The sequence below is a fragment of the Ranitomeya imitator genome, chromosome 2, assembly GCF_032444005.1.
Source record: "Ranitomeya imitator isolate aRanImi1 chromosome 2, aRanImi1.pri, whole genome shotgun sequence".
Lineage (NCBI taxonomy): Eukaryota > Metazoa > Chordata > Amphibia > Anura > Dendrobatidae > Ranitomeya > Ranitomeya imitator.
The window spans coordinates 296,872,208-296,944,296 of record NC_091283.1 but is presented as its reverse complement, the minus strand read 5'-3'; the positions used below and the strand labels follow the sequence as shown (position 1 = coordinate 296,944,296).

General features: G+C 42.9%; 1 protein-coding gene across 1 annotated transcript; it reads right to left on the bottom strand.

The window, feature by feature from the left end:
• Positions 1–21,490: 21,490 nt before the first annotated feature.
• LOC138663313 (oocyte zinc finger protein XlCOF6-like) lies at positions 21,491–67,298 on the bottom strand. The gene is made up of 6 exons (XM_069749487.1): positions 67,212–67,298; positions 66,903–67,082; positions 66,706–66,829; positions 66,525–66,622; positions 66,236–66,326; positions 21,491–23,810 (listed from the first exon to the last, which is right to left on the bottom strand). Exons 1-6 carry the CDS (start codon positions 67,287–67,289, stop codon positions 22,282–22,284), a joined length of 2,100 nt encoding a protein of 699 aa, XP_069605588.1. The 5' UTR covers positions 67,290–67,298; the 3' UTR covers positions 21,491–22,281.
• Between the last annotated feature and the right edge of the window lie 4,791 nt (positions 67,299–72,089).

Below are 72,089 nucleotides of genomic sequence, written 5' to 3'. Positions count from 1 at the left end.
CTACTCTGTCCTCCTCCTCCTGGACCTGTCGGCTGCTTTTGACACAGTGGACCATTCCCTATTATTACAGACCCTCTCATCCCTTGGCATCACAGACTTGGCCCTTTCCTGGATCTCATCATACCTAACAGACCAGACATTCAGCATCTCCCACTCACACACCACCTCCTCACCTCGCCCCCTATCTGTCAGAGTCCCACAAGGTTCAGTCCTAGGGCTCCTGCTCTTCTCCATTTACACCTTTGGCCTGGGACAGCTCATAGAATCTCATGGCTTTCAGTATCATCTCTATGCTGATGACACAGATCTCTCTGGACCAGATATCACCTCCCTACTAACCAGAATCCCTCAATGTCTGTCCACTGTTTCATCCTTCTTCTCCGCTAGATTTCTGAAACTTAACATGGACAAAACAGAATTTATCATCTTTCCCCTATCTCACGTGACCCCCCCCCAACGAACCTATCCATTACAGTAAATGGCTGCCCACTCTACCCAGTCCCACAAGCTCGCTGCCTCGGGGTAATCCTTGACACTGATCTCTCCTTCGAACCACATATCCAAGCCCTTTCCTCTTCCTGCCGACTTCAACTCAAAAATATTTCAAGTATCCGTTCATTCCTCAACCAAGAATCTGCAAAAACCCTAGTCCATGCCCTCATCATCTCTCGCCTTGACTACTACAACCTCCTGCTCTGTGGCCTCCCCTCGAGCACTCTCGCATCCCTCCAATATATTCTAAACTCTGCTGCCCGACTAATCCACCTGTCCCCCCGCTATTCCCCAGCTTCTCCCCTCTGTCAATCCCTTCCCCATTGCCCAGAGACTCCAGTACAAAACAACCATGACATACAAAGCTATCCACAACCTGTCTCCTCCATACATCTGTGACCTCGTCTCCCGGTACTTTCCTGCACACAACGTCCGATCCTCACAAGATCTTCTCTATTCCCCTCTTATCTCCTCTTCCCACAATCACATACAAAATTTATCTTGCGCATCACCCCTACTCTGGAACTCTCTACCACAACATATCAGACTCTCACCTACCATCGAAACCTTCAAAAAGAGCCTGAAGACCCACCTCTTCCGACAAGCCTATAACCTGCAGTAACCACCGATCGACCAAACCGCTGCATGACCAGCTCTACCCTCGCCTACTGTATTCTCACCCATCCCTTGTAGATTGTGAGCCTTCGCGGGCAGGGTCCTCTCTCCTCCTGTACCAGTTATGACTTTTATTGTTTAAGATGATTGTACTTGTTTTTATTATGTATACCCCTCCTTACATGTAAAGTGCCATGGAATAAATAGCGCTATAACAATAAATAATAATAATAACTTGAGAGGATCTGCAAGGAAGAATGGCTGAGGATCCCCAAATCCAGATGTGAAAAACTTGTTGCATCATTCCCAAGAAGACTCATGGCTGTACTAAATCAAGAGTGCTTCTACTCAATACTGAGCAAACTTTTCTACATTTGTTTTTTTCAGTCAAGATGGGGTACAGAGTGTACATTAATGAGAAAAATTAACTTTTTGAATTTACCAAATGGCTGCAATGAAACAAGAGTGAAAATTTAAAGGGGTCTGAATACTTTCCCTACCCACTGTATGGGAGGAACATTTTATATTAATCATCATTAACCCTTTCTTTTCTCACATAGCATGGTATGGATGCTATGTGGGTGATCTTCTCATAGTGTGGACAGGTGACACATCAATTGTTCCACAGTTTCTTCAGTACATCAACACCAATTATTACAATTTACGGTTCACAGCTGACAAACCAAATATCTCTGATCCCTTTTTAGACCTTATGCTTTCAGGTATACCATCAAGCAATAAGGTTGGAACAACACTTTTTAGCAAAGACATTACAAGCACTGCAATCCTTTCTAGTAGTTGCCACCCTAGACATACAATTGAAGCTTCCGTTTTGGCGAATTCACAATGGCCAGACAAATATACTGTATACTCAATATATAGATATGTTTCTCAACTGCATCAGTTAAATCCTGGAGGGCACCAGTCATACAAAGATGGTTTTATAGACGTGCATCTATTCTACCACACACTATGGCTGAACAATCAGTAGGCAGCTTTTATATCTGGTAATTAGATTGGTCTGATCTCATGAATATGGTACAATAAATTATGATGTAATGAAATCCATATACATGGCTCCTTCATGAACAAATCCCTATGCATGGTATCTATATGGTTCCTATATAATTCATGTATGACTCCAATATTCCTTTGGTTTCATTTCTTTGCACACTGTGATCTTTTTGCTGTCGATCAAAATTATTTATGTAAATGGTGTTTTATTATAAGCTTAATAAAATTAGCGCACTTATTTCATGTGACCGTCTCCCGCCAGACTATGTGACAGCGCTGCTCTTGAGCTTAACCCCGTATTTACACAACATAAATCACAGCCGGACGATCACAATCCCCTTCATACGTGGTATTTTGTGCTTCGTTGTCCTCTGGAAGGATTTTTCTTGATGTCATCATTTAGTTCAATGGACGTGTCTACATTTATGTGATTAATGTGTACCCAGACTGTAAGGAGTTCCTTGTTACTTAGTATGGACATAATACTGGACTATAGATTGTTTTGCTGTGAATGAGTATAATTTGTATAACACTTCATATCCATGTATTTCTTGAGTTTAAAAAAAAAAAAACCTTTGTCACGATATGATGTAATAAGTAGTCTATTTCAGCTTACAAAATGCAGATTAGTCTATGGCAGCTGGAATTTCTGGGGATTCATCAGAATATTGCAGTATTTTTACAGACAATGGTATATGATGGCTTTTTGTATAATGTTCTGTTTATTATACACAGTCCTCCTGTAAATTAGCCTTATTAGCATGATCTACGTGACCTGCGGTAACTCCTGTGCTTCATGCTTCACAATGATTTTCCACCTATCTTGTAATTGGCTTAGAGCTATTTAACAGCTCATTCAGATTATCCTGCCATACCCGATGACTAAAGGCCCCGTCACACATAGCGAGATCGCTAGCGAGATCGCTGCTGAGTCACAAGTTTTGTGACGCAACAGCGATCTCAGTAGCGATCTCGCTATGTGTGACACGTACCAGCGATCAGGCCCCTGCTGTGAGATCGCTGGTCGTGTCGGAATGGCCTGGGCCATTTTTTGATCGTTGAGGTCCCGCTGACATCGCTGAATCGGCGTGTGTGACGCCGATTCAGCGATGTCTTCGCTGGTAACCAGGGTAAACATCGGGTAACTAAGCGCAGGGCCGCGCTTAGTAACCCGATGTTTACCCTGGTTACCATCCTAAAAGTAAAAAAACAAACGCTACGTACTTACCTATCGCTGTCTGTCCTCGGCGCTTTGCTTCTCTGGTCTGGCTGTGAGCGCCGGTCAGCCGGAAAGCAGAGCGGTGACGTCACCGCTCTGCTTTCCGGCCGCTGTGCTCACAGCCAGACCAGAGAAGCAGAGCACCGAGGACAGACAGCGATAGGTAAGTATGTAGCGTTTGTTTTTTTACTTTTAGGATGGTAACCAGGGTAAACATCGGGTTACTAAGCGCGGCCCTGCGCTTAGTTACCCGATGTTTACCCTGGTTACCGGGGACCTCGGGCTCGTTGGTCGCTGGAGAGCGGTCTGTGTGACAGCTCTCCAGCGACCAAACAGCGACGCTGCAGCGATCCGGATCGTTGTCGGTATCGCTGCAGCGTCGCTATGTGTGACGGGGCCTTAAGGGTGCTAGGACACCAGAAACGCGTCAGGTTTTATATATATTTTTTGGTTTCCATGTTTTTAATGAATCTTGAATAAAGCATGAAATAATTTTTACCTATTGTTGGGCGGATGTGCCGATCATTTCCTCTTATCCTTGAATCTTTGGCTGAACTTCACCAGCAGGATCAGCACCTGACACACACATCTCAACTCTCACCACCAGATGACATGGCGTGGTGAGGTCACAATCCCCCTCTATCAGACTATGAATATCTCTACAGCGAGCGCACTCCTCTGCAGTTGGCAGCTGAATACATTGTCCACAGCTCCACCATTTCTCTACATCGGGAACAGCTGAATACATTGTCCACAGCTCCACCATTTCTCTACACCGGGAACAGCTGAATACATTGTCCACAGCTCCACCGTTTCTATACATCGGGAACAGCTGAATACATTGTCCACAGCTCCAGAGGACATGTTCATGTGGCCAAATAAATGACACCTGTTCTGATAGAATTTTTCCCATTGAAGGCACTGCAAAATGATTTACACGGCTTCATCCATTTGCAGTTTACGCAATCGCCACATTTAAAAAAAAAGAAGCAGATTTTCTGATCTAACCAAGTACCTATTAGGGTCGGTCTTCTGAAAAAACTATGCACCAAGTTATCCTTGATGGACTGCCCTTTTCTGTATGTAATCAAGGGCGAAGAGCCAATCACATCTTTTAGGTCAGGATCTGCAGTTAGAATGTCCCAGTGTTTCTTCAAGCCTGACATAACACGTTTACTCTGACAGTCATAGGGACCGATAACCCTTGTGAAGCCATGATCAGATTGATTAGATTTAACACTAATTTGAAGTCACTTATGCCTATCACATGAAAGGGCGTGTGTATATGCAGAATTAACCACATGCAACGGGTACCCCTTGTCATAAAACCTTGCACTCATGTCAGAGGATTGTGTCTGAAAAACCTCCACTTCGGAACAGTTCCTTCTTAACCACATAAATTGCCCTTTTGGAATCCCCGTTTAAGGGGAAGTGGATGATGACTATCCCATCTCAGTAAACTGTTTGTACTAATGGGTTTCCTATAAATTTGATTGTCCAGGCTCCCATTTACATTCTTACGAATGAGAATGTTAAGAAAAGGTAAAGTGTCCACACCTACTTCAGAGGTAAGTTTGAGTCTTATAGGGTTCACATTTAATTCATCAATGAATTTGAAAAATTCAATCTTAGTCCCATGCCATATGACAATAACATCATCGATGAACCTATACCATACTCCTATATGTTGATGTCACCTCATACAGTACCGACCAGAAGTTTGGACACACGGCATTTAAAAAATGTTCTGTATTTTCATGACTATTAAAATTGGAAATTCACACTGAAGGCATCAAAACTATGAATTAACAACTGAAAATATGTCTTATATTCTAGGTTCTTCAAAGTAGCCACCTTTTGCTTTCATGACTGCTTTGCACACTCTTGGCATTCTCTTGATGAATTAAGAGGTAGTCAGAAATGGTTTTCACTTCACAGATGTGCCCTGTCAGGTTTAATAAGTGGGATTTCTTGGCCAGCATGGCTACCACAGCATCTTGCAGCAACATGCTATTCCATCCGGTTTGCGTTTAGTTGGACCATCATTTATTTTTCAACAGGACAATGACCCCAAACAAATAAACACCGTGTGCACTGCTATGTATGTGGTGCAGAGACTAGGTTCCCAAACCATCCGTAATAATCCGTGAATAAGGAGCATAAGAATCCTACAGGGATAGACGTATACTCACAGCCAAGTAACTGTAGAAGGACAGGATAGTGGTCCTGTATTAAGTACCTATACTACAGAGTAGGAAAGCTGTAAAAACATAGAGGGGAGAGGAGAGGTTCATAATTCCCCAAAATAATGTAACATGTGACGCTTGTAGTCAGATATGTAATATTACCTTTTAATAGCAAGTCACTCTGGCAAAGGGGCAGGAGCCTCGAACTAAGTCAGCATAAGAGTGAGAACTATAAGGGATACAGTGTGGACCAGAGAGTGAAATATAGAAAGTGAACTATGTCACAATGGTATAACGCTGCAAAGGAATGTGTACTATACCTTGTAAATATGATGTCCGCAGTATGAGGTAAATGACCTCTAGGATGGCCAAAAGAGGAACAGGGGCTGAAATAAGCATAATCTGCATCAGAGAATGCAGAAAGATACGTATATGTCCATACAGTAATAGGGGCCGTGGGTGGGAGTAAGGAGAAATACCTGCTATTAGACGCCGCCTGTGTGGGGATGCCGTCCCTGGAGACCCTGGAGAATTTATTACTCCCACTACCTCATCATTTCCATACATTTAAACACTATATTGCACAACTGAGGTTTCAAGTTCTAGAACATGTCCTCTTACAACGCAGGGGGGTGATAGGATCCTTATGCTGAAGAAACGTGAAGCCTATTGGATCCACACACTGGATACCTTATCACCCAGAGGTCTCAATAGGGACTACGAACTGTCTGCATTTATATGAGGTTATTACCTTATTATTTTGACACACATGCCGTGTATATGAAGGTGTTATTTTGCATATGTTCTGACTCTGTATTTTGTCTTTTAGAATCGACTGTATTAACGATGAATGATACGTCTTGAGTCACCGTCTGGAGCACCTTCTCTGTGTCACCATCTACCATTGTTGTGCACTTATGAATGATTGACACGGTTATCACCATCTTACTTCTTGATATCGGACTTAGTATGTCACACTCATCTCCACCATAGAACAGATCTGCATGAATGGTCTATTAGGCACGTATCTTTCTCCACACAACGCCTTCTTCTACTCCTAATTCGATTCTACTGCACCAGATTATTCTCCTCCCTTGGCTCCTCCTCTCATCCCACCCTCCGTAGATATATGTACTAGCCCCGACCCTTATATTCTCAGATTACACCACATTATCGGTTTCCCTGCATGACATCTTCTCCCTTGCTCCACACACCAGTGTTCTGAGGTATATACGCTTTAGCGCTTCACTGGTGGAACGCTGTTCCTCACAGTGAAACGCACGGCCATCTTCTTCCGCCCTGCCCGGGTTCCCTGACGTCACTTCCGGTTTCGGCGCTCCTATCAGTATGGTAGCGCAGAGCTTAAAAAGCGCGCCTCACGTCCCACATGTTAGACGAGCGGTGGACTCCGCGTCTCCAGGGACGGCATCCCCACACAGGCGGCGTCTAATAGCAGGTATTTCTCCTTACTCCCACCCACGGCCCCTATTACTGTATGGACATATACGTATCTTTCTGCATTCTCTGATGCAGATTATGCTTATTTCAGCCCCTGTTCCTCTTTTGGCCATCCTAGAGGTCATTTACCTCATACTGCGGACATCATATTTACAAGGTATAGTACACATTCCTTTGCAGCGTTATACCATTGTGACATAGTTCACTTTCTATATTTCACTCTCTGGTCCACACTGTATCCCTTATAGTTCTCACTCTTATGCTGACTTAGTTCGAGGCTCCTGCCCCTTTGCCAGAGTGACTTGCTATTAAAAGGTAATATTACATATCTGACTACAAGCGTCACATGTTACATTATTTTGGGGAATTATGAACCTCTCCTCTCCCCTCTATGTTTTTACAGCTTTCCTACTCTGTAGTATAGGTACTTAATACAGGACCACTATCCTGTCCTTCTACAGTTACTTGGCTGTGAGTATACGTCTATCCCTGTAGGATTCTTATGCTCCTTATTCACATTACACCTTCACTCAACCCATATTCTCTTATGCTATATTAGGTAACCAGCATGATCTGTACACCAACCTTTGACATATCCGATTTATACTCTTAAGGCACAGCACGGTATGTGTGTTCTCTTCATCTAATATAACCTAGAGCCAGCAAGTATGTATAAGCGTGTTTTCACTGCCGCGTGATACGCTTTGTACGTTTATTCAATATATCTCTGGGTATTGCATGACCATGCGGAAATCTGTATATACCTTTGTTTCATTATATATTTATTTCTTCATTTTTTTATATATTTGATTTGTATACTGTATATTTTGTTTTTCGTGTTTCTTATGTATATTATTTTTCATGATTTGTAGTGACTGATGAAAGCTGTTTGAGCTGAAACGTTTCTAGTGCTACCCTGCACAAATAAAAATTAAGTAATCTAAGAGACTTAAGTTGAGTGCGAGACTTTTATACTTATTAATGACCCCAAACACACCTCCAGGCTTTGTAAGGGCTATTTGACCAAGAAGGAGAATGATGGGGAGCTACACCAGATGACCTGGCCTCCACAGTCACCAGACCTGAACCCAATCGAGATGGTTTGGGGTGAGCTGGACTGCAGAGTGAAGGCAAAAGGGCCAGCAAGTGCTAAGCATCTCTGGGAACTCCTTCAATATTGTTGAAAGACCATTTCCGGTGACTACCTCTTGAAGCTCATCAAGAGAATGCCAAGAGTGTGCAAAGCAGTCATCAATGCAAAAGGTGGCTACTTTGAAGAACCAAGAATATAAGGCATATTTTCTGTTGTTTCACACTTTTTTGTTAAGTATATAATTCCATATGTGTTAATTCATAGTTTTGATGCCTTCAGTGTGAATTTACAATTTTCATAGTCATGACACTGACACTTTGAAAACCAACCTCATGTGGAATGTTGCTGTATAGAGGTGCCACATCTATAGAGACCAAATAGGAACTCTCCATAACGTTGGTGCCCTCAAGTTTGATGAGAAGGTCAGAGGTGTCCCTAATATAGGAAGGGAGGGCGAGCACGAAAGGATGGAGGATTCTATCAATGTACACACTACAATTCTGGATTAGGGAATCTGTACCTGATACAATTGGTCTCCCTTTCAGGGGACTCAGCCCCTTATGTACTTAGGGCAATGTATAAAATATAGCCACCAACGGATGTGTAGGTAACAAAAAGGAATACTCATTTTTTGATATCAAAGTATGTTCTAATGCCCTATCCATAATGATCTTAAGTAGATTTTTGTACCCCTCTGTGGGGTCTAATATAAGGACCTCATACATGTCCCCATCTCGCAGAATAGAGTGACACATGTCCACATAATTTGTTTCCTCCAAGATAACACGATTACCCCCCTTATCTGATGATTTCATAATCAATTTGTCATTTTTGAAGAGATTAGAAAAAGGCAAGTTCTTCACTTCGTGATGAATTAGAGTCAGGAATGAAGGGTGCTGATGGAATCTGTAGAAGATCCCTTTCAACAAGACTCAGAAAAATATACACATTACTTGTGTTACCTGATGGCGGCATCTTGGTGCTTTTATTTCTGAGATCAGTGAATGGCCCAATAGTCCCATCCCTCTCATTTTCCTCCAATAAACCAACCAGTGCTCTATAACCCTTCAACTCATTCTCATCCAGACCCAGTTGTGAACACTGTTCTTTGTTATACCGTGAAAATAATTTTTTCCATCTCAGTTTCATACAAAACAAGTTGATATCTTTAAGTGCAACGAAAACAATCAAGCCGATTTGTGGGGACAAGATTAAGGCAGATCCTCAGAACTTCATACTCCCCCCAGTGAGAACATGGGATGAGAGTTTTATAATTTGGCCTTGATTCAATTGGCTTTTGGTCTTCGGTAATAGCCCGTCCGGGCGTTTCTCTCTAAAAAAGATGAAGAGTATGATGAACTGGAACCAGAGGAAGGATCTCTCATGGACTGGTTTATTTCACCACCCCTGTTTGAACTTCCCTCTCCCTCTCTGTTTGTACCGTCTACCTCTGGGTGAGAAGCCCCCGTTTGACCGCTCAGTATCCGAGGTTTCAATATCTGGAGGAAGAAATGTCTGATACACCGGGTGTCTGAAAATTATAGGCCTGATTATCACCAAAGACCTTTAAGATCCCTTTGGAACTGCAATTGCTTTCTTTCCTTTAAAAGTGACTGATATTTCTCAACCGAGTTTTGTAAAAGTCCATCCCGTCCCTGAGAGTACACTCGATCAATTTGTTAAGCCGACTTTTAATTTTTTTTCTCCTCCAATGGCAATTGCATAAACCTTAGGGAGGACTCCACTGATTCCCTTAAGCCACTTGACCAAAAACTCTGGAGAAGCAGTCCTAGGGGAAGGATTTAAATTAGTTCTTAGGCCTCTGGGGCCAATCTTGTTTTTGATGTAATTTTCTAGTGCTCTAATTTCCCCACCAGGATTTTATGTGCTCTTTATAACATACATACAGTATAACTCATTGAATATTGCTTTAACAGACTGAAATCCACCATCCCCACTAGATGAACCGGAAATACAAAAAGCCTGATTAGCATCCTCCAACCATGATTCAGTATTTAACCCCTTACTGACATCGGACGGTATAGTACATCCGATATCAGCTCCCCTGCTTTGATGCAGGGCTCCGCAGTGAGCCCGCATCAAAGCCGGGACATGTCAGCTGTTTTGAACAGCTGACATGTGCCCGCAATAGCGGCGGGTAAAATCGTGATTCACCCGCTGCTATTAACTAGTTAAATGCCGCTGTCAAACGCAGACAGCGGCATTTAACTACTGCATCCGGCCGGGCGGCAGGAAATTACGTCATCGCCGACCCCCGTCACATGATCGGGGGTCGGCGATGCTTCTCCATTGTAACCATAGAGGTCCTTGAGACCTCTATGGTTACTGATCGCCGATAGCTGTGAGCGCCACCCTGTGGTCGGCGCTCACAGCACACCTGATTTTCTACTACATAGCAGCGAACAGCAGATTGCTGCTATGTAGCAGAGGCGATCGTGCAGTGCCTGCTTCTAGCCTCCCATGGAGGCTATTGAAGCATGGCAAAAGTTAAAAAAAAAAAGTTAAAAAAATGTGAAAAAAATAAAAAAAATATAAAAGTTTAAATCACCCCCCTTTCGCCCCAATCAAAATAAATCAATACAAAAAAAATCAAATCTACACATATTTGGTATCGCCACGTTCAGAATCGCCCGATCTATCAATAAAAAAAAGCATTAACTTGATCGCTAAATGGCGTAACAAGAAAAAAATCGAAACGCCAGAATTACGTTTTTTTGGTCACCGCGACATTGCATTAAAATGCAATAACGGGCGATCAAAAGAACGTATCTGCAGTGTGGGATTGCACTTTTTTTGCAATTTCACCGCACTTGGAATTTTTTTCCCGTTTTCTAGTATACGACATGGTAAAACCAATGATGTCGTTCAAAAGTACAACTTGTTCTGCAAAAAATAAGCCCTCACATGGCCAAATTGACGGAAAAATAAAAAAGTTATGGCTCTGGGAAGGAGGGGAGTGAAAAACAAACACGGAAAAACGAAAAATCCCACGGTCATGAAGGGGTTAATGGTCCTGCTCAATTTGAAGAATTACTATAAATATTAGACACGGGGCTGTATTTGACGTGGCTATCATAAAAAACCTCATTATAGACAGATAAAAAGTTAAACCTTTGTTATTAAATCATAAAAGGGCATACACAACATGTATTGAGACGCACCATACAAAAAGTGCATACTAGGTCCACCCTACCAATAGTCCCTAAACCTATCACCTACCTACCAGCAGAGGCTGGCACCCTATAAGGAAATGCGAGAATGGCGCCCCTGCTCACCGGCGGCTGACCCTACTGTCCTGTGTGTCCCTCCACATAATTGACCAATACACAACTAAGACGTCCAAAGGGGACCACACAGTCAAACTGATTGCTGAAGGGACAGCGAAAAAAGGCAGGAAGGTGTATACAAGGTAAGAGATGGTGGCCCGTCGTGCACAGTGATGAAAAAGATTATTTGATGCAGATTGCATAACCCTTCTGTACTTATACCTATACTGTGCCCTGCCTACATACCGGAGGTTGGCACCCTACTGGTCAGCGGATATGGTGCCCCGCTCCATGGCGGCTATCCCTAGGAAGCCCTAATAGACCACTAACCCCAGGGATTGCAAAAGATATACCATATATATTATCTGGATACAGAGGGTTTGTGGGTGCCAACACAATTTATATGATCAAATGCCAATACACAAATGCAATATCAAACAATTCTTTACTGATTTAGATACCTATAGATATAACCAAAGGCTCAATCCTCAAATAGGATATTAGATAGTAACCAAAACCAATGCCCATATATATGAACTGCCCTTGAATACATCCGTAAGATATAGAATAAGGAAGAGTCAAAGGGGTACTTATAAAGTAGATGTCACCAGTTTATTTTCTGTTGGTATTTGGTTTATTCTATATATATATATATATGGGAGTATATAATATTCCAGCCTTCAACGCGCACATCATTATTTTGTACAATTTGTCAATAACATATAGTATCTTGCCGTCTGAGTTATTTTTGATGGTCAACAAAAAATGATTTTCCTGTAATTCATTTCTCACACACTAGATATGATAATGACTTTTCTCTGTGTGGGATTTTTGATATTTAAGAAAGTTGTCCTTTAGTTGGACAACCCCTTCTCATTCCTCATGTTTGGTCCTGTTAAAATAAAAACACTTATATAAACCCTCCATTCTGGCACCGTGTCAGCGGTGTCGGCACTTGCATTCTTGGGTTTCTTTTGAGGTTTTCACATTATGGGAGCCTTGCGCCCATTCAGTGGTGGCGACACTGTCCCCACCTTCAGACAAATCGAGTATCATGAGGCAGTCAGAGAGCAGCCACAGCCCTGGCTTCCTGTAGATGTTCAATACGTCCGAAGGCGGGAACGTGAAACTGCCGCTGATTGGGTGCAGGGCTCGTGTGATGTAACAAACTCACATAAACACCGGGACAGTGAGTCTCGAGACCGCTGAAGAGGAACCGGCACACGAAGTATGAATGTTAGTAGTCTATAATCGGGCGGTTTCGTCAAACTCAATTTGACAGGTGGGCCCGCCCCTATCAGAGTGTATCAAAATGTGTAACCCCTCCCAGCCCGTCAGCCAGCTGTCCCTGTGTGTCTAGCTGACTTCCCCTTTTGATATAGTTTGATATTGTTAATTTGATCCAGTGATTATTATCCCCGTATTTGTTTGACTGATTCTCCCTTTTGATATAGTTTGATAATGTTAATTTGATCCCACGATTATTATCCCAGTATTTGTTTGTTTTTATATTTATTTTTCTGCCGGCAGTCCATAATGCTCAACATATACACACACAGTTTCTCATTTCCAACATCACGTCTACATTATATGATAGTGCAGTGCTTAATAGAATAGTGTGTGATAGAATAATTCTCAATATTATGAAAATGACCGTCATTGTATGAGTTTTAAAAGACTTTATTAAAGTATGTATCAGACACAATACATTGTATGTGGATTACCGCATGATATACAATAACATACAGCATGGGGTGAATGTAATAAAAATACGATCCTTAACCAGGCTATTATTATCATGTTGTTGTGTACCACAATGTATTTTATCCTGGTATATTATGTATGTCTCTATCAAAATGTTAAATGTCACTATCAAAATGCGACTACTTGGTCATTATATGTTGTATTAAGTTTACTCTTATTTGATAACCCGATGACAGGAAAGATGAGCCTGTGTTTCTGCACCATTATTTGATACTGGTATTCTCATTTTATGTGTTTTATAACACACCAGGATCAGTGCATGGGCATATTATGTATATGGACATGTTACAACACCACGCCTGTGTTTCTGCACTATTATTTGATACTGGTATTCTCATTTATATGTGTTTTATAACACAGTTTCTCATTTTCAACATCACGCCTACATTATATGCAATGCTTAATAGTGTGTGATAGTATAATTCTCAATATTATGAAAAAATGACAGTCATTGTATGAGTTTAAAAGACTTTATTAAAGTATGTATCAGACACAATACAGTGTATGTGGATTACAGCATGATATACAATAACATACAGCAGGGGTGAGTGTATAAAAAAACACGAGCCTTAATAATAAAAAATGCTATCCAGCTGTCTGTTACAAGCGCTGCTCAGGGCGCTGACCAGGACACATTTAGAATGAGGCAGCGACAGCATAATTTTTAAGAATGTCCAGGGGCTGTGTTAGGTGTGATATCCAGCTACATGCTCGGGGTGGGTAACAGATAAAATAGCCACAAGCACAGAGACGCCTCATCCTGTACAGATAATGATCAGTGTTAGAATGATGCAGCAATGCGGGCAGCCAACCACAGTCACACTTTGCAATGTTAGTTAAATCTCGCTTTATTATTCCAGGCTGTAACATTTTTATTCTGCAGTAACCAGTTTAGTAAAAATTCAGCATTCTTTTTATATCATTGGTTTATATGGCTCACAATTTCAGCGATCTCTTGATTTTTCAATCAGTCGGTATTCACATATAGTGTAAAATTGGCATGTGTTTTGCAACCTTCATTTTATATGTACAGTGACTATTATCCCAGTATTTGCTTTTATATCCTATTAGGTTTTCATTTTATATTATGTGTATGACCATGTTACAACACCTGCAAGTATGAAGCGGTGTGTTTTTATACGTTTATAAAAAAGCAAAGACACTATATTGTAAAAGTTTAAACGTGTATTTTATTCACAGTGTTCACATGTAGTGCAATGGCTGATTTCCCCTTTTGATATAGTTTGATATTGTTGTATTCACATATAGTGTAAAATTGTGTTTTATAACACAGCAGGCTCATTGTACGATCATGTTATGTATAGCATGTGTTTTTGCAGCATTATTGTGAGATTGCATTCTGTAATCAGCGCCGCGTATTTTATTCACAGTGTTCACATATAGTGCAAAATTGCATTTTATAACACACCAGGCTGTTTATTTTACATCCTATTAGATTTTCATATTATTTGTAGTTGCTTGTGAGGGTGCTTCTGTAAGCTGTATTTTTCCGCCGACAGGCCATAATGCGCAGCATGTGGTCAATGGATCTCTGTGTAGCTGAGATTAGTTGTTTACCCCCACCGACAACAAAAAACAGAGAGAGATTCTCCTGTTATGTGTTATGTTATCTCATCTAACCAGAGTAGCTGTCTATGCCCACCGAACCAGCAAATTTACACTGCCAAAATCGCTAGTAGATCCTGCAACACACCATGCTGTTTATTATATATCCTATTAGATTTTCATATTATATTATTTTATATCCTAGTCGTGTATTTATTTGACACTGGGATTCCCATTTTTACACGTGGTTTATAGCACCAGGCTCATTATATGGGCATATTAATTATTATAAAAAGCAAAGACACAATATTGTAAAAGTTTAAAAGATTTTATTGTTGCAAAATAAACACAGCTCAAAGACATTTCAATAATATAAAAAATTCTTACAGAATACAAAAGTAAAAACATTAAATAGTACAATTAACGTACATCGTTACACTTCCTACAAAATAGATAATATACAGTGTTACAGTCCAGCTACAACAGCACACTTCAGTGGGATTACAGCGTGATGTACAACAGCATTCAGTGGTGCTGAGTTTAATAAGATATAGTATCACTTATTTTACAAGTGTAACCATAATGCTCAACATATACACAGTTTCTCATTTTCAACATCACGCCTACATTATATGATAGTGCAATGCTTAATACTGTGTGATAGTATAATTCTCAATATTATGAAAAATGACAGTCATTGTATGAGTTTAAAAGACTTTATTAAAGTATGTATCAGACACAATACATTGTATGTGGATTACAGCTGCTTTATTATTTTAATTTTTTCAGCCCATACCCACCCAGGTTTAGTCACGTGGATTTAGATTTATTTAAATTCACAGGGTGTATGTACACATGCATGATTTAGTTTAAAAGCATATAGTTCAGCGATAATGTTAGGTGTTGGGCAGGCATTTATCAGTCTTTCATATGTATCACAGAAAGATTTTAGTTTGATCTGTGCGAGTTTGGTTTGGACGTACTGAGCAGACATGGCAGTAAACATTTTGACATGGTCATCATCCCACACAGGACTCCATGTGTAAGATGAATGTTCAGCAACTTTCTGTTTTTTACTTACACGGCGTCGTGATACTGATCGTTTCTTTAGAGGTAATACACTGCCAAAATCGATAGAAGATCCTGCAAGAGCAGTATCTGCAGATTGTACAGTTTGACACACACGTATATTGAACGGATCTATGGGTGACCACATACCCTCGGAGAGCTGTTCAATTTCTCTGTTTTCAGGAGTAACTTGTGGAATGCTGCTTGCGCTATTGGCTTCCTGAGTTATGCAGGGACTAGCGTTCTGCGATGCAAATCTCTCTCTTGAAACTTTCTTATATTTCTGATGCGGAATCTTGGGGCTAGGATTCCTGGTGTGTTTGGGTGCCGCGTAGCTTTCCTCATGATCCACAACACAGATGGGCGAAAGAGGAGTTGTTCTCACAGCCGTATTAGCTCTTTGTGGCTGATTCTGTGCAGATCCGTAATTACGCCAATGCAAAACTTGTGGTTGAAGATCCGGCGTATCTAAAAGAAAAGATACAAGTGTCGGTTAGCCGCGAAACCGATGTAAAATTGGAAAAGCTACACGTCGACGCTTATCTATGATCCTGCGTAATATTTGAAAAGTTAACGGTGACAGTTACCCATGAAATCATTGTAACAATATTTGCATAAATCCAGTTTAGAGCAGACCAGATATATACTTACAAGTATGAAGCGGAAATTACACCTCCGCAGCTCCTGGTTTAACGGCCAGCGCATTGTTCAAACTCGTCGAGATGGGGATATTCTCTTTTTCAAATTGAATTTTCCTGGCAACTAGTTTAGCAGCTGTAAGTAAAATATGACTATTAGTTAACACAGAATTGATTTTCTACACAAAACTGTCGCGCTGAGACGGTTATATTCTCTTTTTCAAAATGAATTTTCTGACAGCTAGTTTAGCAGATGTAAATAAAATATAACTATTACACAAAAGTGAGAATGGCATGTATTTCAAGTGAACCGCTACCTTTTCTATTCTTGAGACACCTGCTTAACGAACTTCCGCGTCTTTTAAAAGCACCGGGTAGCGGTGAAATTGCAGTGTTCTTGACATCTATGATCTCGACGTCTGAATCCAGATTTTCACATGGTTCGGGAACACACCAGTTTTCCGGCATATAGACCGATGGCTGCGTGTCAGTATCTGTATGAGAAATTGCACTTAGTTCGTGTTTACATACAAAGGATTAAAGCAGCTGACATAGTATAATATAGTTTTACGGTATAACCCCTGTTTATGGTGTATCTGTTTAATAATTTAGTATTATATTGGTGGCTAGCGGCATTATTTGTTTTAATAATTTAACCGTATATTTATTATGACATAATTTGTGTAATACAATAGTTAATAGCGGTTATAGCTTTACGGTATAAACATATTTGTGGTGTAAAATTAATATAGCAAGACTTATTCCGTATTACCTATGTTTTGCTTAGTATAAGCATATTTATGCAGTAGGCGTAAATGTAGTTGTTGAGGTGTATAAATCGTGTTTGTCTGTGGTGGTGCTATAAACCACGTGTAAAAATGGGAATCCCAGTGTCAAATAAATACACGACTAGGATATAAAGTAATATAATATGAAAATCTAATAGGATATAAAATAAACAGCATGGTGTGTTGCAGGATCTTCTAGCGATTTTGGCAGTGTATATTTGCTGCTTCGGTGGGCATAGACAGCTACTCTGGTTAGATGAGATAACATAACATTACACATAACAGGAGAATCTCTCTCTGTTTTTTGTTGTCGGTGGGGGTAAACAACTAATCTCAGCTACACAGAGATCCATTGACCACATGCTGCGCATTATGGCCTGTCGGCGGAAAAATACAGCTTACAGAAGCACCCTCACAAGCAACTACAAATAATATGAAAATCTAATAGGATGTAAAATAAACAGCCTGGTGTGTTATAAAATGCAATTTTGCACTATATGTGAACACTGTGAATAAAATATGCGGCGCTGATTACAGAATGCAATCTCACAATAATGCTGCAAAAACACATGCTATACATAATATGATCGTACAATGAGCCTGCTGTGTTATAAAACACAATTTTACACTATATGTGAATACAACAATATCAAACTATATCAAAAGGGGAAATCAGCCATTGCACTATATGTGAACACTGTGAATAAAATACACGTTTAAACTTTTACAATATAGTGTCTTTACTTTTTTATAAACGTATAAAAACACACCACTTCATACTTGCGGGTGTTGTAACATGGTCATACACATAATATAAAATGAAAACCTAATAGGATATAAAAACAAATACTGGGATAATAGTCACTGTACATATAAAATGAATGTTGCAAAACACATGCTATACATAATATGATCGTACAATGAGCCTGCTGTGTTATAAAACACAATTTTACACTATATGTGAATACAACAATATCAAACTATATCAAAAGGGGAACTCAGCCATTGCACTATATGTGAACACTGTGAATAAAATACACATTTAAACTTTTACAATATAGTGTCTTTGCTTTTTTATAAACGTATAAAAACACACCTCTTCATACTTGCGGGTGTTGTAACATAGTCATACACATAACATAAAATGAAAACCTAATAGGATATAAAAACAAATACTGGGATAATAGTCACTGTACATATAAAATGAAGGTTGCAAAACACATGCCAATTTTACACTATATGTGAATACCGACTCTGATAAAAAATCAAGAGATCGCTGAAATTGTGAGCCATATAAACCAATGATATAAAAAGAATGCTGAATTTTTACTAAATAGGTTACTGCAGAATAAAAATGTTACAGCCTGGAATAATAAAGCGAGATTTAACTAACATTGCAAAGTGTGACTGTGGTTGGCTGCCCGCATTGCTGCATCATTCTAACACTGATCATTATCTGTACAGGGTGAGGCGTCTCTGTGCTTGTGGCTATTTTATCTGTTACCCACCCAGAGCATGTAGCTGGATATCACACCTAACACAGCCCCTGGACACTCTGAAAAATTATGCTGTCCCTGCCTCATTCTAAATGTGTCCTGGTCTGCGCCCTCAGCAGCGCTTGTAACAGACAGCTGGATAGCATTTTTTATTATTAAGGCTCGTGGTTTTTTTTACACTCATCCCTGCTGTATGTTATTGTATATCATGCTGTAATCCACATACACTGTATTGTGTCTGATACATACTTTAATAAAGTCTTTTAAACTCATACAATGACTGTCATTTTTTCATAATATTGAGAATTATACTATCACACACTATTAAGCATTGCATATAATGTAGGCGTGATGTTGAAAATGAGAAACTGTGTTATAAAACACATATAAATGAGAATACCAGTATCAAATAATAGTGCAGAAACACAGGTGTGGTGTAACATGTCCATATACATAATATGCCCATGCACTGATCCTGGTGTGTTATAAAACACATAAAATGAGAATACCAGTATCAAATAATGGTGCAGAAACACAGGTTCCTTTTTCCTGTCATCAGGTTATCAAATAAGAGTAAACTTAATACAACATATAATGACCAAGTAGTTGCATTTTGATAGTGACATTTAACATTTTGATAGAGACATACATAATATACCAGGATAAAATACATTGTGGTACACAACAACATGATAATAATAGCCTGGTTAAGGATCGTATTTTTATTACACTCACCCATGCTGTATGTTATTGTATATCAGGCGGTAATCCACATACAATGTATTGTGTCTGATACATACTTTAATAAAGTCTTTTAAAACACATACAATGACTGTCATTTTCATAATATTGAGAATTATTCTATCACACACTATTCTATTAAGCACTGCACTATCATATAATGTAGACGTGATGTTGGAAATGAGAAACTGTGTGTGTATATGTTGAGCATTATGGACTGCCGGCAGAAAAATAAATATAAAAACAAACAAATACTGGGATAATAATCGCGGGATCAAATTAGCATTATCAAACTATATCAAAAGGGAGAATCAGTCAAACAAATACAGGGATAATAATCACTGGATCAAATTAACAATATCAAACTATATCAAAAGGGGAAGTCAGCCAGACACACAGGACAGCTGGCTGACAGGGGCTGGGAAGGGTTACAGATTTTGATACACTCTGATAGGGGCGGACCCACCTGTCAAATTGAGTTTGACGAAACCACCCGATTATACACTACTAATGTTTATATTTTATTAAGGCCAAACATGAGGAATGAGTTCACTGAGAAAAACATTATAATATATAATTACATATAAAATTATCCCTTGATTAGAAGATTCACTGCCAAAAGGATAAAACTAAACTTTATTAATTCCAAATGTAAAACTATACTCATAACTCACCCCCTGAAGGTTAGCCAGGTGAGTAATAGAAAAAAACATATACCTCACGTCTCAGTATATAGGGTGTGGTGATGTATACACACTCACTCTCCAAGCCTCTTATTTCTACGGGTTTCATTGTCCTCACCAAAGACAACTCATCAGGAGACTATTTAATATTGACCTATATTCAAGTGAGACTAGACGAAGAAAACCCTAAAATCATGTATCATGTTATTACAAACAATCAGAAAACTAGCCATATATAATATAGTTTTTAAGGTTGAAGGAAGACTTTAAGGTCATCTAGTTCAACCAATATAGGCAGACCCCAGACTTCAAACTATATACTGTACTTCATCAGTTTATAAGCCACTCCAGTGTCAGGAATAGACAGTATGTGAAAATACAGTATATACCGCTCATGGAGCACTTAAGTGCTTCAGAGATAATTCTCATATTCATACTAAATAATTGCACAGATCTTCCAGACATTACTGTTGCACATATCCCTTGTCTTTATATTGATATTGCACTTGTTCCCTAAGTGACTGTAGCATAGCCATTAGTTAGAAGCTGGTAATGATTTTTGGAGCAGGTAAGTGTTCCCTGAGTGGTATATATTGGGCCGTCTGAAAACTGAGTTTAAGATAGACTAATCTGAGGACTACTGGAGATCAATGCCAAAATTAAATTTTAATATTTGATAGAATGAACAGTCATACAATGTACCAACGTTTCGACCATAAGGCCTTTGTCAAGGTAGTTATCTGTATGACGGTGTAGAGGATTAAACTGATAGTATAGCCGTGTGGATACCGGAGTAGGCCACTATGGTGATGAGATATAGGGGTATCTACACTGCTATACTATCAGTTTAATCCTCTACACTGTCATACAGATAACTACCTTGACAAAGGCCTTATAGTTGAAACGTTGGTACATTGTATGACTGGTCATTCTATCAAATATTAAAATTTAATTTTGGCATTGATCTCCAGTAGTCCTCAGACTAGTCTATCTTATTGCATTATCTTTGAGGACCTTTTTCTATTGACTACGATCCCCTTGATCTATTTTTGTGAAAACTGAGTTTAGTCTGGGACAATTTGTCTGCACTATTGACAGCTGTTACAATACGAAACTAGGGCAGTACCTATAAGAGAAAAAAACACAATAATTATACTGTACCTTCACATACTTTCTATTCTTGACTGACCGCCACTAGAGTGGCTTATAAACTTACAAAGTATATAATTTGAAGTCTAGGATCTGCCTTTATGTGGCTAGTTTTCTGAATGTTTCGGATAACATCATATATAATTTTAGTTTTTTTTTTGTCTAGTCTGGCTTGAATATAGGTCAAAATTAAATAAAGTCTCCTGATGAGTCGCCTTTGGTGAGGACGATGAAACTAGTAGAAATGAGAGGCTTGGAGAGTGAGTGTGTATAAGTCACCTCACTTTATATACTGAAATGTGGTATAAGGAGGCTGGTGGCTGCGTAGCAGATGGGAGGTATGTGTCACAGAGATGGCTGATCTCTGTGATGTAACCCAGAGTATTTTTTTTAGTGCACGTAAGCACTAGGAGGATTGTTTGATGCACCTGGGTCCGGGTTGGGGGTATCTATGAGAGATAGGTGGATCTGGCTACCCACATACCTCACCTCTGGGTGTAGTTACTGCCTACATAATGGAGGCTGTTTGGCACATGATCTGTGTGTTGGAAGGGAGAAGGCCTCCTGTGTGTGTGTGGCTCCAGCCCAAGCCTAAGTATTTTTCATTACCCCAGCCTGTGTGCCCACAGGCCTGTTGGAGCAGAGCCCTGCTAAGGACACTTTGTGTTTTGTTTTGCCTGATCTCAATGCTGTTTACTTTCTGTTTTTGCTTCTGGGATAATGAAGCAATAAACCCACATGAACTTTTAAAGGAACGTGCCTCCTGTTTTCCTCCTGTCAAACCTGAGTGAGTACCCCTACAGTGGGGTACATGTTTTATCTATTAATCACCTTCTGACTAACCTTCAGGGGGTGAATTATGGGTATAGTTTTAAATTTGGAATTAATAAAGAGACAACCCCTTTAAGAGGATCCAATTTTGGTTAAAATGATTCCAACATTCTGAACATAAAAAAGGCTTCTCCCCTATGTGACGTCTGTGATGTTTATTAACAGTTGATTTCCAAGTAAAATATTTCCCACATTAAGAAAATGAAAAAGGCTTTTCCTCGGTGTGACTGCTCTGATGTCTAACAAGATGAGCTTTCCGGTTAAAACATTTCCCACATTCTGAACAGGAAAAAGGCTTCTGCCCTGTGTGAGTTCTCTGATGGCGATCAAGATTTATTTTCCATTTAAAACATTTTTCACATTCTGAACATGAAAAAGGCTTCTCCCCTGTGTGGATTCTCTGGTGCTTAACACAATCTGATTTATTGTTAAAACATTTCCCACATTCTGAACAGGAAAAAGGCTTCTCCCCTGTGTGAGTTCTCAGATGGCGCTCAAGATTTATTTTCCATTTAAAACATTTCCCACATTCTGAACATGAAAAAGGCTTCTCCCCTGTGTGGATTCTCTGATGGTGATCAAGATTTATTTTCCATTTAAAACATTTCCCACATTTTGAACAGGAAAAAGGCTTTTCCCCTGTGTGAGCTCTCTGGTGTCTATCAAGAACCGATTTCTGGTTAAAACATTTCCCACATTCCAAACAGGAAAAAGGCTTCTCCCCTGTGTGAGTTCTCTGATGGCGATGAAGATTTATTTTCCATTTAAAACATTTCCCACATTCTGAACATGAAAAAGGCTTCTCCCCTGTGTGGATTCTCTGGTGCTTAACACAATATGATTTAGTGTTAAAACATTTCCCACATTCTGAACAGGAAAAAGGCTTATCCCCTGTGTGAGTTCTCTGATGGCGATCAAGACTTATTTTCCTTTCAAAACATATCCCACATTCTGAACATGAAAAAGGCTTCTCCCCTGTGTGGATTCTCTGGTGCTTAACACAATCTGATTTATTGTTAAAACATTTCCCACATTCTGAACAGGAAAAAGGCTTCTCCCCTGTGTGAGTTCTTTGATGGCGATCAAGATTTATTTTCCATTTAAAACATTTCCCACATTTTGAACAGGAAAAAGGCTTCTCCCCTGTGTGAGCTCTCTGGTGTCTATCAAGAACCGATTTCTGGTTAAAACATTTCCCACATTCCGAACAGGAAAAAGGCTTCTCTCCTGTGTGAGTTCTCTGGTGGGTAACAAAATGTGATTTATGTGCAAAATATTTCCCACATTCTGAACAGGAAAAAGGCTTCTCCCCTGTGTGAGTTCTCTGATGTTTGATAAGATTTGATTTATCTGTAAAACGTTTCCCACATTCTGAACATGAAAAAGGTTTAACTCCTGTGTGAATTCTCTGGTGAGTAACTAAATGTGATTTGCAATTAAAATATTTTCCACATTCTGAACATGAAAATGACTTCTTTGCTTTAGGAGCAGTTTGTTTTTTATTGTCTCTTTTGTGACTTTGATTTTCCTTAGTAGTTGGTAATGAATCAGAAGATGGGACCTGTTTCATAGGATCAGCTGACATATCTGTGCTGTGAGGGGATGATGGTGTATCTGGAGGAATAGCATTCATTTCAGAAGTATCTTGTAGGATCTCAAGATCATCTGATTTAAAAATTGAAGATGTTAGCTGTCCCTCTGATCTCCTGGTATAGTCATCTGCTAAGAAAAAACAATTATTATTTTTAATAAAATATCTTTAAGGCTCCCGTCACACTATCAGTATTTGGTCAGTATTTTACATCAGTATTTGTAAGCCAAAACCAGGAGTGGGTGATAAATGCAGAAGTGGTGCATATGTTTCTATTATACTTTTCCTCTAATTGTTCCACTCCTGGTTTTGGCTTACAAATACTGATGTAAAATACTGACCAAATACTGCTAGTGTGACGGCAGGCTGAGTTTTATATTTTTGAACATTTCTACTTAAACTGTCCATACAAATGGCAAGCCATGTAAAAAAAACAAGTCCCCACTCAGGTCATCATCTGTCAATGGAAAAAAAGATGTTCCCACACTATTAGGCCGGCGTCACACTAGCAGTATTTGGTCAGTATTTTACATCAGTATTTGTAAGCCAAAACCAGGAGTGGAACAAATAGAGGAAAAGTATAATAGAAACATATGTACAACTTCTGCATTATCACCCACTCCTGGTATTGGCTTACAAATACTGATGTAAAATACTGACCAAATACTGCTAGTGTGACGGCAGCCTTAGTGTCTCAAAGGCTGTTGAAAAGCAAAGGGGTTTCTATAAACCAATCCAGCAAAATCCTCTCTCACTTCTGAGTCTTGCAGTGTGCTCAAACAACATTTAGGATCCCTGTGTTTAGCAATATTATAGTGAGAAGAATCCACTTAATTTACGGTCTGTGTCTCCTGGAGCAAAATCTGGGCACTATGTGTTGGGTAATAAAATAGCAAATGTGTAATTTTCACTCTCCGACATCCACTGCGTGTTAATTTCTGGAAAGTGGCTGTGGAGTCAAAATATTCACTCCTCCTATAGATTATAACTAGTGATGGGCGAGCACTAAAATGCTTGGGAGCTCGTTGCTCGGGTCAAGCAAATTTGAATACTCGGGTACTCGACCCGAGCAACCAGCCCAATGTGAGTCTATGGGAAACTCGAGTATGTTTACCGCGATTTACCCGGGGGTCCTTTTAAAATCTAAAAGCGTATGAAAATGATCGAAACACTGCAGAAATGACACGGGAACATCATGGGGATCATGCCATTTTTACAAGTGCACCAAAAAACATACAAAAACGAAACCAAAGTGGATTTTGTTGGGAAATAGGCTAAGGTACATCCTTTCTAGGGTAATGACTTGTATAAAAGGGAAAATATTTAACCCCAGATCAAAATGTTCATCCACCAATTGGGCTATGTTCACAAGCAGCGTTTTTGATGCTTTTTTCAACTTTAACATTGCTTCCAACCAAAACAAATGCATTCACTGGGAAAATGTCATTGTAACATTTAATAACCCTTGCTGGCCATGTGGTGTGTGACACATAAGGAGACACATCTTTTTTTATTTATGAAGGAGGGACTCAAAGTCACAAAGCCTATTTTTAGAGGGGCATCAGGTGGCATTAATATTCTTAAATGGTCTCCTATACTGTTACTGCCTATGAAGTGAGTGGCTGGGCTGCCAAAAATGATGACGCACCACAATACCCCTTTCACGAGAGGTACAGGAGGTCTTCCTGAAAAAATGTTGCATTGAATGCAAGGCCTGCCCTGCTGTCAAGTCATATGCATCCCAAGAATCCTTTGAACCCAGGTACTGGATGGCCACAGGAAAACCCACTTCACATTCTTCAGTTGGTCCTGCCATACTGTTTCCTTATGCATTGAATGCAAGGGCCGCCTTGACCAAAACTTGTACGCACTTCAATCCCCCCTTGGAAGAAACATGGAGGGCCTCTTAAAAAAAAGTGTCCCATTACAAAGGAGCGGGTCTCCTAGACTCGTAATGCCCATACACTAAGTGCATGGGCTGACAAACATTTCCCTATGGGGGGTACATTTAAAAAAAATATTTTATGGGGATCATAGACACCCTTGCCCAAAAAATGACTGGCTGTAGCAACATAGAACATGTTTACCCTGTTGTTCTAGTGGCAGTGAATGATGAGATGTGGAGGAAGGCCTCATTAAAAGGAGCGGGTCTCCTAGACTTGTAATGCCCATACACTAAAGGTACCGTCACACTTAGCGACGCTGCAGCGATACCGACAACGATCCGGATCGCTGCAGCGTCACTGTTTGGTCGCTGGAGAGCTGTCACACAGACAGCTCTCCAGCGACCAACGATCCCGAGGTCCCCGGTAACCAGGGTAAACATCGGGTAACTAAGCGCAGGGCCGCACTGGTTCCTGCACTGACTGCTGGCCGTAAAGTGAAAGTGAAAGCACAGCACAGCAGTGAGTCACACAGCGGTGACTCACCGCTGTGGCTGTGCTCTGCTTTCACTTTACGGCCAGCAGTCAGTGCAGGAACCAGACGGCAAGGGACAGACAGCTGAATGTAAGTATGTACTGTTTGTTTTTTTACGCTGGTAACCAGGGTAAACATCGGGTTACTAAGCGCGGCCCTGCGCTTAGTTACCCGATGTTTACCCTGGTTACCAGTGAAGACATCGCTGAATCGGTGTCACACACGCCGATTCAGCGATGTCTGCGGGGAGTCCAGCGACGAAATAAAGTTCTGGACTTTCTTCCCCGACCAGCGACAGCACAGCAGGGGCCTGATCGCTGCTGCCTGTCACACTGGACGATATCGCTAGCGAGGACGCTGCAACGTCACGGATCGCTAGCGATATCGTCTAGTGTGACGGTACCTTAAGTGCATGGGCTGCAAACATTTTCCCCTGGGGGGTACATTTTTTTGTTTCAAATTAGTAACAGGCATCATAAAAACACTATTGCACAAACATTTAGTGACTCTTGCATCACAGAATACGTTCACCCTGGTGTTCTATTGGTTGTGGAAGATGAGGATTAGGCCGGGGTCAGACCTAACGTATAAAAATAAGGTCTGTTTTTTACGCAGAAATGTTTCCTGAACAGTGAACCGCATGTCATCCGTTGGCAAGGTGTGGCTGCGTATTTTGCGCATGTATTTCTCCGTATGTCATCCGTATAGCGTTTTTTTCTCGGAACCTTCCAAAATAGACATTTAACGGCTTTGAGGCTTGAAATTATTTAAATCATCATCAGCAACCCTATTTATTGCCTCTACAACAGGTGGCAGCCTCCAATCTGACCATTTTGTTTCTGTGCTTGTGTTGGTGGTTTGTTGGTAACATGTCAGACCTACTTCATTTCACCCCAACTGAGAGTGTCTTATACAACTGGGTTTTGTCACGCCGCTTTAGCCAGCCATACCTAGTGAGAGTGGATCTGTGGAGGAGGAAACAAATGTGGGTCCATCCACTTTTGAGGCAACGCCTCACTAAAGGCCATTTCCACCGTTTATATGCATCTCTGCGGACACATCCCGACAAGTTTTTCCAATATTGTCACATGAGTCTTGCCACCTTTGATATTTTGTTGGAGACAGTGCGCCCTGGGATATCCTTTCAGGACAACAGGATGTGGAAATGTATATCTGCAGAGGAGCGTCTTCTCCTTACTTTACGGTATGTATTCCTTCTCCTCACATACTCTATCTTGATGATGTGTCGCTAATAAATGTGTTATTTAGTTATGCTTAGCAGCTGATGTAAATATATTATTAATATATGTAAAAACTACTAAATTAGTAGTAAGAATATGTTGTTAATGTTAAATTCACATAGCCAGTGTTAATTTAACCTTGTAATTTTTTATTTTTGACTGATTTCAGCTTCCTGACAACAGGCCTTTCGTATGCTGCCCTACATCTTGAATTTTTGATTGGGAGGTCTACCATCTCCGGCATAGACTTGTCTACCTGTGCGGAAATCTGGTCCAAACTTCATCAACTGGTCATGCCTGTGCCCAAGATGGAAGACTGGATGCGGATCGCCTATGGGTTTCAGGAGCATTGTATTGGAGCCCCTGATGGCAAACACATCCATGTGCGTAAGCTGCCGAACTGAGGGTCGCAATTCGATAATTATAAACAATATTTTTCGGTAGTGTTGTTGGCTGTGGTTGACAGTCACTACAGGTTTATAATTGTAGATATTTGGGCCTATGGGAGAACTGGAGACTCTAGAGTCTTCAATTCTTCCATTATGGGTCGGAGACTGCGCAATAACCAGTTGGACCTACCACCACTACGTCAACTTCCAGGCTCCAATCAAGAATCTGTGCCATATATCCTTGTGGCAGATGAGGCCTTCCAGTAAACCAGGCATGTAATGAGGCCATATTCCCGTCGAAACCTGGACCACCAGCGTAGGATATTTAACTTGCTTCTATCACTCGCATGGCGACTAGTAGAGTGCGCCTTTGGCATTCTTTGTGCCAAATGGCGGGTCCTCCAGTCAGCCATTCAGCTGAGTGAAGGCAACATAAATGAGGTAATCAAAGCTTGTGTGGGCCTACATAATTTCACCCGACTTCATGAATGCTCCTCATCTGAAGGTGTGTTGGGCAATGTGGGTAGGACTACACCACATGTCATCCCTCAGCGTCGTCCACTTTCAGGACTGAAAGTCCGTGATATCTTTACTAATTTTTTTGTTACACCTCAGGGTGCTACTCCCTGGCAAGAGCATGCTGTCTCTATAAGTTAAAAAATTTTGTCTATATAAATATCATGTTTTCATTTTAGTTACTGTGTGTATTGATTTTATATATTTAAGAGATTTTTTTAATATAATTTGGTATGTTGTATTGCCCGTATATACTCGAGTATAAGCCGACCCGTGTATAAGCCGACCCCCCTAATTTTGCCACAAAAAACTGGGAAAACTTATTGATTCGAGTATAAATTTAACACCTATGATATATCCTTATGTGGTTAGCCAAATATTAAATAAACACCTAGAGACAAAGGCACCACACATTAATGATATAAAAGATCACTTTATTAATAGAAAAAAGGACCACAACATGGTCATTAAAAAGCCAAAACAGGCAAAAAGTGAAATATAATAAATATATTTATTTTGTGAGCAGTGACTATAGCACTGCCTAGGAGTAATTATAACAATGTCATATTTGCCCTATCGCTATATATAACATGCCTGTTATGTAATGTGAGTTATATTGTCACACTAAGTGCGCATATACATTGGTCTGCAGTTACTACCAGGTTTTTGTCTACCTTTGTTCTGTGTTTGTTATGTCTCACTTTTTGCCTGTTTTGGCTTTTTAATGACCATGTTGTGGTCCTTTTTTCTATTAATAAAGTGATCTTTTATATCATTAATGTGTGGTGCCTTTGTCTCTAGGTGTTTATTGATTCGAGTATAAGCCTAGGGTGGGAAATGCAGCAGCTACCGGTGAATTTCAAAAATAAAAATAGATGCTCCATACCATTCATTATTGCCCCATAGATGCTCCATATAAAGCTGTGCCCCATATAATGTTCTGCACCGTTCATTATGGCCCCATAAATGCTCCATATAAAACTGTGCCATATAGAATGCTCTGCACCGTTCATTATGGCCCCATAGATGCTCCATATAAAACTGTGCCATATAGAATGCTCTGCACCGTTCATTATGGCCCCATAGATGCTCCATAAAGAACTGTGCCATATATAATGCTCTGCACCGTTCATTATGGCCCCATAGATGCTCCATATAAAGCTGTGCCATATATAATCCTCTGCACCGTTCATTAAGGCCCCATAGATGCTCCATATAAAGCTGTGCCATATAGAATGCTCTGCACCGTTCATTATGGCCCCATAGATGCTCCACATAAAGCTGTGCCCCATATAGAATGCTCTGCACCATTGATTATGGCCCCATAGATGCTCCATAGAAAGCTGTCCAATATATAATGCTGCTGCTGCAATAAAAAAAAAATCACATACTCACCTCTCTTGCTCAGGACGCCGGAGCTTTCAATATTTACCTGCTCCTCGTGCGGCTCCATCTTCAGCAGTGACGCTCAGCAGAGGGAGCGCACTGACTACATCACCGCGCCCTCTAACCTGAACGTCACTGCCAGAAAACGCTGGAGACGGAGCCGCACCGGAGCGAGGAGCAGGTAGATATCACGCAGCACTCCCCGTATACTTACCTGCTCCGGCGCGGTCCCTGCAGTCCCTGCTTCTCCCGGCGCTGCATCTTCTTCCTGTATTGAGCGGTCACAGTTACCGCTCATTTTCAGTCATGAATATGCAGCTCCACCTCTATGGGAGGTGGAGCTGCATATTCATGACTGTAATGAGCGGTACCATGTGACCGCTCAATACAGGAAGAAGATGCAGCGACGGGAGAAGCAGGGACTGCAGGGACTGCGCCGGAGCAGGTAAGTATAACTAGATAGCCCCCGCTCCCCTGCCGACCCCTGGGTATGACTCGAGTATAAGCCAAGAGGGGGACTTTCAGCCCCAAAAAATGGGCAGAAAATCTCAGCTTATACTCGAGTATATACGGTAATTATTGTAAGAAGATTCATAAATTGGCTTTTAAAACTTTTCTTTATAATGCCAAAAAAAACTTTTTTAGTAAGCCAAACCATATTTAAGTCATATGGCTTTTGTGGCCATAGAAATTTGGCCGTAGACATTTGTAACACGTACTTAAACATTACAAGTAGTGATGAGCGAGTATACTCGTAACTCGAGAGTTCCCGAGCACGCTCGGGTGTCCTCTGAGTATTTGTAAATGCTCGGAGATTTAGTTTTCATCGCCGCAGCTGAATGATTTACATCTGTTAGCCAGCTTGATTACATGTGGGGATTCCCTAGCAACCAGGCAACCCCCATATGTACTTATGCTGGCTAGTAGCTGTAAATCATTCAGTTGCAGCGATGAAAACTAAATCTCCGAGCACTTACAAATACTCAGAGGACATCTGAGCATGCTTGGGAAATCTCGAGTAACGAGTATACTCGCTCATCACTAATTACAAGCATAAACCAAACTTATTTTGCAACAGCAAAAGACATTAGAAAACCAAAATTAAAGGGAACCTGTCACCCCGAAAATAGTGGGTGAGGTAAGCCCACCGGCATCAGGGGCTTATCTACAGCATTTTGTAATGCTGTAGATAAGCCCCCGATGTTACCTGAAAGAGGAGAAAAAGACGTTAGATTATACTCACCCAGGGGCGGTCCCGCTGCTGGTCTGGTCGGATGGGTGTCTCTGGTCCGCTGCGGCGCCTCCCATCTTCATTCCAAGACGTCCTCTTCTGATCTTCAGCCACGGCTCCGGCGCAGGCGTACTTTGCCTGCCCTGTTGAGGGCAGAACAAAGTACTGCAGTGCGCAGGCGCCGGGCCTCTCTGACCTTTCCGGCGCCTGCGCACTGCAGGCAGAGTATGCATTGCAGAGGACGTCTTGAAATGAAGATGGGAGGCGCCGCAGCGGACCAGAGACACCCATCCAAGCGGACCAGCAGCGGGACCGCCCCTGGGGGAGTATAATCTAATGTCTTTTTCTCCTCTTTCAGGTAACATCGGGGGCTTATCTACAGCATTACAGAATGACGTGGTTTATCCTTTGGTTGGCTGCTCTATTTAACTCCACTTAGATCATTATTCCATGCCAGCTGTCAATGTTTCTGCATTGCTTCAGTTCGCTCCTGGATCTTTAAGGTGACCTGTCTACTCCAGCAGAAGCTAAGTTCCTGAGAGTATCTAATTCGTTCATTGTTTTCTTGTCCAGCTGGATATTATGATTTTGTCTTGCTAGCTGGAAGCTCTGGGATGCAGAGTGGCATCTCGGCACCGTTAGTCGGTGCGGAGGTCTTTTTGCACACTCTGCGTGGTCTTTTGTAGTTTTTTGTGCTGATGGCAAAGCTACCTTTCCTATCCTCTGTCTATTTACTAAGTCTGGCCTCCCTTTGCTGAAACCTGTTTCATTTCTGCGTTTGTGACTTTCATCTTTACTTACAGTCAATATATGTGGGGGGCTGCCTTTTCCTTTGGGGAATTTCTCTGAGGCAAGGTAGGCTTTATTTTCTATCTCTAGGGCTAGCTAGCTCTTAGGCTGTGACGAGGCGCCTAGGGAGCGTCAGGAGCGCTCCACGGCTATTTCAAGTGTGTGTGATAGGATTAGGGATTGCGGTCAGCAGAGCTCCCACATCCCAGAGCTTGTCCTGTGTGAGTTTTAACTATCAGGTCATTCCGGGTGCTCCTAACCACCAGGTCATAACAGGCCCCGTACAGGTGCTCCATACAGTCACTTGCCCCATATGCTGTGGCTGCGATAAAAAAAAAAATCACATACTCCCCTCTCCGTCGCTCAGGACCCCGGCACTTTTACCTGCTCCTCGTTCGGGTGCGGCTCCGTCCTCAGCAATGATGTTCAGCAGAGGGCGCGCACTGACCACGTCACCGTGCCCTCTGACCTGAGCATCACAGCCAAAGGACGCTGATGATAGAGCCGCACCCGAACGAGGAGCGGTAAATATCGTGCAGCGCTCCGCTCCCCCTCCCCATATACTTACCTGCTCCTGGCGCGGTGCAGTCCCTGCTTCTCCCGGCGCTGCATATTCTTCCTGTACTGAGCGGTCACCGTTACTGCTCATTACAGTAATGAATATGCGGCTCCACCCCTATGGGAGGTGGAGCCGCATATTCATTACTGTAATGAGCGGTACCATGTGACCGCTCAGTACAGGAAGAATATGCAGCGCTGGAAGAAGCAGGGACACGCAGGGACCGCACCAGGAGTAGGTGAGTATTTTTAGATAGCCCCCGCTCCCCCTCCCCTGCCGACCCCTGGGTATGACTCTAGTATAAGCCGAGAGGGGGACTTTCAGCCCAAAAAAATGGGCTGAAAACCTTGGCTTATACTCGAGTATATACGGTAACTAGTGGTGAAACCTCTCTGGGGTAGAGTATGGGGCTTGGTGACTTCACAATCTAAACTATCGTAAGGGCCAATATTTATTGTCAGATGAGTTTCAAGAAGAAATATTAGGCACTTAAAGAGAAATGTGTATAATAGTGCAGAGCTGAGATGTCTTAACCCCTTTACCCCCAAGGGTGGCTTGCATGTTAATGACCAGGCCAGTTTTTACAATTTTGACCACTGTCCCTTTATGAGGTTATAACTCTGGAACGCTTTAACGGATCCCAGGAATTCTGACATTGTTTTCTCGGGACATATTGTACTTCATGATAGTGGTAAAAATTCTTTGATAGTACCTGCGTTTGTTTGTGAAAAAATGGAAATTTGGCGAAAATTATGAAAATTTCGCAATTTTCCAACTTTGAATTTTTATGCAATTAAATCACAGAGATATGTCACACAAAATACTTAATAAGTAACATTTCCCACATGCTTACTTTACATCAGCACAATTTTGGAACCAAAATTTTTTTTTGTTAGGGCGTTATAAGGGTTAAAAGTTGACCAGCAATGCCTCGTTTCTACAACACCATTTTTTTTTTAGGGACCACATCTCATTTGAAGTCATTTTGAGGGGTCTATATGATAGAAAATACCCAAGTGTGACACCATTCTAAAAACTGCACCCCTCAAGGTGCTCAAAACCATATTCAAGAAGTTTATTAACCCTTCTGGTGCTTCACAGGAATTTTTGGAATATTTAAATAAAAATGAACATTTAACTTTTTTTCACAAAAAATTTACTTCAGCTCCAATTTGCTTTATTTTACCAAGGGTAACAGGAGAAAATGGACCCCAAAAGTTGTTGTACAATTTGTCCTGAGTACGCTGATACCCCATATGTGGAGGTAAACCACTGTTTGGGCGAATGGGAGAGCTCGGAAGGGAAGGAGCGCCGTTTGACTTTTCAATGCAAAATTGACAGGAATTGAGATGGGACACCATGATGCGTTTGGAGAGCCACTGATGTGCCTAAACATTGAAACCCCCCACAAGTGACACCATTTTGGAAAGTAGACCCCCTAAGGAACTTATCTAGAGGTGTGGTGAGCACTTTGACCCACCAAGTGCTTCACAGAAGTTTATAATGCAGAACCGTAAAAATAAAAAATCATATTTTTTACCCAAAAATTATCTTTTCGCCCCCAATTTTTTATTTTCCCAAGGGTAAGAGAAGAAATTGGACCCCAAAAGTTGTTGTACAATTTGTCCTGAGTACGCTGATACCCCTTATGTGGGGGTAAACCACTGTTTGGGCGCATGGCAGAGCTCGGAAGGGAAGGAGCGCCATTTGACTTTTCAATGCAAAATTGACTGGAATTGAGATGGGACGCCATGTTGCGTTTGGAGAGCCACTGATGTGCCTAAACATTGAAACCCCCCACAAGTGACACCATTTTGGAAAGTAGACCCCTTAAGGAATTTATCTAGGTGTGTTTTGAGCGCTTTGACCCACCAAGGGCCCGCAGTTTTGTATTTTCCCGAGGGAAACAGGAGAAATTGGACCCCAAAATTTGTTGTACAATTTGTCCTGAGTGCGCTGATACCCCATATGTGGGGGGGAACTACTGTTTGGCCGCATGGGAGGGCTCGGAAGGGAAGGAGCGCCATTTGGAATGCAGACTTAGATGGAATGGTCTGCAGGTGTCACATTGCGTTTGCAGAGCCCCTAATGTACCTAAACAGTAGAAACCCCCCCACAAGTGACCCCATATTGGAAACTAGACCCCCTAATGAACTCATCTAGATTGTTATGATCTGGTGGCCTTGGAGCAGCATGAGACGTACTCTGGAGAAGGTGGTCCCTGTACTGACCGCAAACCCTGAACCTAGCAGCGCAACTAGAAGTAGCCGTGGGGGGTACCTAACACTCCCTAGACCCCTCGGCACAGCCTAAGATCTAACTACCCCTAAAGACAGAAACAGGAAACCTATCTTGCCTCAGAGAAAATCCCCAAAGGATAGATAGCCCCTCACAAATATTGACTGTGAGAGGAGAGGGAAATAACATACGCAGAAATGAAATCAGATTTTAGCATAGGAGGCCATACTAGCTAAAAAGAAAGAATAGAACAGAGTACTATGCGGTCAGTATAAAAACACTAGAAAATATCCACCGCAGAAAATACGGATCACCACATCTGACTAAAGACATGGGGGGTATATCTGCATCTCCAGAGAAATAGCTAGGCTGCAAAAAATCCTTAACAGACCAAGCTGGACAAGACAAAAACATGAAAATGCACAGAACTATAAGGTCCACTGCAGGTGGACAGCAAAAACAAAGCCAGGACTTATCTTTGTAGAAAAACACAGCAAACTGGAGAGACCAGCAGGGAAGAGAATCCTTCAAGAACAATCGACAACTGAAACTGACTAAAGGATCCAGCCAAGCTATATACCCCAGTCAGTTTTGCTATTAGTAGATACACCTGTCCATTCCTGCAGTCCAGGCACAACTGCATTACCCTCTACAACCACCGGAGGGAGCCCAAAAGCTGAATTCACAACACTAGATGTGTTGTGAGAACTTTGAGCCCCTAAGTGTTTCACTACAGTTTATAACGCAGAGCCGTGAAAATAAAAAATCTTTTTTTTCCCACTGTTAAAAATTATTATTTCTAAAAAATATTTAATCAAGACTTAACCAGGTGCGTTATTCTTAAAAGAAAAATGTCATGGTATTCTGACGAAAAGTATAGTGGTTTATTGAATTGTCCACAGAAAAAACAAATTGCAGAAAACATAAAAGTAGATTGTCCATGTGTAGATATCAGCGCTTGTCTTGTTACTCATCTTTCCCAAGGTCCTGGATGGTAAAACCGTCTGTCTGTGTGAAGTCTGAAGTCATCATGGCTTCCGCTATCAGCTGTTGCTTCTTCATCTGTTGTCCATGGAAAATGATGTGTAGGAAGGGAGGTGACCGTCCCACGTGACAAAAAGGCCCCCACACCCTCCTAAGAGACGTTTATATATGTCCAACACAGACCACGTGTTCCCTGTATATGGTGATAACTTATACTCTGAGATACATACACAGAAATAGCTTTTGATAGTGTCAGCAATAAGCAATGTGCTCAGTACAGAAGAAGAATAATTCAATTAATATTTAACACCCACAAACATTATTTTTTAGCCCCCAGTTTTGTATTTTCCCAAGGGTAACAGGAGAAATTGGACCCCAAAAGTTGTCCTATTTGTCCTGAGTACGCTGATACCCCATATGTTGGGGTAAACCTCTGTTTGGGCACACGGGAGAGCTCGGAAGGGAAGGAGCACTGTTTTACTTTTTCAACGCAGAATTGGCTGGAATTGAGATCGGACACCATGTCGCGTTTGGAGAGCCCCTGATGTGCCTAAACAGTGGAAACCCCTCAGTTATAACTGAAACCCTAATCCAAACAGTAACCCTAACCACACCTCTAACCCTGACACACCCCTAAACCTAATCCCAACCCTATTCCCAACTGTAAATGTAATCTAAACCCTAACCGTAACTTTAGCTCCAACCCTAACCCTAACTTTAGCCCCAACCCTAACTGTAGCCCCAACCCTAACCCTAACCCTAACCCTAGCCCTAACCCTAGCCCTAACCCTAGCCATAACCCTAACCCTAACCCTAGCCCTAATAGGAAAATGGAAATAAATACATTTTTTAAATTTTTCCCTAACTAAGGGGGTGATGAAGGGGGGTTTGATTTACTTTTATAGTGGGTTTTTTAGCGGATTTTTATGATTGGCAGCCGTCACACACTGAAAGACGCTTTTTATTGCAAAAAATATTTTTTTCGTTACCACATTTTGAGAGCTATAATTTTTCCATATTTTGGTCCACAGAGTCATGTGAGGTCTTGTTTTTTGTGGGACGAGTTGACGTTTTAATTGGTAACATTTTCGGGCACGTGACATTTTTGATCGCTTTTTATTACGATTTTTGTGAGGCAGAATGACCAAAAACCAGCTATTCATGAATTTCTTTTGGGGGAGGCGTTTATATCGTTCCGTGTTTGGTAAAATTGATAAAGCAGTTTTATTCGTCGGGTCAGTACGATTACAGCGATACCTCATTTATATCATTTTTTCATGTTTTGGCGCTTTTATACGATAAAAACTATTTTATAGAAAAAATTATTTTTGCATCGCTTTATTCTCAGGACTATAACTTTTTTATTTTTTCGCTGCTGATGCTGTATGGCGGCTCGTTTTTTGTGGGACAAGATGACGTTTTCAGCGGTACCATGGATATTTATATCTGTCTTTTTGATCGCGTGTTATTCCACTTTTTGTTCGGCGGTATGATAATAAAGTGTTGTTTTTTGCGTCGTTTTTTTTTTTTTTCTTACGGTGTTTACTGAAGGGGTTAACTAGTGGGCCAGTTTTATAGGTGGGGTCGTTACGGACGCAGCGATACTAAATATGTGTACTTTTATTGTTTTTTTTATTATTTAGATAAAGTAATGTATTTATGGGAATAATATTTTTTTTTTCATTATTTAGGAATATATATATTTTTTTTTTTTTACACATTTGGAAAAAAATTTTTTTTACTTTTTTACTTTGTCCCAGGGGGGGACATCACAGATCGATGATCTGACAGTTTGTACAGCACTCTGTCAGATCACCGATCTGACATGCAGCACTGCAGGATTCACAGTGCCTGCTCTGAGCAGGCTCTGTGAAGCCACCTCCCTCCCTGCAGGACCCGGATGCCGCGGCCATCTTGGATCCGGGGCCTGCAGCGAGGAAGGAGGTAGGAGACCCTCGCAGCAACGCGATCACATCGCGTTGCTGCGGGGGTCTCAGGGAAGCCCACAGAGAGCCCCCACCCTGCGCGATGCTTCCCTATACCGCCGGCACATCGCGATCATGTTTGATCACAGTGTGGCGGGGGTTAATGTGCCGGGGGCGGTCCGTGACCGCTCCTGGCACATAGTGCCGGATGTCAGCTGCGATAGGCAGCTGACACCCAGCCGCGATCGGCGGCGCTCCCACCGTGAGCGCTGCCGATCGCATATGACGTACTATCCCGTCGAGGGTCAGATAGGCCCAGGGCACCTCGACGGGATAGTACGTCTAAGGTCAGAAAGGGGTTAAAGGGAACCTGTCAGCAGGATTGTGCACAGTAACCTACAGACAGTGTCAGGTCGGCGCCGTTATACTAATTACAATGACACCTTGGTTGATGAAATCCACCTTGTGGTTGCTGTTTAATCTGTATTTGTAGTTTTCAGTTAATGAGATTCTCATGCTTCGAGGTGGGGCTGTGGGTGGGGCATTGTGGGTCTCTGATTACATATGCATCTGTATTGGCTTATGACTGATCACTGATCCTTCAGTGACCTGCCCCCCATTTTTACATAATGCATATAATAGTGTTGATATTATTGTTGATAACGCCTATAATATTGTGGCTATTGTGAGGCTTAGAAACAAAAAATATATCCAGCAAAATGTCACCGGCGATGGCGGCAATAGTAGCATCTATAAGTAAGAGATAGATGCAACTGGCAGGAGCCGCCGGTGACATTTTGCTGGATGTAAATTTTTGTTTCTAAGCCTCACAATTGACAATATTATAGGCATTATCAACAATAATATCACCACTATTATATGAATTATGTAAAATAAGGGGGCAGATCACTGAAGGATCAGTGACCTGCCATAAGCCAATACAGTTACATATGTAATCAGAGCACAACATAAAGCCCCGCCCGAGCCCCACCTGCATTCCCCCCCCCCACAGCCCTGCCCTAGAGCACGAGAATCTCAATAATCACTTTGTGACCGTTAACGGTAGAAAAACATCGTCCCTAGGATGGCTTTGTGCAGCGCCTAAGATTCTCTACGATTGGTGGTCTCACAGTGCTCAAGATATCTACTATATAATTGTCTAAGGGTCACTTCCGTCTTTCTGTCTGTCTTTCTGTCTGTCTGTCACAGATATTCATTGGTCGCAGCCTCTGTCTGTCATGGAAATCCAAGTCGCTGATTGGTCGCGGCAAAACAGCCACGACCAATCAGCGACCGGCACAGTCCGGCGGAAAAATGGCCGCTCCTTCCTCCCAACAGTCAGTGCACGCTCCATACTCCCCTCCAGTCAGCCCTCACACAGGGTTAAGGCCAGCGTTAATGGACCGCGGTGTAACGCACTCCATTAACGCAGCTATTAACCCTGTGTGACCAATTTTTTACTATTGATGATGCGTATGCAGCATCAATAGTCAAAAGATCTAATGTTAAAAATAATAAAAAAAATTAAAAAATCATTATATACTCACCTTCCACCGCCTTTCCCACTCCTCGCGACGCTCCGGTTACCGCTCCATGCAAGGTATATATATATATATATATATATATATATATATATATATATATATATATATATATATATATATATATATATATATATACATATATATATATATATATATATATATATATATATATATATATATATACATATATATATATATATATATATATATATATATATATATATATATATATATATATATATATATATATATATATATATATATTTTTTTTTTTTTTGTTTTTTTGTTTTTTTGTTTTTTTGTTTAATATTTTTCTATATTGAGATATATAGACAGGGGCTGGCTGGCACTTTTCAGCCTGGGGGGGCAATCACAAGGCAGTGGCCCTCGAGTTGCGGTGGCCCTCATTTTCCCTGCTTACCTCTGGCTATTGCACTGCAGCAGCAGAGATAACAGGCTTTAAAAACAGGCCGGTATATAGATATGGGAACAGAACGGAGCTTACTGCATAGATATGAGAGCAGAATCGAGCTTACTCCAGAGATATGGGAGCAGAACCGAGCTTGCTCCAGAGATATGGGAGTAAAATCGAGCTTACTCCGGAGATATTGGAGCAGAATCGAGCTTACTCCGGAGATATGGGAGCAGAACAGAGCTTACTCCAGAGATATTGGAGCAGAACCGAGTTTACTCCAGAGATATGGGAGCAGAACCGAGCTGACTCTGGAGATGTGGGAGCAGAACGGAGCTTACTACAGAGATATGGGAGCAGATCCCAGCTTACTACAGAGAGGTGGGAGCAGAACAGAGCTTACTACAGAGATATGGGAGCAGAACCGAGCTTACTCTGGAGATATGGGAGCAGAACCGAGCTTACTACTGAGATATGGGAGCAGAACCGAGCTTACTACAGAGATGTGGGAGCAGAACAGAGCTTACTACAGAGATATTGGAGCAGAACCGAGCTTACTCTAGAGATATGGGAGCAGAACCGAGCTTACTACAGAGAGGTGGGAGCAGAACAGAGCTTACTAGAGAGATATTGGAGCAGAACCGAGCTTACTCTGGAGATATGGGCAGAATCGAGCTTACTCTGGAGATATTGGAGCAGAACCGAGCTTACTACAGAGATGTGGGAGCAGAAAAGAGCTTACTACAGAGACAATGGAGCAGAACGGAGTTTACTACAGAGATATGGGAGCAGAATCGAGCTTACTCCAGAGATATGGGAGCAGAACTGAGCTTACTACAGAGATATGGGAGCAGAACGGAGCTTACTACAGAGATATGGGAGCAGAACCGAGCTTACTACAGAGATATGGGAGCAGAACGGAGCTTACTACAGAGATATGGGTGCAGAACCGAGCTTACTACAGAGCAGTGGCATAACTACAAAGTTATGGGCCCCAGTGCGAACTTTCAGATGGCCCCCCCATGCCAAAATATATAGGTGAATTAGAAATGGCGACATGCGCAAACGACATCTGTGCTAGTAATACATGCACCATTACAGAATTAGTTGTAGGCTGGGTTCACAAGTGTGAAGTTTAAGGTCTGTATACAGACCACAACCTCCAGCCTCGCGGAGGGTATCCTGATCCGCACTCACACCCTCGTGTGCCTATGGCAATGCGCTCCTGTAAACCCAGCCTGACAGGAACGACCCCTTATAAATGGAAGTGTGCCCTGTTATGAAAGGCAATTCAGTATCACAATGGACATGGAGGTCAGAGCACATACAGTGATCTGACAATAACCCAAAATAATAGAACGAGCTCTGAGACGTGGGAACTCTGCAGACCGCAATCCCTGATCCTCTCCAAACACAACTAGAGGCAGCTGTGGATTGCACCTAACGCTACCTATGCAACTCGGCACAGCCTGAGAAACTAACTAGCCTGAAGATAGAAAAAATAAGCCTACCTTGCCTCAGAGAAATACCCCAAAGGAAAAGGCAGCCCCCCACATATAATGACTGTGAGTAAGATGAAAAGACAAACGTAGGGATGAAATAGATTCAGCAAAGTGAGGCCCGATATTCTAGACAGAACGAGGATAGGAAAGATAACTTTGCGGTCTACACAAAACCCTAAAGAAAACCACGCAAAGGGGCAAAAAGACCCTCTGTACCGAACTAACGGCACGGAGGTACACCCTTTGCGTCCCAGAGCATCCAGCAAAACAAATAGACAAGCTGGACAGAAAAAATAGCAACAAATAGCAAAGAAGCACTTAGCTATGCAGAGCAGCAGGCCACAGGAATGATCCAGAGAAACACAAGTCCAACACTGGAACATTGACAGGAAGCATGAATCAAAGCATTAGGTGGGGTTAAGTAGAGAAGCACCTAACGACCTCACCAGATCACCTGAGGGAGGAAACTCAGAAGCAGCAGTACCAGTTTCCTCCACAAACGGAAGCTCCCAGAGAGAATCAGCCGAAGTACCACTTGTGACCACAGGAGGGAGCTCTGCCACAGAATTCACAACAGTACCCCCCCCTTGAGGAGGGGTCACCGAACCCTCACCAGAGCCCCCAGGCCGACCAGGATGAGCCACATGAAAGGCACGAACAAGATCGGGAGCATGGACATCAGAGGCAAAAACCCAGGAATTATCCTCCTGAGCATAACCCTTCCATTTAACCAGATACTGGAGTTTCCGTCTTGAAACACGAGAATCCAAAATCTTCTCCACAATATACTCCAATTCCCCCTCCACCAAAACCGGGGCAGGAGGGTCAACAGATGGAACCATAGGTGCCACATATCTCCGCAACAATGACCTATGGAAGACGTTATGTATGAAAAAAGAATCTGGGAGGGTCAGACGAAAAGACACAGGATTAATAACCTCAGAAATCCTATAAGGACCAATGAAACGAGGTTTAAACTTCGGAGAGGAAACCTTCATAGGAATATGACGAGAAGATAACCAAACCAGATCCCCAACACGAAGTCGGGGACCCACACGGCGTCTGCGATTAGCGAAACGTTGAGCCTTCTCCTGGGACAAGGTCAAATTGTCCACTACATGAGTCCAAATCTGCTGCAACCTGTCCACCACAGTATCCACACCAGGACAGTCCGAAGACTCAACCTGTCCTGAAGAGAAACGAGGATGGAACCCAGAATTGCAGAAAAATGGCGAAACCAAGGTAGCCGAGCTGGCCCGATTATTAAGGGCGAACTCAGCCAAAGGCAAAAAGGACACCCAGTCATCCTGATCGGCAGAAACAAAGCATCTCAGATAGGTTTCCAAGGTCTGATTGGTTCGTTCGGTCTGGCCATTAGTCTGAGGATGAAAAGCCGAGGAAAAAGACAAGTCAATGCCCATCCTACCACAAAAGGCTCGCCAAAACCTCGAAACAAACTGGGAACCTCTGTCAGAAACGATATTCTCTGGAATGCCATGCAAACGAACCACATGCTGGAAGAACAATGGCACCAAATCAGAGGAGGAAGGCAACTTGGACAAGGGTACCAGATGGACCATCTTAAGGTACCTTCACACATAACGATATTGTTAACGATATCGTTGCTATTTGTGACGTAGCAACGATATCGTTAATGAAATCGTTATGTGTGACAGCGACCAACGATCAGGCCCCTGCTGGGAGATCGTTGGTCGCTGAATAAAGTCCAGAACTTTATTTCGTCGCTGGACTCCCTGGAGACATCGCTGGATCGGCGTGTGTGACACCGATCCAGCGATGTCTTCACTGGTAACCAGGGTAAACATCGGGTAACTAAGCGCAGGGCCGCGCTTAGTAACCCGATGCTTACCCTGGTTACCATGCTAAAAGTAAAAAAAAACAAACACTACATACTTACCTACAGCCGTCTGTCCTCCAGCGCTGCGCTCTGCTCTCCTCCTGTACTGGCTGTGAGCCGGAAAGCAGAGCGGTGACGTCACCGCTCTGCTTTCCGGCTCCCAGACAGTACAGGAGGAGAGCAGAGAAGCAGAGCGCAGCGCTGGAGGACAGACAGCGGAAGGTAAGTATGTACTGTTTGTTTTTTTTTACTTTTAGCATGGTAACCAGGGTAAACATCGGGTTACTAAGCGCGGCCCTGCGCTTAGTTACCCGATGTTTACCCTGGTTACCGGCATCGTTGGTCGCTGGAGAGCGGTCTGTGTGACAGCTCTCCAGCGACCAAACAGCGACGCTGCAGCGATTCGGATCATTGTCGGTATCGCTGCAGCGTCGCTAAATGTGAAGGGGCCTTTAGAAAAGCGATCACAGACCACCCAAATGACTGACATCTTTTGAGAGACGGGAAGATCTGAAATAAAATCCATAGAGATATGTGTCCAAGGTCTCTTCGGGACCGGCAAGGGCAAAAGCAACCCACTGGCAGGAGAACAGCAGGGCTTAGCCCGAGCACAAATCCCACAGGACTGCACAAAAGAACGCACATCCCGCGACAGAGACGGCCACCAAAAGGATCTAGCCACTAACTCTCTGGTACCAAAGATTCCAGGATGACCAGCCAACACCGAACAATGAACCTCAGAGATCACTTTATTTGTCCACCTATCCGGGACAAACAGTTTCTCCGCTGGACAACGATCAGGTTTATTAGCCTGAAATTTTTGCAGCACCCGCCGCAAATCAGGGGAGATGGCAGACACAATTACTCCTTCCTTGAGGATACCCGCCGGCTCAGATAAACCCGGAGAGTCGGGCACAAAACTCCTAGACAGAGCATCCGCCTTCACATTTTTAGAGCCCGGAAGGTTCGAAATCACAAAGTCAAAACGGGCGAAAAACAGCGACCAACGAGCCTGTCTAGGATTCAAACGCTTAGCAGACTCGAGATAAGTCAGGTTCTTATGATCAGTCAATACCACCACGCGATGCTTAGCTCCTTCAAGCCAATGACGCCACTCCTCGAATGCCCACTTCATGGCCAGCAACTCTCGGTTGCCCACATCATAATTCCGCTCAGCAGGCGAAAACTTCCTGGAACAAAAAGCGCATGGTTTCATCACTGAACAATCAGAACCTCTCTGTGACAAAACAGCCCCTGCTCCAATCTCAGAAGCATCAACCTCGACCTGGAACGGAAGAGAAACATCAGGTTGACACAACACAGGGGCAGAAGAAAAACGAAGCTTCAACTCTTGAAAAGCTTCCACAGCAGCAGAAGACCAATTGACCAAATCAGCACCCTTCTTGGTCAAATCGGTCAATGGTTTGGCAATACTAGAAAAATTGCAGATGAAGCGACGATAAAAATTAGCAAAACCCAGGAACTTTTGCAGACTTTTCAGAGATGTCGGCTGAGTCCAATCATGGATGGCTTGGACCTTAACAGGATCCATCTCGATAGTAGAAGGGGAAAAGATGAACCCCAAAAATGAAACCTTCTGCACACCAAAGAGACACTTTGATCCCTTCACAAACAAAGAGTTAGCACGCAGGACCTGAAAAACCGTTCTGACCTGTTTCACATGAGACTCCCAATCATCCGAGAAGATCAAAATGTCATCCAAGTACACAATCAGGAATTTATCCAGGTACTCTCGGAAGATGTCATGCATAAAGGACTGAAACACTGATGGAGCATTGGCAAGTCCGAATGGCATCACTAGATACTCAAAATGACCCTCGGGCGTATTAAATGCAGTTTTCCATTCATCGCCTCGCCTGATTCGCACCAGATTATACGCACCACGAAGATCAATCTTGGTGAACCAACTAGCCACCTTAATCCGAGCAAACAAATCAGATAACAAAGGCAAGGGGTACTGAAATTTAACAGTGATCTTATTAAGAAGGCGATAATCTATACAAGGTCTCAGCGAACCATCCTTTTTGGCTACAAAAAAGAACCCTGCTCCTAATGGCGACGATGACGGGCGAATATGCCCCTTCTCCAGGGATTCCTTCACATAACTGCGCATAGCGGTGTGCTCAGGCACGGATAAATTAAACAGTCGACCTTTTGGGAATTTACCACCAGGAATCAAATTGATAGCACAATCACAATCCTTATGCGGCGGTAGGGCATCAAACTTGGGCTCATCAAATACATCCCGGTGATCAGACAAGAACTCTGGAACCTCAGAAGGGGTGGATGACGAAATTGACAAAAATGGAACATCACCATGTACCCCCTGACAACCCCAGCTGGACACCGACATGGATTTCCAATCCAATACTGGATTATGGGCTTGTAGCCATGGCAACCCCAACACGACCACATCATGCAGATTATGCAACACCAGAAAGCGAATATCCTCCTGATGTGCTGGAGCCATGCACATGGTCAGCTGGGTCCAGTATTGAGGCTTATTCTTGGCCAAAGGCGTAGCATCAATACCTCTCAATGGAATAGGACACTGCAAGGGCTCCAAGAAAAACCCACAACGCTTAGCATATTCCAAGTCCATCAAATTCAGAGCAGCGCCTGAATCCACAAACGCCATGACAGAATATCATGACAAAGAGCAGATCAAGGTAACGGACAGAAGAAATTTTGACTGTACCGTACCAATGGTGGCAGACCTAGCGAACCGCTTAGTGCGCTTAGGACAATCAGAGATGGCATGAGTGGAATCACCACAGTAGAAACACAGCCCCTTCAGACGTCTGTGTTCTTGCCGTTCAACTCTGGTCAAAGTCCTATCGCACTGCATAGGCTCAGGTTTAAGCTCAGGTAATACCGCCAAATGGTGCACAGATTTACGCTCACGCAAGCGTCGACCGATCTGAATAGCCAAAGACATAGACTCATTCAAACCAGCAGGCATAGGAAATCCCACCATGACATCCTTAAGGGCTTCAGAGAGACCCTTTCTGAACATAGCTGCCAGCGCAGATTCATTCCATTGAGTAAGCACTGACCATTTTCTAAATTTCTGGCAATATACCTCTATCTCATCCTGACCCTGACAAAGAGCCAGCAAATTCTTTTCTGCCTGATCCACTGAATTAGGCTCATCGTACAGCAATCCGAGTGCCAGGAAAAACGCATTGATATTACTCAATGCAGGATCTCCTGGCGCAAGAGAAAATGCCCAGTCCTGAGGGTCGCCGTGCAAAAAAGAAATAATAATCAAAACCTGTTGAACTGGATCACCAGAGGAACGAGGTTTCAAGGCCAGAAATAACTTACAATTATTTTTGAAACTCAGAAACTTAGTTCTATCTCCAAAAAACAAATCAGGAATAGGAATTCTTGGTTCTAACATAGATTTCTGATCAATAGTGTCTTGAATCTTTTGTACTCTTGCCGAGAGCTGATCCACAAATGAAGACAGACTTCTAATGTCCATCGCTACACCTGTGTACTGAACCACCCAAATGTCTAGGGGAAAAAAAAGACAAAACACAAAGCCAAGAAAAAAAAATGGTCTCAGAACTTCTTTTTCCCCTCTATTGAGAATCATTAGCACTTTTGGCTTCCTGTACTGTTATGAAAGGCAATTCAGTATCACAATGGACATGGAGGTCAGAGCACATACAGTGATCTGACAATAACCCAAAATAATAGAACGAGCTCTGAGACGTGGGAACTCTGCAGACCGCAATCCCTGATCCTCTCCAAACACAACTAGAGGCAGCTGTGGATTGCGCCTAACGCTACCTATGCAACTCGGCACAGCCTGAGAAACTAACTAACCTGAAGATAGAAAAAATAAGCCTACCTTGCCTCAGAGAAATACCCCAAAGGAAAAGGCAGCCCCCCACATATAATGACTGTGAGTAAGATGAAAAGACAAATGTAGGGATGAAATAGATTCAGCAAAGTGAGGCCCGATATTCTAGACAGAACGAGGATAGGAAAGATAACTTTGCGGTCTACACAAAACCCTAAAGAAAACCACGCAAAGGGGCAAAAAGACCCTCCGTACCGAACTAACGGCACGGAGGTACACCCTTTGCGTCCCAGAGCTTCCAGCAAAACAAATAGACAAGCTGGACAGAAAAAATAGCAACAAATAGCAAAGAAGCACTTAGCTATGCAGAGCAGCAGGCCACAGGAATGATCCAGAGAAACACAAGTCCAACACTGGAACATTGACAGGAAGCATGAATCAAAGCATTAGGTGGGGTTAAGTAGAGAAGCACCTAACGACCTCACCAGATCACCTGAGGGAGGAAACTCAGAAGCAGCAGTACCAGTTTCCTCCACAAACGGAAGCTCCCAGAGAGAATCAGCCGAAGTACCACTTGTGACCACAGGAGGGAGCTCTGCCACAGAATTCACAACAGTGCCCCTCTAAACCCTGCAATCACCTGGGGGGAAAGTCACATCCTGACAATTAAAACTGCCAATCCCCCAACCATAAGTTGGGCATTTCCAGAGCTGGGAAACTGGAGTTCAATACTATAACACGTCAACTAAGGTTCCCGTCCCGCCTCAAGGAAGTATGGCAGACAGGTGTGATAAGACTATTAGAAAAACTACTGCCACACAAACGGCTGTACATACTGACGGAAGTGTACTGCATGGACGGTCAGAGGCTAGAGAGAAGAAAGCTTGGTCCCACCTAGCTTCTGGCAATGTTTTACCTCAGCTCACATTTGGGCCATACCATTGTAAAACAGGTAGACACATTTACCCACTGACCTTACTGTTCATAAGGAACTGCTGTCTACACCTTAGTTGCCCACTGTATATCGTCAGTGTGGGGATGTGGGCTACAGAACAACACAGGGCGGTGACACTGCTACCTGAACCCTTCAGCTGCCTTACAATATTGCAGGGAGTAAAACCAGTACAAAGTATGGCAGCCTCCCTCCAGAGCTGTCCAGGGCCGGACTGGGACAAAAAAGCAGCCCTGCCACACAAACCCCACCAGCCCACATACTATAACACTCCCCCCACACCCGATCAGTGGATTTTGCTAAACTGTGTTGTGCCCTTCAACACTCCTCTTAAAGGCGTTATTTAAAGAGCCATGTGTGAATGCCGCCGCAGTGTTCATGATCGACCACTTCTTAATAGCGCTGATTCTCGAGATCATGGGGGTCCCAGAGGTTGGACGCCAGCAACTGCAAAGTTCTCGGGAAAGGGGATTACTTGGCATAATTCATTTAAATGGGTTTTCCAATATATATTTTTAATTTTCCCATAGTATTCCTGAAAATAATAAACCAATATTAACCCTCCCAAAGACCAATGTCGCCTCTCCGAGAACAGGACAAGAGGAGTGGTACGGTGCAGTGTATATATACGGGAGAGGAGGAGTGGTACTGTGCAGTGTATATATACGGGAGAGGAGTGGTACTGTGCAGTGTATATATACAGGACAGGAGGAGCGGTACTGTGCAGTGTATATATACAGGAGGAGTGGTACTGTGCAGTGTATATATACAGGACAGGAAGAGTGGTACTGTGCAGTGTATATATACAGGACAGGAGAAGTGGTACTGTGCAGTGTATATATACAGGACAGGAGGAGTGGTACTGTGCAGTGTATATACACAGGACAGGAGGAGCGGTACTGTGCAGTGTATATATACAGGAGTGGTACTGTTCAGTATTTATATACAGGACAGGAGGAGTGGTACTGTGCAATGTATATATACAGGACAGGAGGAGTGGTACTGTGCCTGTGCAGTGTATACAGTGGGGCAAAAAAGTATTTAGTCAGTCAGCAATAGTGCAAGTTCCACCACTTAAAAAGATGAGAGGCGTCTGTAATTTACATCATAGGTAGACCTCAACTATGGGAGACAAACTGAGAAAAAAAAATCCAGAAAATCACATTATCTGTTTTTTTAACATTTTATTTGCATATTATGGTGGAAAATAAGTATTTGGTCAGAAACAAACAATCAAGATTTCTGGCTCCCACAGACCTGTAACTTCTTCTTTAAGAGTCTCCTCTTTCCTCCACTCATTACCTGTAGTAATGGCACCTGTTTAAACTTGTTATCAGTATAAAAAGACACCTGTGCACATCCTCAAACAGTCTGACTCCAAACTCCACTATGGTGAAGACCAATGAGCTGTCAAAGGACACCAGAAACAAAATTGTAGCCCTGCACCAGGCTGGGAAGACTGAATCTGCAATAGCCAACCAGCTTGGAGTGAAGAAATCAACAGTGGGAGGAATAATTAGAAAATGGAAGACATACAAGACCACTGATAATCTCCCTCGATCTGGGGCTCCACGCAAAATCCCACCCCGTGGGGTCAGAATGATCACAAGAACGGTGAGCAAAAATCCCAGAACCACGCGGGGGGACCTAGTGAATGAACTGCAGAGAGCTGGGACCAATGTAAAAAGGCCTACCATAAGTAACACACTAGGCCATCATGGACTCAGATCCTGCAGTGCCAGACGTGTCCCACTGCTTAAGCCAGTACATGTCCGGGCCCGTCTGAAGTTTGCTAGAGAGCATTTGGATGATCCAGAGGAGTTTTGGGAGAATGTCCTATGGTCTGATGAAACCAAACTGGAACTGTTTGGTAGAAACACAACTTGTCGTGTTTGGAGGAAAAAGAATACTGAGTTGCATCCATCAAACACCATACCTACTGTAAAGCATGGTGGTGGAAACATCATGCTTTGGGGCTGTTTCTCTGCAAAGGGGCCAGGACGACTGATCCGGGTACATGAAAGAATGAATGGGGCCATGTGTCATGAGATTTTGAGTGCAAACCTCCTTCCATCAGCAAGGGCATTGAAGATGAAACGTGGCTGGGTCTTTCAACATGACAATGATCCAAAGCAAACCGTCAGGGCAACGAAGGAGTGGCTTCGTAAGAAGCATTTCAAGGTCCTGGAGTGGCCTAGCCAGTCTCCAGATCTCAACCCTATAGAAAACCTTTGGAGGGAGTTGAAAGTCCGTGTTGCCAAGCGAAAAGCCAAAAACATCACTGCTCTAGAGGAGATCTGCATGGAGGAATGGGCCAACATACCAACAACAGTGTGTGGCAACCTTGTGAAGACTTACAGAAAACGTTTGACCTCTGTCATTGCCAACAAAGGATATATTACAAAGTATTGAGATGAAATTTTGTTTCTGACCAAATACTTATTTTCCACCATAATATGCAAATAAAATGTTAAAAAAACAGACAATGTTATTTTCTGGATTTTTTTTTCTCAGTTTGTCTCCCATAGTTGAGGTCTACCTATGATGTAAATTACAGACGCCTCTCATCTTTTTAAGTGGTGGAACTTGCACTATTGCTGACTGACTAAATACTTTTTTGCCCCACTGTATATACAGGACAGGAGGAGCGGTACTGTGCAGTGTATATATACAGGAGGAGTGGTACTGTGCAGTGTGTATATACAGGACAGGAGAAGTGGTACTGTGCAGTGTATATATACAGGAGGAGTGGTACTGTGCAGTGTATATATACAGGACAGGAGGAGTGGTACTGTGCAGTGTATATATATGCAGGACAGGAGGAGTGGTACTGTGCAGTGTATATATACAGGACAGGAGGAGTGAATAAAGTTTATGTTCATGATGCCACCTGTGGTATTCGGTCAGTGGGGACCGACGCTGCTTTAAGTGGTCTTCTGGGGTGATGTTATGGCAGCTAGATGGTATAACTTCCCACAGGTGAAGTATATCCGCAGGGCTCCCGGAGTATGGATGGAAGATGGTGAATGGTGCAGTAAAGAACGAGGACACAGGTTTGCAGTCTCTTTACTTGGTTTACTGAAGACTTCAGCAGCCACAGTCCCAGGGCACAAGATCACAGGGCAGAATCTGCCTGACTTTCCCTCAAAACCACAATATATCTGCATATGCAGAGGAGTCACCTAGGAATAGGATCAAAAGCTCCCTCTTGTGGCCTGGTGTGGGAACATGTTGTGTGCATTGTGATTACCTGATAAGAGTTATCTTTCATCGCTTCCAAGCGTAACATCATTCCTCCTGTGAGGAAAGCAATGCTACTGTGACAACCAGGACCCTGGGGCGCCACATTATATATATACTAGCTGAAGAGCCCAGCGTTGCCTGGGCATAGTAAATATCTGTGCTTAGTTATAGCACCTCACTTCTCTTATTTTCCCATCACGCCTCTCATTTTCCCCCTCACATCTCTCATTTTCTCCCTACCTCTCATTTTCCCCCTCACTCCTCTTATTTTCCCCCTCACTCCTCTCATTCCCCCCTAACACTTGTTATTTCGACCTCACATGTCATTTTCCGATCACTACACTATTTTCCCTCACTCCTCTCATTTTGCACTCACACCTTTTCATTTTCACCTCACACCCCTCATTTTCACCTCACACCTCTCACTTTCCCCTCAGTATATACATGTTTGTCATGTCCCTTATATGTAGTATACACCTGTATGTCATCTCCCCTGTATATAGTATATACCTGTATGTCATCTCCCCTGTATATAGTATATACCTGTAGGTCATCTGCTCCTGTATATAGCATATACCTGTGTCTTCTCCCCTGTATATAGTATATACCTGTGTGTCATCTCCTCCTGTATATAGTATATACCTGTGTGTCATCTCCCCTGTATATAGTATATACCTGTGTGTCATCTCCTCCTGCATTAGACCTTGTTCACACGTTATTTGCTCAGTATTTTTACCTCAGTATTTGTAAGCTAAATTGGCAGCCTGATAAATCCCCAGCCAACAGAATACCCTCCCCCCTGGCAGTATATATTAGCTCACACATACACATAATAGACAGGTCATGTGACTGACAGCTGCCGTATTTCCTATACGGTACAGTTGTTGCTCTTGTAGTTTGTCTGCTTATTAATCAGATTTTTATTTTTGAAGGATAATACCAGACTTGTGTGAGTTTCATGTGTCAAGTTGTGTGTGTTGAGTTGCGTGTGGTGGCATACATGTAGCGACTTTTGTGAGATGAGTTTTGTGTGGAGACATGCGTGTAGCAACTTTTTGTGTCGAGTTGCATGTGACAGGTTAGTGTAGCAAGTTGTGTGCAGCAAGTTTTGCACATGGCGAGTTTTGCGCGTGGCGAGTTTTATGTGTGGTGCGTTTTGAGTATGTGCAAGTTTTGTGTGAGGCAACTTTTGCATGTGTTGCAACTTTTGTTCATGTGGCAATTTTTCCGCGTGTGCAAGTTTTGCGTGTGGCGAGTTTTCCATGAGGTGAGGTTTGCACGTGTGGCTAGTTTTGCGTGAGCCTAGTTTTGCATGTGGCAAGTTTTGCGCGTGGCGAGTTTTGAGCGGCGACTTTTGTGTTTCGACTTTTATGTGGCGAGGTTGGTGTATGTGTGGTGAATTGTGTGCTGAGGGTGATATGTGTTCAAGCACGTGGTAGTGTGTGGCGCATTTTGTGTGTGTGATCATATCCCCGTGTGTGGTGAGTATCCCATGTCGGGGCCCCACCTTAGCAACTGTACAGTATATACTCTTTGGCGCCATCGCTCTCAGTCTTTAAGTCCCCCTTGTTCACATCTGGCAGCTGTCAATTTGCCTCCAACACTTTTCCTTTCACTTTTTCCCCATTATGTAGATAGGGGCAAAATTGTTTGGTGAATTAGAACGCGCGGGGTTAAAATTTCACCTCACAACATAGCCTATGATGCTCTCAGGGTCCAGACGTGTGACTGTGCAAAATTTTGTGGCTGTAGCTGCGACGGTGCAGATGCCAATCCCGGACATACACACACACACACATTCAGCTTATATATTAGATATACCTGTAAGTCATGTCCCCTGTATATAGTATATACCTGTATGTCATCTCCTCCTGTATATAATATATAGCTGTATATCATCTCCCCTGTATATAGTATATACCTGTATGCCATCTCCTCCTAGCTGTCAATTTGCCTCCAACACTTTTCCTTTCACTTTTTCCCCATTACGTAGATAGGGGCAAAATTGTTTGGTGAATTGGAATGCGCGGGGTTAAAATTTTGCCTCACAACATAGCCTATGACACTCTAGGGGTCCTGATGTGTGACTGCAAAATTTTGTGGCTGTAGCGGCGACGGTGCAGATGCCAATCCCGGACATACACACACACATACATACACACACACACACACACACACACACATTCAGCTTTATATATTACACACATACATATACAGTATATATATTTATATACATACATATATCTATCATGTATCTATCTATATATATATATATATATACATACACACACACACACACACATACATAAACACACAAAAAGTACACATTTGTTATAGCGAGCCAACCCATAAAACGGTCACACTTGTTCACTCATTCAGTGCATGAACCTTTGCTTTTTCATCATGCCACCAAACAAAACGAGATCAAAAAGTCATTTCAAAATAAAAATGGTACCACTGAAAAACATCATTTTGTCCCACAAAAAAAGAGGCCACCATAGAGTTCCAACAGCGGAAAAACAAAAAAAGTTATAGCTTTCAGAATAAAGAGATGCAAAAACAATTATTTATTTTCTATAAGGCTATGTGCACACGTTGCGGATTTACTGCGGATCCGCAGTGTTTTTTTCCACGCAGAAACACTGCAGATCCGCAAGTGATTTACAGTACAATGTAAAAAAAATGCTGTGCTAATGGTGTGAAAAATTCAGCACGGAAACCGCTGCGGATTAAAAGAAGGAGCATGTCATTTATTTGTGCGGATCTGCAGCGTTTTTGTACCCATTCCATTATAGAAATCCGCAGGGGTAAAAATGCAGTAAATCCGCACAAAATCCGCATAAAAAAATGCATCAAATCCGCACCTGCATTTTCTGCCAAGAGATGCAGAATCCGCACAGAAAATTCTAGAGGCAAATCCGCAACGTGTGCACATACCCTAAAATAGTTTTTATTGTGAAAAAGTGGCAAAACATTAAAAAAAAAAAAAAAAAAGTGGTATCACTGTAATAATACTGACCCGAAGAATAAAGTTGCCTTATTATTTTTACTACACACGGAACGTCATTAAAATTCCTGAATTCCTGGTGTTTGATCATTCTGTCTCCTAAAAATTAGAATAGAAAGAGATCAAAAATGTCATGTGCACGAAAATGTTACCAATTAAAATGTCAGCTCGATCAACAAAAAACAAGCTGTCACATGACTCTGTCGGCCAAAACATGGAAAAATTCTAGCTCTCAAAATATGGTGATGCAAAAACTTGTTTTTGCAATAAAAAGTGTCTTTTAGTGTGTGAAAGCTGCCAAACATAAAAACCCGATATACATCTGGTATCGCTGTAATCACACTGACACGAAGAAGAAAGTCAGCTAATCACTTATACCGCAGGAAGAGCGGCATACAAAAAAAAAATAAAACCAATTCTTCACATGCTGCTGATTTTTTCATTCTGCCTCCCAAAGATCGTAGTAAGGTTCGGTGCCCATTTATCCTGCGCTCTGCATTGAGTGCTTACACTGGGGGTTTCCATGTAAATCTCTGAAATAGGCGATGCAGACGGAACCTCTTAGGAATCTAACCTAAGGATAATACTGTCTGTAGTGATAGTTAGATAAGGTTCCTGTATGGACAGGGCTTGTAACTCTTCTATGCGCCTAGCGGTGGTAATCGCAACTAAGAAGATGGCTTTGAGGGTCAGGTTCTTAAAGGTCATGGATGAAAGAGGTTCAAATGGATCTCGGGTTAGACTATTCAGGACTTAATTCAAATCTGAAGGGGAATCTGACTACAGAGCCTAGGATGAATTTTAGTTGCAGAGGTCATGAAGCGGTTAACCCAGCGGTGGCCAGCTAAGTCTTGATCAAAGAAAGAGCTAAGAGCTGATACCTGCACTTTCAGTGTTCTGTGTGTAAAGGTACCGTTACACTAAACGACTTACCAACGATCACGACCAGCGATACGAACTGGCCGTGATCGTTGGTAAGTCGTTGTGTGGTCGCTGGGGAGCTGTCACACAGACAGCTCTCTCCAGTGACCAACGATCAGGGGAACGACTTCGGCATCGTTGAAACGGTCTTCAACGATGCCGAAGTCCCCGGGTAACCAGGGTAAACATCGGGTTACTAAGTGCAGGGCCGCACTTACGACCCCAACGACCAACGATCTACCAGCAGGGGCCTGATCGTTGGTCGCTGTCACACATAACGAGATCATTAGCGGGATTGTTGCTACATCACAAAAAGTGTGACGTTGCAACGATATCGTTAACAAAATCGTTATGTGTGAAGGTACCTTTAGTCCTAGCTCCAACCCCTTTTGCAGAAAGTCTAAAATCTGCACTATATTGGGATGGAAGGGATCAGGAGTGTTTGGGAAACACCAGGATGAGAATCGTTTCCAGACCTTGCCATAGATGGCATTAGTTACTGGCGTTCTACTTTTCTGAAGAGTTTGGATTACTTTATCCAAGAGTCCTTTAGCCTTTAAGATTTTGCCTTCAGTAGCCAGGCCGCAAGGTTCAATTTGTCTAGATCCGGATATAGAAGGGGATCCTGGTGAAGGAGGTCGATCTTCTGAGGCAGGAACAAAGGACCCTCCTGAGCCATGTCCAGCCAGGAACCGTACCAGCTTCTCCCTGGCCACATGGGAGTGACTAAGATCGTAGTGACTTGATCTATTCAAATCTTCTGAAGTGTTCTCGCCAGCATCGTTATTGGCAGGAAGGCGTACGCCAGGCTGAAGCTCCAAGGATGGGAGAAGGCATCTATTCCCTGTGCTCCGCTTGCGGGACAGAGGGAAAAGAACATCTTCACTTTTGCATTTTGGCCATTTGCAAACAAGTCTACATCGGGACTTTCCCATCACGAAGTCAGGGACAAGAAGACCGCTTGTCCCGTCACCACTCACTCAGATGCACGTCTTTCCCTGCGGAGGAAGTCTGCCTGAATATTGTCTGATCCTTTTAGATGTACTGCCAATATGGACAATAGACTATGTCATATTTTGTGCCCCCATGGTGTTAGAGGTAGGCCACTGTGGTCATGTTGTCTGAATAGACACGCATGTGGTGATTTTGAATCAGGGCAGATGAGGCTTTTAATGCTCCCTCCACTGCTTTCATCTCTCTCAAATTTGAGGAGCTGGAGCTGATATTTTGGGGCCACATCCCCTAGAAGTAAGATCCTTCTACTACTGCACCCCATCCTCTCTCACTGGCATCCGAAAGGAGTATCTTCAGGGGAAGCTGATCCCCCGCTGAAGGTTTCGGTAGTCCAGTCATCACAACAGGGCCGATTTCACATGACCGGGAAGTGGAATTCTCTTGATCAGTGGACCCTGATGTCTTCTTGAATATAGAAGTACGTGAGATTGTAGGACTCGTGTACGAGCTTGAGCCCAGAATACCGCCTGGATACACGAAGTCAGGGATCCCAGGACGGACATTGAATCCCTTAAGGTAGGTAACTTCTGGTCCCTGAATCTGGAAATTTTTTGGACGAGGTCGAGTTGACGATCCCTGGGTAAGAAAGATGTCATATCCGAATCTAGAAGGATTCCTAGAAACTACTTCCTTGTGGAAGGATAAAGATACGATTTTTCTAAATTTGGGATCCAGCCCAGGGATTTCAGGATTTTCAGGGTCTTTGCCACATCTAGATTCGGATGAGGAATAGATGATGTGACTATAAGAAGGTTGTCTAGATACAGGATAATGCACACTCCCTAGCGTCGGATGAAGATCACTGCCTTCGCCATGATTTTGGTAAACACCCGCGAGCTGATGAGATGCCGAAGGGAAGGACGTTGAACTGGAAATGGCTCACCCGAAGACCGTGGGAAACTGCAAATCTGAGGAACTTTCTGTGGTCCAGATGGATCAGCACATGATAGTATGCATCCCTCAGATCTAGTGTAGCCATTACCCAATTCTGTCCGATGAACGGGATTGCTGACCTGATTGATTCAATTTTGAATCGTCTGTATCTGACCACTTGATTCAAGAGTTTCAGATTTATGATATCCTGATGTTTTCCCGAGGGTTTCCTTATGAAAAACAGATGAGAATAATGGCCTCTACCTATCTCCTGCTGTGGAACTTGAGAGATCACCTCCATCTGAAGGAGATCCTGCAAATCTAACAGCAGGGATTCCTGGAGATGTGGAGACTGCATGAAGGTAATCCTTAGGTAATGAGGGGGAGGACTCTCAAATTCTAACCTCAGTCCGTCCCGTATGGTACGGAGAACCCATTGGTTTGTAGAGATGGATTGCCACTGGGTGAGGAAATGCGAGAGTCGACCCCCAACCTTAGACCAGTCATTGTCTGTCTGGGGTTTGTTGGTGGTGGGGCACCAGAATGTTCTTGCCCTTGCCACCCTTGGGGTAACGCCATCGCCCTGTTTTGCCCTTCCCCTGTTTTGCCCTTCCCCCTGAACTCCCTCTGCAAGAGTTGGTCCCGGTGGGGGGGGGGGGGGCAGAAGAGTCAGCCAGGAACCCCATTGCCTTCTGTAGAAGTACCTTGAGTAAGGTTAACGTCCAACATGCGTAGCCATAGGAATAGAGATCTGGCGACGCATGTTGAGGTAATGTTCATTTTAAGCAGATTGGTGGAGGTGTCCCAGGATTTCCTTAACAAGGTCTCGATTTTCCGATCCATAGGATCTTTGAGCTGGGAAGAATCCTCAAAGGGAAGAGCTGTCTTTTTGTCTACTCTAGACACCTGCACATCCACCTTAGGAATTTCCCATAAGGAACCATCCACGTCCAGGGGGAAATGATTTTTTAGCTCCGAAGGGACACCAACACCTTTTTCAGGGAGGCCCCACTCCTGAAGGATAAGGTTCTGCACATTCTCATGTATAGGAAACCCCTTCTGATGTCTGGGTTTCAGCCACCCCAAACCTCTCGTCTTGTACCGAGTGTCTTACTTCCTCCTCCTCAACCCCCATGGTGCCTCTCACCATACTAATTAGTCCATATCTTTGGAAGAAAAGCAGTATTTCTTATTTTCTGGCTTAGGGGTGGAAGTGGAGCCCTCATTCTCTCAAAAATCCTCCAAATACGAGGTACGGATTTCGCCCGAGTTTGAGTCAGATTCCACAGGTACCATCTTCCTTATCTTAGGAGGAGAGGATTGTGGTACTGGTGCCTGGGAAAAAGTAGCCATTGAGGATTGGACTGTTTTATGAGGGTCTTGATGCTGTCCAGGTGGGAGGGCTGCTCCGTACATAACACCTCATCCGTGCACAGCTGGCAAAGCTTTTTCTTATGTGTGGAAGGGAGCCTCGAGGCGCATATACCACACTTGCGGCTTGGGACCTCTTCTCCCTAACAAGAGAGAGAGAAGGTATACTAAGTAACCCATGGGTTACAAGCACCTGGATAGCAGGGAACCATCACCCACTACTTACAGTAGGAGGGAGAACGCTGGGTTCTTCAGTCACACATAGGGAGGGTTTGTTGCTGTCCATGTCAGTGTGTCCACAGCCACAGGGGAACATAGACAATGAGTCTTACCTGGCGGCATCCTCGGCCAGGATTTTAAGCAAAACTGGCCAAAAATTGTTAAAAATGGAACAAGTCTCCATCAATGCACATCATGATTCTATGTGTGGTTACCACAGATAACATCCAACCTATATATTATAATTGGTCATATGCACATATACCAGTTTTGAGAGATAAAAATATATTTATATCTCTAATAGAAATGTAACGGATCAATGTCCACAATGATAATGGATTCAAGTACTCATCTGAAGTCACAGCCACCCGCCCGCCATTGCCTCAACACATTTCGCCTCTGTGGCTCATCAGGAGGCCTGCTGCTATATAGTGCATCTTGATAGAAGGTGATGTGCACCGAATTATATAAACCTCTGCTTAAATAGCCCGTTATTACCTCTGCCGGATATCACCCCACGCCATGATCTGCACATCTAAGCATGCCTCGCATGCATTTGAATCTGGAGCTAATGGAAGTAAGTAATGTCTTCCGATGAGCAGTCTGCGCATGCCTCACGTGGAATGCACGGAAGCATGTGAAATAACTTCCGGTTCAAAGTGTCCCGGGTCATATCCGTCTGCATAGGAACATTTAGTTAACATCAAGAAAGGGTTTAAAGGGCATCCCCTATCCCGCCATTTTGTAGAAAAACATAATTGTTCATGCGCGAATATTGTTTTCTGTGGAATCCAAACAGTCGGGCAAAATCCTAGAGGTGGGGATTTTTTAAAATTAATGTCTAGGATAGAATCAAAATGGATCTTCACACTCGACAGTCTGGCCCCCAAAGGACTTAACCAGGAAATAGAGCTGTATGCTTTCTAATCTGTAAAACCCAGGGATGTAACTCTCCGCATCCTAAAGTACATGTTTCCTTGGTGGATGTACCCACTAAATGCAGACCTATAATAGTCATTCATGAGGGGGATTAATAAAAGGCCCCGCATCACTGCCTTAATTTTGAGAGGGTAAATGTATTTCACCAGTGTCAAGTAAATTCAATTCTATTTTTATTCATGTTTTTAACTCTTACCAGGCACATTTGACCTGACTTTATTAGATTTATTATGTATATATTTTAGCCTAATTTTCTAATAAAAGGATAGTTTTAATTTAACTAATTTATTTAAGTCATATCTTTCTCTCCCCCCTCTCCCTTTCTACATCTGATATAACTCAGACTCAACAATGCATACCCAGTTTTTAATAATCTGGAGAATTATGGCACAGCACCCAATAATCCGGACAATTATGGCATAAATCGCTGTAACACTGGTGACTCGATATGCAACTAGTCTACATATGTCCTTACTTTAGTACTGCCCGCATTGGTGTACATGTCCTATTTTTCTATAGGTCTTGCTCAGCACATACGCTATATTAAATTCACAATAAGACACTATTCACAGGATTCGCTCTATAGATCCCCTGGACAGGCATTGAAGGGGGCGGGCGAACAGCGCTATATAAGGATGGGCGTTATAGGGAACCCCAGCACTGACAAAGAAGGATGGTATCCTTCGAAACGCGTTGGATTGGTTGGTCCCACATGCGCCCGCCCATTAGCCGTGACATCACATTACCTGCCACGCCCTCTTCACACTCCGCCACTGCTTCGGCGTCGCTTCCGGCTGGGGCACGCTAGAAGCTGGCGGTTCTTTTCAGCTCCGGACGCCCAGCCAGGAGGGCCCTCTAGGGGAAAACGTTCCCGCAGGAAATCACAAACCATACGATCCTGTGCTACGCTACGGAGCCTACTACACCTAACTATTCTTGCAAGAGGAATAGCACATCCTGCCATTCCAGGGTACCATCGTTTTCACAAGTAGTAAGTGCATGATTATATATGCATAATTGTTCTTGCTTCGGAGGACATAGCCTCATTAACTATTCCCGGCTATTCGTACCATACACATTAGTATGGCCTCTAAGCAAGTGTCTGCTCTGCACTTAACCCTCGGAACTGAATTTTCTTTCCCCAGTACAGGTGTCAATTTGGTATTTACCTATACACTCCTTTATAGGAGTAATAATCCTCAGCGCAGGTGACAACTATCTAATTACACATTTGCACTCTATAGACAGGGTGTTACACAGACCCTGCCATCTCACCAGCAGCTGAATCCTTATTTTTATCTTATTTTTATCTCCAGCTCCCTCTTCCCAGTACAATCTTTTAATCTACCCCCCCCCCCCTTTTTTTTTAATCCAGTGAAGTGCTTGCACTTACCTGTTTAGGCCTCAAGTCAAATGCACTCTCATGGTGCAGCGGGTCCAATTAAAGATGGCGACTACACAGGTGCGGTAATAACAAATGAGACAGCCAGCCTACAATCAGGGATTGGCCGCTTGGCACACCAGTGCAAATAAATAATCTGCAGCAGTGTTCACACAGAGTATGCACAACATCTGGGTCATACCCTATTAGTAACGCCCTGTGCTAACTGTAATGCGTCCCGTGTGAACAGAGGCCACAACATACAAAGCCATCAGGGCCCAACTGCACATAATAAAAGAATCAATAACTCTGGTCACCAGCAATGTGTTTTTTCCTTTTACAAATGGTATATCAATAGCCAGGTATTACATTAGTGTCTTGCTGTTTCATTAATATAGGTATAATTTATTCAATATTATGAATTAAAATTGACCTCCCAAAATTCATATAAATATATTATTAAATCCTTACGAGGCAAGGCAGACCATTTACAGAAATGGATCAATGGTACTAATACATAGAAATCTATGCATTGCTAATAGGAGAAAAATAGTAATTGGCTAGTCAATTTCTCAGTATCCAAAAAACAATAGGGTAGTCTAGACAAAACAGGCAAATGACATCTGCTCATTTATTCCTTTGGGCTGCCGGGAGTCAAGTCTAAATATCCATTCACACTCCCTTCTAAGAATGGTCCCATCATGGTCACCTCCTCTGGGGCCCGGTTTTACTACCTCAATAATCTCCTTGATGGACTAACCTCATATGTTGGGCCAAGGGGGTATCCCTATCATTTCTAATATCTCCTAGATGTTCATTCACTCTTTCTAAATTCCCTTTTAGTTTTTCCTACATAGTCTCTTGGGCAGGAGCACGTGGCCTTATAGACAACCCCTGGAGTTTTACAATTTGAGAAGTCTCTCTGATAAAAACACTTTCCTGTGGAGGAACTCTTGATCTCTGATTGAGCCACCAGGCCAGCATATAATAGTTTTTAATATTTCTAGGCTGCAGGGTCCCATTATTGGCAGGTGTGAGTTGGGGGCATTATCAGACATAGGGTGCATCTAGGGAATAACAGGGACGCCGTTGATGAGCAGGGCGCCACAACAAAAATCCCACAATGGTGTCAATCCCCTCTGTAAGGCAGGTATCAACACAGTTCAATATTAGGGAACTGCAGCAAAAAACCCAATAAAGGGTTTTTTGCTTATTGTTTTGAGGTATACACAGTGTGCTTTTTTTTCATCTTTGGTGAGCACATACCACCTCGTGGGTGGTTTTTTAACTTTAATTAAATAAAGGTTACCTTTTTAATAGGGATTTTTCATGATCTCGTTTCAATAAAAGCCTCCACTCAATCCACAAAAAAAAGCAAGTCCTCACTCAGGTCCATCATCTGTTAACGGAAATATAGGGGGCTTCCACGTTACTGCTAGGACAAAGGCTCTGGAAAAGCGTTATGGCTACTCACCCCCCTAAAAGAAATTCTGCGCTCCCAAATTTAAATGCCCCCTCCCTTATGAGCCCCACAGTGTACCTAAGCCACATTTATCATCCACATGTTTGGCATCTCTGTAGTGATTAGAGCCCACCTAATTTATGGCTGCATGTTTCCAGAAGCACGGCCTGGGCATAATGTACTAATAACTGCAGCGTACTGGTCACTACAATGGCAGTTTGCATTTTTCACATAGAAACATCCACTGCTGCCTGTTTCTGGAAAACACCCATGGAGTTAAAATCATCACTACACTTGTAGATAAATTCCTAAAGGGGTATAATTTTCAAACTGGGGTCACTTGAGGGGGATTCTGCATTTCTGGCATTTAGGGGCTCTTTATTTAGAGTCTGGAAACTATTCTATAATAATTTGTTCTCAAAGAGTCAAAAAGCACTCCATCCCTTTAGAGTCTTGCTGTGTGGCTAAGCAGTACTGTACCGCCACATATGGGGTATTGCCAAGTTCAGAATAAATTGTGTAACACATTGTGGCACCATTTTTACCCATTTCCTGGTGTTAAAATGTAAAATCTGGGGCTAAAACAATTTTTTTGTGGTAAAAATGAAATTATTTTTTCTTCACTGCCCAATGGTATCAAATTCTGTGACACACTTGTGGTGTTAATATGATCACTGTACCCCTAGATGAACTCATTCAGAGGTGTAGTTTGTAAAATGGGGTCACTTACGGGGGGGTTCTGCTGTTCTGGCACCTCAGGGGCTCTGCCAATGTAATATGGCCCCCTCAAAACAATGCAGCAAAACCTGCACTGTAATATGCCGCTCCTTCCCTTTCATGCCCTGCCGTGATCCCAGACAGTAGATTTACGCCACACACAGGGTAGAGGAATAGCACAACAAACTTTGGGGTCCATTTTTTCTTGCTACCCTTGTGAAAATAAAAAAGTGGAGGCTAAAATAGTATTTTTGTGGTAAAAATGTTTTTTTCTCTTGACGGGTCAATATTATAAAATTATCTGAAGCGCCTGGAGGTTCAAGGTGCTAACCAGACATCTAGATATATTCCTTGAGGGGTCTAGTTTCCAAAATGGGGTCACTTGTGGGGGGTTTCCACTGTTTAGGCACATCAGGGGCTCTCCAAACACAACATGGCGTCCTCTATCGATTCCAGCCAATTATGCATTCCAAAAGTCAAATGGCGCTCCTTCCCTTCCGAACCCTGCCATGCGCCCAAGCAGTAGTATATGAGGTATAGGCGTGCTCAGGAGAAATTGTACAACAAACTGTATATAGTAACTTCACCTTTTAATCTTATAAAAATGTAAAATAAGGAGCTAAAATAGATTTATTTGGGAAAAATGTGATTTTTTTTTTATTTCCACAGCTCTATGCTATAAACTTCTGTGAAGAACCTGTGGTCTCAATGTGCTCAATACACTCTAGATAAGTTCAAAAATGGTGTCACTTGTGGACAGTTTCCACTGTTTAGGCACATCAGGGGCTCTCCAAGCGCGTCATGGCAACCGCTGATTATTCCAGCATATTTTACATTCAAAAAAATCAAATGGCGCTCCTTCCATTCCGAGCGCTGCCGTGCGCCCAAACAGTAGTATTCCCCCACATATGGGGTATCTGCGTGCTCAGGAGTAATTGCAAAACAAAATGTATAGTCCACTTTCTCCTGTTACCCTTGTGAAAGTAAAAACAATTAGGTCTAAAGGAAAATGTTTGTGAAAGAAAAGTAAATGTTTATTTTTTCTTCCACATTCCATTCATTCCCGTGAAGCACCTGAAGGGTTAATAAACTTCTTGAATGTGGTTTTGAGCACCTTGAGGGTGCAGTTTTTACAATGGTGTCAATTTTTGGTATTTTCTTTCATATAGACCCCTCAAAGTGACTTCAAATGTGCGGTGGTCCCTAAAAAAATGGTTTTGTAAAATTTGTTGAAAAAATGAAAAATCGCTGGTCAACTTTTAATCCTTATAACGTCCTAACAAAAAAATGTTGGTTCCAAAATTGTGGTGATGTAACGTAGACATGTGGGAAATGTTATTTATTAACTATTCATAAAAATTTAAAGTTTGAAAATTGTGAAATTTTGAAATTTTCAAAATTTTTGCCAAATTTCCTTTTTTTTACAAATAAACGCCAAGTCATATCAAAGACATTTTACCACTATCATGAAGTACAATATGTCACGAGAAAACAATGTCAGAATCACTGGGATCCGTTGAAGTGTTCCAGAGTTATAATCTCATAAAGTGATAGTGGTCAGAATTGTAAAAATTGGCCCGGTCACAAAGGCAAAAACAGGCCCGGGCACGAAAGGGTTAACTGAAAACTACAAATAAAGATTAAACAACAACAACCACAAGACGGATTTCATCACCAGGTATCAATGTAATAAGGAGCTGGCCTGACACTGTGTGTAGGTTACTGTGCACAATCCTGATGACAGGTTCACTTTAGACTAAGATCTTCGGCATTTGGAAGAGGCGATGGAGAGCTTTTTTTAAGACTATCAGGGAGTTACCGACTCACATAAGTGATGCAGGACAATCCCACCACAATCAAAGTATCATACAGAATGAACAGGTTAAAAAAAAGGCATAGAATAAAAAAGATACATTCCCAACAACGAATTCATGAGGGGAAAACTCCGACAGTAAACCGGAGTGGGCCATTGGAGCTACTATGAGCCCTGAGCAGAAGAGTAGAGAAAGTATTAGCGCCCCCATTTCAGGAGAGATTGTGCAGTAATCTGAATTCCTTAGGATCGAAAACATAATGTAATTTATAAAACGGAGTGAAGCCATGACACCAGGGCTCGAGGCAACACATCTCCTGCAGGCGTGAATAAATGTATATTACAGCCATCAGCCGCGCACAGATTAGAGATATATCATGGCACAGGTGTAATGTTTTATATGTAGTTTATCACAATCCTCCCTGAAATTAGTTTTAATACAAATTGAACAGTCAGGATAAAGGGAAACTCTGTTGCTATCGTACAGAAATTCACACTTGGCCTCACTGCACATTTAAGGCTATGTTCACACGTGGGCAGGGGGCTGCGGGTTCTCCCGCGGGTTTTCCGGCAGCGGATTTGATAAATCTGCAGGGCAAACCCGCTGCAGTTATCCCTGCAAATTTATCACGGTTTGTTTTGCGGGTTCCACTGCGGGTTTATCCTGCATTGGTTTCACTATTGATGCTGCATATGCAGCATCAATAGTAATGTTAAAAATAATAAAAATAATGATATACTCACCCTCTGACGTCCCGATCTCCTCGGTGCTGCAGGCGGCGGTCCGGTTCCAGAGATGCTGTGCGAGAAGGACCTTCGTGACATCACGGTCATGTGATCGTGACGTCACGGTCATGTGACCGCGACGTCGCCGCAGGTCCTGCTCGCATAGCAAACCTGAGACCGGACGGCCGCGTGCAGCACTGAGAGGTGAGTATAGCATTATTTTTTATTTTAATTCTTTTTTTTTTTTTTACACAAATATGGTTCCCGGGGTCTGGAGGAGAGTCTCCTCTCCTCCACCCCGGGTACCACCCGCACATTATCCGCTTACTTCCCGCATGGTGGGCACAGCCCCATGCGGGAAGTAAGCGGATCAATGCATTCCTATGGCTGCAGAACCGCCGCGATTCTGCACAAAGAAGTGACATGCTGAGGTTTGTAAACCGCTGCGTTCCCGCGCGGTTTTTCCCGCAGCATGTGCACAGCGGTTTGCAGTTGCCATAGGGTTTACATGTTACTGTAAACGCAATGGAAACTGCAGCGGACCCGCAGCTGCAAAATCGCCGCTGTTCCGCGGTAAAAACCGCAAAGTGTGAACATGGCCTAATATTGTCAATCATAAAAGTGAAGTTTGGCCAGAAAGACTGGACCTGTTCTTGTAGGGACCATATGAACACATTCAGCAGCACAGAAGGAAGAGAAGGTAGATTCATCCGATAAGATATCAGGGTTCTAGGAAGCCAACAGCATCATTACCCTCCGCTTTCTCTTACAGACCCATTATAATATTTTTCAAGTGATTTTGTAACTTGTCATGACATTCAACGTACGCTGTCATTTGGCTTTATAGTTTACAGACCTGGGCAGGTTACATTCAGCATTTTCTAATCCCAGAGGGTAGGTGGATCCTCCAGGTTGTAAGAGCTATAGAAAAGGGCTTTCAATGACCAAAGTCATTTGGGTGGAGGAGAATGTTGTGGTCTAGAGGCAAAATGGTGATCATGGTAATACAGCCGGACTACACCACCGATAAAGCAGCCACAGCCGGTGACTGAGAAGAATCTGTGACTTCTCTGCATTTAGTGGTCACTACTCACCTGGGTAGTCATATGTGGGAATCTCCTCTTTACACCGCTCATCACCCCTCACATATGTCTCTGTAGTATTAATATGGGTCAGATCTTCACCCTGAAACAAATATTGTAAAAGTCACAGACAGATGGAGAAGTCACATCTATGATCAGCTCTAATCCTGCCATCTCCACCGTTCACATTACACAAGTATAATTCATATAATACTGGTGGATAAAACAAGACTGAGCACAAGATCTTCACAGCCATCTACACATCATAGAGGAGATTTCATGACACCTTCTCTCCATCTACCTGATGATCCTGAGGAACATTGGGATCTTCTTGTTTACAGTCCTGTGGAAGAAGAAGACGGGGACATCTCTCTTGTGTTGTCCTCTTACTGGATAGATCTGGAGGAAACACATACAGGAACTGAACTCATTCTTTACATACAGATAATTATTGGCCGTGTGTATTTAGTTCTGTCTATTACCTGGTGATGTGAGGGGCTGGGGAACCTCCATCATGACGTCCTTGTACAGATCTTTATGTCCTTCTAAATACTCCCACTCCTCCATGGAGAAATAGACAGCGACATCCTGACACCTTATAGGAACCTGACACATACAATGATACCGTCATCCCCCGATCCCTTCATAGCGTTACTGTATAATGTCCCAGCAGTGTCACCTCTCCAGTCAGCAGCTCAATCATCTTGTAGGTGAGTTCTAGGATCTTCTGATCATTGATTTCCTCATTTATCAGGGGGTGAGGTGGAGGCTCCGTGATTGGGCTCAGGGGTCTTCCCCATCCCTCAGACACAGGGTCCTGACAGCGCTCACTAGAGGTCTTCTTCACTACTGTGTAATCCTGGTTATGGAGAGACACATTAATAAATCTCACTACAGACATTTCCAGAGTCCTCACCTCTCCAGTTCTGTCCATCTGTTATTCCCATAGATAAGAATGATGTAATGTGACGTCATCAGAATCTCTCACCTCTCCAGTAAGCCGGAAGAGGATCTCTAGGGTGAGGTGTAATATCCTCTCCGCCATCTTGTCTCTGTCCATATCCATCCTTGATGGGTAAATTAGGAAAATTCTCTTATGTAGAAGATCTTCACTGAGAGGATCCGATATTGTAGAGACCTGAATGAGAAGAAGATGAGCCGATGTAACATCATAAAAATCCTGTGTAATAATACAATTACTGGAGATAATAAGGGAAACATATGAGAAGATTTATTATTTTACACCTACTAATAAAACCTACTGTATTTTTCGCTTTGTAAGACGCACTTTATTTCCCCCAAATTTGGGGGGGAAATGGGGGTGCGTCTTACAAAGCAGATATACCGCTTACCATTACAGGCTGGGATGAGGGTGTGTCCGCCGCCGCGGTTGTCCGCCATCGCTGCCGCCCACCACCGCGGTTGTCCGCTGCTGCCCAGGGTGATGCTGGAGGCTTCGGTGCTGGGGGGGGGCTCTGGCGACATTTTGTGAAAGGCCAGAGCCCCCAGTTTGTCCATGCTTTCCTCTGTGACAGACTCTGGGAAAATGGCCGCCGGAATCTCAGGAGATGAGATTTCAGCACTGAGATCTCATCTCTCAAGATCTTGGTCCCAAGATCTCCATCTGCGCATGCGCCACCTCCCGGCGGCCATTTTCCCGAAGTCCACCCCCAGGAAAGCATGGACAAACTGCTGGGGGCTCTGGCCTTTCACAAAATGTCGGCAGAGCACCCCACAGCACCGGAGACACCCCCGCAGCACTGGAGACAACCCCACAGCACCAGAGCCCTCGTGCAGCACAGGAGCCCCCCTGTAGACCTCCTCATCCCAGCCTGCAGCAATGCTCCACTCCTGCCTCCAGCAACGACCCTGGGACCCTGATCCAGCGCAGCCACAACCCCTGGTAAGCAATAAGACGCATGGATTATAAGAAGCCCCACCAATTTATTAAAAAAAAGTTTTTTTTTTCCTATTTTTCCCCTCAAAATTTGTGGTGCGTCTTATAATCCGGAGCATCTTACAAAGTGAAAAATACGGTATATATTTAGGCCACAGACAACAAGCAGTTTCTTCCTCGGAGTCGGCAGCTGAATACGTTCCTCATAGACTCATCTTCCATAACGCTAATTCTCGTCTCATTTACCGACACTGGAATCGGCATTAGTAATACTGCAGGAGATATTCATTACATGTGACAGGAGAAATAACTACTTCATGATGAGGACGACATCTTCATCTTCTACTACGGCTCTAGGAACAGATTTGTCCAGAGTCCGTCACTGTCTCCATCACCACCGGCCGTCTATATGAAGGTTTCCCGTCTTCCTGCACTGTAATCTTCTATCACGTTAGATCTCAGGTCTGATTCACACACAGAAGTTTGAGGCTTTTAGAAAAGTTTTTTTGTAAGAAAAACAACTTTATAAATATAATGGAGTTTTTTGGGGGCATTTTTCTGTAGACTTTCACGTTACATGAAAAACCCCAAAACAAAACAGGTGTTAAAATGTTACAAAAATAAAATGAGGACTGGAGGTTCTGGGAAAACATTATACTGTGTCTGTGGGGGATGTTGGTACTGTGGGAACATTACACTGTGGGCAGGAACCAAGAAAAGGTATCAAGAGTGGGGATAAGTGAGGATTTATTATCTAGTGGTTTAGGTGGTAGAATATTGTGTGGGGGAATGGAGGATCTGTGGGAACATTATACTGTGTGGGCCCTGTACTATGAGAGTAATACAGGTTTCCTTGGTTCCCGTCTTTCATAGTTGGGTCGTTTGTATCTATCAGCGGAAAAGGAACAAAACCATTGTGATTCTTATAAGGAGACAGCACAAAACCCCCCTAAATATAACATTTTATAACAACCCCACAATCTGTGACTCTTCAGGGTAAATCGCTCTCTCCCCATTGGATTAGAGCTGATACTATGAAGCTAAAGGGACTAAACAGACTTTCTGTCACCTCCATAAAGGGGCACTTTACTGTGTTTGTCAGAACTGTCCGAGGATTATTAGAGGGGATAGTTTCCCCCCAATTAGAAGGGACACCTGTGGACATTGGGGTCTTTACCTGCTACAGTTCTGGTGTGTTGAGCCTCCACCAGCAGAGCCGCAAAGGACCTGTGATGAGGTCACAGGAGGGGAGGAGTCAGGGGTCACATGATCAGGGGCCTCAGTGTATGCAGGACTCTGCTCCTGCTGTGCTGGTTGTCATGGTGCTGGATGAGGGGAAGTTTATGTGTGGGGTCAGGAGGGGTTTACAGTGTGGATGTAGCAGAGTCCTGTGTGTACGAGGTGTACGGAGCGGAGCCGTGTGTGTACGAGGGGTATGGAGTGGATGGAGTAGAGCCGCGTGTACGAGGTGTATGTAGCAGAGCCGCGTGTGTCCGAGGTGTACGGAGCGGAGCCGTGTATGTACGAGGGGTATGGAGTGGAGCCACGTGTACGAGGTGTATGTAGCGGAGCCACGTGTGTACGGAGCGGAGCCACATGTGTACCGAGTGGAGCCGTGTGTAAGAGGTGTATGTAGCGGAGCCACGTGTGTATGGCGCAGAGCCGTGGGTGTACGAGATGTATGGAGTGGAGTCATGTGTGTGCGGGGTATACAGAGCGGAGACGTGGGTGTTGGAGGTGTAGGGAGAGGAGCCGTGTGTGTGTGGGTTGTATAGAGTGGAGCTGCCTGTGTATGAGGTGTATGTAGTCTGAGCCGTGTGTGTACAAGGTGTATGTAGCAGAGCCGTGTGTGTACGAGGTTTATGGAGCAGAGCCGTGTGTGTACGAGGTGTATGTAGCAGAGCCGTGTGTATACAAGGTATATGTAGCAGAGCCATGTGGTTACGAGGTGTATGTAGCAGAGCCGTGTGTGTACAAGGTGTATGTAGCAGAGCCGTGTGGTTGCGAGGTGTATGTAGTGCAGCCGTGTGTGTACGGAGCTGAGCTTTGTTCCATGTTTTGGTTCATTTTATAAGTAGATTTTGTATAAAGCAATGATTGGATCCATCTGAATATTCCATGTTTTGTTCTCCAATATTTCCTCTCTATTTTTCCCTTCTGTTTATTATCGTCTTGTGTCTTCTTCCTTCTTCCTAATATTATACTCTGCTCCGCACAGGGCGTCTTGCTAAAGACCATGGACTACAAAGCCCAGGAACAGTCTTGGCTCGGACACGTAAATCCAGTTTCCAATAACAAACCACCAACTGGCGGCTCTGGGGCTCAGAGTATGAAGGATTTTAATGTTTTGATAGAACAATCTACTCTTTATACGAACCAAAACCTGGTGGAACAAATCTTTCCTGGAAATGATCTTCCCCAACAATGAATCCTGAGAGGATTGCGGATACGTGTGAGACCTTCTTCTCTTATTGAGGACCAGGAGTTCATCAATAATTGGGAAATATTTCCAATAACAGCTCAAAGAAATTCATGGAACTTTCACTAAGATTTATAGCAAGACCCTATTAAATATTGAACACCAACTGGATGAAGCATTTACAGTGGCATGTAAAAGTTTGGGCACCCCTGGTCAAAATTAGTTATTGTGAACAATTAAGCAAGTTGAAGATCGAAAGATCTCTACATCTCTAAAAGGCCTAATGTTAAAGATATCACATTTCCTTTGTATTGTAGGCAAAAAATACATTATATGTTGTCATTTTTTTACATTTTAAAAATTACAAAAAGGAAAATATGCCAATGCCTATAGGGTGTGGGCACCCTTGAAGATTTGTCTGCTCAGATAACTTTGATCAAGATTTCAGACCTTAATTAGCCTGTTAGGGTTATGGCTTGTTAACTATCAGGTTGTCGTCACACTAGCAGTATTTGGTCAGTATTTTACATCAGTATTTGTAAGCCAAAACCAGGAGTGGGTGATAAATGCAGAAGTGGTGCATATGTTTCTATTATACTTTTCCTCTAATTGTTCCACTCCTGGTTTTGGCTTACAAATACTGATGTAAAATACTGACCAAATACTGTTAGTGTGACAGCAGTCTCATTGTTAGGATTAGGAAAGGCCAGGTGATGCAAATTTCCCAGCCTTATAAAACCCAGCCTCCTCTAGCTTTGTGCCAAAAAACAGCAGCCTTGGGTTCTTCTAAGCAGCTGCCTAGCCCTCTGAAAATTAAAATGGTGGAGGCTCACAAAGCAGGAAAGGCTGTTAGAAGATAGGCAAAGTTGCCATTTCCTCAGTTCGAAATGTAATTAAGAAATTGCATTTAACAGGAACAATGGAGGTCAAGGTACGGTCTGGAAGACCGAGCAAAATTTCAGTGAGAGCTGTTTGTAGGATTGCTAGAAAAGCAAATCTGCACCTCGCTTGACTGTAAAAGACATCCGTAAAGATTTAGCAGACTCCGATGTTGTGGTACGTTGTTCTACTGTTCAGAGACACCTGCACAAATATAGCCTTCATGGAAGAGTCATCAGAAAAAACCTCTCCTGCATCCTCACCATAAAATTCAGCATCAGAAGTATGCAAAAGAACATCTAAACAAGCCTGATGCATTTTGTATACAAATTATGTTGACCGATAAGGTTAAAATAGAACTATTTGGCCTCAATGATCAAAGGTATGTGTGGAGAAAAAGGGCACAGAATTTCAGGAAAAGAACACTTACCCAACCATGCATGGGGTGGTGTTATGATTAGGTAATTCAGTACCACAATGGACATAGAAGTCAGAGTACATACAGTGACCTGACAATAACCCAAAAACATAGAACGAGCTCTGAGACGTGGGAACTCTGCTGACCGCAATCCCTAATCCTCTCCAACCACACTAGAGGCAGCCGTGGATTGCGCCTAACGCTCCCTATGCAACTCGGCACAGCCTGAGAAACTAGCTAGCCTGAAGATAGA

Bases quoted from the DNA above. Each gene is read 5' to 3' on its own strand.
- LOC138663313 (XM_069749487.1), bottom strand. From the start codon at position 67,289: ATGGATATGGACAGAGACAAGATGGCGGAGAGGATATTACACCTCACC. The intron at 66,830-66,902 runs GTGACACTGCTG...TGTATGTGTCAG, and splicing joins TTGAGCTGCTGACTGGAGAG to GTTCCTATAAGGTGTCAGGA. The intron at 66,623-66,705 runs GTAATAGACAGA...TGTTTCCTCCAG, and splicing joins CCAGCCCCTCACATCACCAG to ATCTATCCAGTAAGAGGACA.